The 53,483-nt window shown below is 47.1% G+C and overlaps 2 protein-coding genes across 2 annotated transcripts; both read right to left on the reverse strand.

The window, feature by feature from the left end:
• Positions 1-228: 228 nt before the first annotated feature.
• Positions 229-29,941, reverse strand: SGCA (sarcoglycan alpha). The gene is made up of 10 exons (XM_081166693.1): positions 29,832-29,941; positions 26,622-26,756; positions 25,762-25,913; positions 24,022-24,094; positions 19,314-19,512; positions 16,974-17,136; positions 16,661-16,869; positions 14,821-14,847; positions 6,943-7,146; positions 229-648 (listed from the first exon to the last, which is right to left on the reverse strand). The coding sequence occupies exons 1-9, from the start codon at positions 29,869-29,871 to the stop codon at positions 6,954-6,956; spliced, it is 1,191 nt and encodes a 396-aa protein (XP_081022819.1). The 5' UTR covers positions 29,872-29,941; the 3' UTR covers positions 229-648; positions 6,943-6,953.
• LOC308571294 (uncharacterized protein) lies at positions 12,515-13,416 on the reverse strand. The gene has a single exon (XM_081166919.1). It carries the CDS (start codon positions 13,227-13,229, stop codon positions 12,561-12,563), a length of 669 nt encoding a protein of 222 aa, XP_081023045.1. The 5' UTR covers positions 13,230-13,416; the 3' UTR covers positions 12,515-12,560.
• Positions 29,942-53,483: the final 23,542 nt, after the last annotated feature.

Raw genomic sequence — 53,483 nt, forward strand, 5'->3', positions numbered from 1 at the left:
TGTGTGTGTGGTGCCATTTGGCACAGCATGTGTGTTGAAGTTGTGCATGAGGTTTTAGCATACCTTTAGTTTCCACTCTGATTTATGGAAGGTTTTCCAAGTTGAACCCATCAAAGCTGCATAACAGTTACGGAATGTGACGCTAACCAAGAAATCCAGCCTTTTGAAAACTCTTAATTGGGGAGAAGGTAAATAAAAATAAAATAAAATAAAAACAATACAAAGAAGCGTGTTCAACCTTTTATCACAACATGGTGCAAAATGGTAATCAAAGGACTCTTTGATCGCAGTCACTCTATGGGTTCAAAGAGGTATTGTCGTGATGTTACCCACAGAACTCTGGGCACTGTAGTTCTGAGACCAAGGTTATGTACCCACAATGCCTGGCACCAGCAGCTCTGAACTACCCACCCACCACTTGGATATGTAGCAAAAACACAAAAACAGCATTGCCCCGGGAGTCAAAATGCTTAACCCTACAAACATATGCACAGAGTTACCGAATTCCCACCATAACCCCAATTCCCACTGCTTGCCTGGAAACAAGCAGGAAAGCAAAATCCACTCTCCCGAGTTTCAAGAGAAGTTGCCTCAATATTGAGAGAACTCTTTGGTGGGGACATTCTCCACAGCCTCGCCGGATTTGACCTGTTGGAGGGAAAGAGGAGGTAGGAGTTTAATACCACATGCATTTTTTTGGCTTCCATTACTGAGTAGGGGGAATGGAGACTACAAGAGGGGTCATTCATCCACCAGAAGGTTTCTGTGTCTTTGTACAGTGGTACCTCGGGTTACATACGCTTCAGGTTACATACGCTTCAGGTTACAGACTCCGCTAACCCAGAAATAGTGCTTCAGGTTAAGAACTTTGCTTCAGGATGAGAACAGAAATCGTGCTCCAGCAGCGCGGCGGCAGCAGGAGGCCCCATTAGCTAAAGTGGTGCTTCAGGTTAAGAACAGTTTCAGGTTAAGTACGGACTTCCGGAAAGAATTAAGTACTTAACACGAGGTACCACTGTACTTGCAAAAAAGAAAGAAAGAAAAAGGTTCCCCACCCCTGCAAAAAGGACAGGGTTAAATCCTGCCTTGACTGAGCACTAGCGTTATAACTTTTTGACTTTTTTTAAAAAAATCACACCTCTTTCCTGTATCATAAAGGGATGAACTTTTGCTTAGAAACACTGAAAAAGGGACTAATTCCTCTCAGTTGCGAAAAAAAGGTCACCCCGAAATGAAAAGTTGGTATCACCATATATGTAACATTGCTACTCATAAGTATTAGCAATTTTTAAAACTTTATGGGACTGTTTAGAACTTTTACAGCTATCTGGAACTTCCTAAAACTGTATTGGAGAATCACTGGAAGCAGGAGCCATCTGTACTCCAGATACCAAGAAGTAATCAGTGCACAGAATGCGCAATCAAAAGCGATGCGGGAATTTTATGGTGCTCGAGGCAGAAACAAAGACAAACTGCAACCTCGATTTATTCTAAGCAGTAAGAAATGATGTACAATGTAATAATAATAATAATAATAATTTTTTATTTATACCCCGCCCTCCCCAGCCAAGGCCGGGCTCAGAGCGGCTTACAAGCAATAATAAAAACAAGATGAGTGATTACAACTTAAAAACAAAAATAAAATACAACATTAAAATAATGGAACATTAAAATATTAAAATGGAGCCTCATTGCAGGAGAAGGAAAAGAAAAAAGAAAAAGGGGGCGGAGGGAATCAAATTGGCTCCAATCCAAAGGCCAGGCGGAACAACTCTGTCTTACAGGCCCTGCGGAAAGAGATCAGATCCTGCAGGGCCCTGGTCTCATGAGACAGAGCGTTCCACCAAGTTGGGGCCAGTGCTGAAAAGGCCCTGGCTCTGGTTGAAGCCAATCTAACTTCCTTAGGGCCTGGGACCACTAGGGTGTTGTTATTTATGGACCTTGAGGCTCTCCGTGGGGCATACCAGGCGAGGCGGTCCCGTAGGTACGAGGGTCCTAGGCCGTGAAGGGCTTTAAAGGTCAAAAGCAGCACCTTAAATCTGACCCTGTACTCCACCGGGAGCCAGTGCAGCTTGAAAAGCACTGGATGAATATGCTCCCATGGCAGAGACCCTGTGAGGAGCCTCGCTGCAGCATTCTGTACCCGCTGGAGTTTCTGGGACAGCTTCAAGGGCAGCCCCGCGTAGAGCGAGTTACAGTAGTCAAGCCTGGAGATGACTGTCGCATGGATCACTGTGGCCAGGTCAGGGCGGGAAAGGTAAGGGACCAACTGCTTGATGCGGCGAAGGTGGAAAAATGTCGCCTTGGCTGTTGCTGTGACTTGCGCCTCCATGGAAAGGGAGGCGTCAAGGATTACACCCAAACTCTTAACGGAAGGTAATGGCACTAATTGGGCCCCCGCAAGAGAAGGGAGTTGGTCCCTCATCCCCATGCTATCCCGACCTAGCCATAGGACCTCTGTCTTTGAAGGATTTAGTTTCAATCGGCTCCCACGAAACCATCCAGCCACAGCTTCCAAGCATCTGGTCAGTGTGTAAGGGGCCGAGTTGGTGTGGCCATCCATCAGTAGATAGAGCTGAGTGTCATCAGCATATTGATGACAGCCCAGCCCAAAGCTCCGGATAATCTGAGCAAGGGGGCGCATAAAGATGTTAAAAAGCATTGGGGAGAGAATTGCGCCCTGCGGCACTCCACACACCAAGGAGTGGCGTGACGACATTTCCCTCCCTAGTGCCACCCTCTGTCCCCGACCAGAGATAAAAGAGCACAACCAGTTACGGGCTATGCCCTGTATCCCCACGTCTGCAAGGCGATGGTCCAGAAGATCATGATCGACCATGTCAAAAGCTGCTGACAAATCTAAAAGGATCAGCAGTCCTGACCCGCCTCGATCCAGTTGTCTACGGATATCATCTGTTAGGGCAACCAGAGCCGTCTCCGTCCCAAAACCAGGACGGAAACCGGACTGAAATGGATCTAATGCCGATGTTTCCTCCAGAAACCTACCAAGCTGTTCAGCAACCGCTCTCTCAATTACCTTACCCAGGTATGGAAGATTTGAAACTGGGCGGTAATTGGATAGGTCTAAGGGATCTAATGAAGTTTTCTTTAGGAGTGGACGCACCACTGCTTCCTTCAGTTCCCCTGGGAATGTCCCCGTGTCAAGGGACAAATTGATAATTTCAACCAGGGGGGTCCGCGCAACATCTGGACACTCCCTAATCAGCCAAGACGGGCACGGATCAAGGAGGCAGGTGGTGGGCCTACCAACTTGGAGGAATCTATCCACATCAGTAGGGAGTATCCGATCGAAATGGTCCAACACTGGACCTGAAGTCAGTCGAGGGGCCTCCAGTTCAGTCACTGTATCTAAATTGGCAGGGAGGTCACGGCGGAGCAACAGGACTTTCTCCGCAAAAAAGCTCGCGAATGCCTCACAGCTGTGGGTCGAATTTGTGCTTAAATTTGGTTGTCCTCCTAAGGACGTTATTGACCTAATTATTCTAAAAAGTTGTGCCGGGCGAGAGCTAGCGGATGCAATGGAAGCTGCAAAGTAAGATTTCTTAGCAGCTTTCATAGCCATCTCATAGGCTTTCATAAGCGTCCTATAAGATGTTCTTGAGGCTCCGTCACGAGTCCGTCGCCATACTCGCTCTAGCCGTCTGAGATCCCGCTTCATTTTCCGGAGCTCCTCAGTAAACCAAGGGGCCCGGTTTCGACGGGGTCGCAGAGGGCGCTTAGGCGCGATCTCATCAATGGCTGCCAAGAGCCGGTTATTCCAGTCCTCAACAAGGTCATCTAATGAGTCGCCAGGAGGAGCAGGGTTCCGCAAGGCTTGTCGGAATCTATCAGGATCCATCAGTTTTCGCGGACGAGCCCAAATAGGTTCGCCACCCGAGCCGGGGAGGAGCGGGAAGTCAATCTTGGCTTTTAAAGCGTAGTGATCAGACCATGGCACTTTCACAGCGGGGAGCATGATCACATCTATGCCAGCCCCAAAGATCAGATCCAGCGTGTGGCCTGCTTGATGAGTGGGGCCCAAAACAAACTGGGAGAGCCCTAGTGTTGCCATGGAAGTCACTAGGTCTAGAGCCTGTGAGGAGGGAGCGGCATCGGCATGGACGTTGAAGTCTCCCAAAACCAGTAGGTTTGGGAACTCCAAGGCCCAGCCCGCCACCACCTCCAGCAGATCTGACAGGGTGGCTGCAGATGTGCTGGGTGGTCGGTACACCAGCCAGACAGCCAAGCTCTCCTTGGTGCCCCACACGAGACCAACACATTCAATGCCAGAGATCGCCGGTGATGGCAGAGCTCTGAAGGAGCAATCCTCCCGGAATAACAATGCTACTCCTCCCCCCCGACCTACAGTCCGCGATTGATGGAGGACAGAGAAACCTGGGGGTGTTATCTCATGTAGGGAGACTACTTCGCCTTCCCGTACCCAGGTCTCCGTCACGCAAGCCAGGTCAATCCCCTGCGAGACAAAAAAGTCACGCATGGTGGCAGTTTTGTTGCCTATGGACCTGGCATTGCACAGCACCAATGACGGAGGTGTGTAATCCTTGTTCTCCCTACCCTCATCCCTTGGGATGGGGCGTAGATTGGAAGGGGTTCGAGGATCACTGCATCTCGAAACCCTTCGCCGATAGAGATATCTAGACCTACCGCCATTCCTCCCTAGCCCTTCAATTGTGGAAATCCTAGATCCCATACTAGCCTCCCCAATAGATGGGTAACATCCCCTCAATAACAAGTCATCCTTGGGCCAGGACTCCTGGGTCAAAATGGTATGGGAAAGAGGTGGAGGTCTGATAGGGTAAGTATCCCTAGAAGATAAAACCCAACCAACCGCACCCCAAGCGGGGGGGACAGTCCCATGGTGTTTCATTAACTGTCAATCCCCCTCTCCCTCCTGGGTTAATTGGAGGATTGTTGGTTCTATCTGTGGCTGTGGAAGTATTAATGAGGTATGTGTTATAAAATGTGGATCACTGGCCAACAAAGAGCCAGATTCGAATTCGGAAGATCTGTCCATCCTGTCTCGCCAGGAGTACAGTAGAGAAGGCTGATCATTCTGATAAGTTTTTGGAACATTAGGCAAAGGTCCAGATGTAGAGTTGGTGCTGGATATCTCCAGATTGTCAGCAACATAGAATTCTTTAGGTGTTGTTGCCATAGAAATGTCGGAGGTGCCAAATTCCTCATCTAATTTGGTGTCGTTTGAGAAGGGAACAGGGAGTTGCACTGCTGTCTTTCTATGGGATAAAGAGCTATTGGACGTCTTTAAATATTGTGCTCTAGGCTCTACTGTCCTTATATTTTGGGTAGAAATCTCAGTCTTTATACTCATTAGCCTCTTCTTCAGGTCTTGTAATTCTAGGCTTACAGAGTTCTTTTCTTCCTTCGGGCAATTAGTATTTCTAGTGTTGAGCTTGGTTTCCTTTATCCGCATTAGCTTTGACTCTATGCAAGGGACCAATTGCCTCCTTGTTTCGTCTTTAAATACCCTCACTGGGCGGAGAGAGTGGGACCACCATAGAGTATCCTTTATCTCCATGAGTCGAGATGGGAGGGTTGATGACCTAAAGGTCATAAATAGGCGCATGGTGTTTCTCAAGGTAGGCAGGAAGTGGAAATTTTCTAGATCTACATTTCGGTAATGGTAATTCAAGAGCTGAGACAAGGACATAGTAATTTGTCTGCGGTTCATCCACCTATGAGTGTATCGGTGAATCTCAAGCATTATCTGGTTCGTTTGCAAGACTTGACAGGACCTCACTTCATCCATAGTTTGAGTTGGTGAGTTGTTAACAGAGTCATTTCTTATCATCCCTTGGGCATTTAAAGGGGAGGAACTAGTATCCAATTGTTTCTCAATGTTAACTATTCTGGTGAGGATTTCATCCAGTCTTTGGAGAACCAGAACCATAGTATCTGCAGACAACATGCAAATCTCTTGGTAGGGGTGCGTATCCCGAATTGGTTGAAAGCAGGCTCCTCTGCCTTCTAGAGGCATGGGTGGGTCAGCGTTAGGAGTGGGAGGAATCCCTCCTGCTCCTGCTCTTGCCCTCTTGGACGGATTAGCTTTCTCTGGGAGGAGGAGGGTCGGGTCATTGAGATCCTCCTTAAGGGGGGGTGAGGTTCCCCCAACGTTGTTACTCACTGTTTGTTCTATTTGCTCCAATTTCTCGGTTTCCTCAACCCGCTCTGTTTCTGAGCCAGGGCAGATGGCGTTGGCTCTCTGCCGATTCTTTGTTTTAGAGGAATTGTGAGTCTCAATAATGGTCTTCTGGCTCTTTGCACCTCGTTTTCTCCTTCCGGCAGGCATTCTCAATAAGGAAGTACAATGTACAAGGCATTATAAACTTTGCAATGATGTACAATGTACAAAGCACAAGTATTATAAACTTTGCAATCTCTGTTTTCTCTGTATTATAATACATGCTGTGCGCATTACAGAATACACTACAGTTGTAGCTTGGTTGTCAAACTTGATCCATTCCGGGAGTCCGTTCGATTCCCAGAACCGTTTGAAAACCAAGGTGCAGTTCTGATTGGCTGCAGGAGCTTCCTGCAGTCAATTGGAAGCCGCGTCAGACATTCGGCTCCCAAGAAACATTCACAAACCGAAACACACACTTCTGGGTTTGCGGCATTCGGGAGCCGATTTGTTTGGGAGCCAAGCCGTTCTACAACCAAGGTACCACTGTATATAGCTACATGTGCAAAAATCAATTTATTGATTTGGGGGTGAAATCTTTTTTCCAAACAATTTGGAAATGACAGTTCATTCCTTTGTTTTTAGGCCAAAGTTCTTCTAACTAAGCCAAAGGAACAAGAGGTTGTAAAAAAAATGTTATAACCCTACTGAACATGCCTGTTCCCAGGCATTCAAGGCCCCATTCAGCTCTATGGCTCTGCAGTGGCTGTGGAGGAACTCACCTGACAAATGTTCACTGCTGAGCCAGGATGAGAGGCACCTGGGCAGTGTCAAAGCGGGCACTTCTCATGGGATTGGTCCTCTCGCCTGTGCGGACGTTGAACATGGGAATGGTGGAGAGGGGCCTGGGAACGTCTCGGGTGCTGGCCATCTCCCTCAGCTCCTCAGTGTTGTCGTGGATTGTGTGGTGATGCACCATTTGGATGCTGAGGAAGAAAAGAAATGGTATTATTCCCACAGGGTTGATGCGGGGATAAAATGGGGAGGGAACCATGTACAATGGTACCTTGGTTCTCAAACTTAATCCATTTCGGAAGTCCGTTCCAAAACCAAAGCGTTCCAAACCCAAGACCTACTTTCCCATAGAAAGTAATGCAAACTGGATTAATCCGTTCCAGACGATTAAAAACAACCCCTCAAACAGCAATTTAACATGAATTTTACTATCTAATGAGACCATTGATCCATAAAATGAAAGCAATGTCCTGCAGTCACACAATCAATCAATCGGTAGCTGAACTGGGTTCCACACAGTCACAAAAACAAAACAAGAAAGAGCTGCAAAAACAAGAAAAACGCAAAATAAAGAGCAAAACAGACCTCAGCGTAACACTTAAAACGGAAGTGTGGCACTCAAATCGGAAGCATAACACTCAAAACGGAGAACGTTCAGCTTCCAAAAAAAGTTCGCAAACCGGAGCACTTACTTCCGGGTTTGCAGTGTTTGGGTTCCAAGGCGTTTGAGAACCAAGGTACCACTGTACATGACTGAGAAGGAGAAGTGAGATATAAACAGGGCCAACCCACCCATGAGGCAAAGTGAGGTGACCGCCTCAGGTGGCAGGATCCATAGGGTCAGCAGATCCCAATGTAGATATTTAGTCCCCTCTTGTTCCTGATGTAGATCTTCCTTCAGCCCTTCTTCCCTGGCAGGGAGGGAGGTGCCATTTTGAGGTCCTCCTCAGTCGCCAAAATGTATTGGGCCGGCTGTGGCTATAAATGTGGCAATAGTAATAATAATCATGGGGCACAAGGACCAGTTGACCTGGCTTTACGATGATGCATGAAATGTATCCCACTTTAACTAGCAGCACCCCTCCAACAGCCAAGGTGGGAGTCTTATTGTGGCCCTGCTTACCTGGAGACTAAACCTGGGCCCTTTTCTATGCTACATATTCTCTCCATCACTCAGCTGACATGTGGACACTGAGGTCCACCTCCCAGGGCCTTCTGGAGGTTCCCTCACTGTGAGAAGTGAGATTATAGGGAACCAGGCAGAGGGCAGTAGTGGTGCCCGCCCTGTGGAATGCCCTCCCATCAGATATCAAGGAAATGAGTAACTATACAACTTTTAGAAGGCATCTGAGAAGTTGTTAATGTTTGATGTTTTATTGTGTTTTTATAGATGCTGGAAGCTTCTCAGAGTGGTTGGGGCAACCCCAGTCAGATGGATGGGATACAAATATTATTATTATTATTATTATTATTATTATTATTATTATTATTATTATTACTACTCTCATTTGTTGAGTTAACAAATAGTTCAATGTGTGTGTTTTTTAAAAGAAAATAGCAAACCATTAAGTGGAAGAGGCAGGCGTGTGATGCAATACCTCAGGCAGTATCCTCATGGCATCATAGAGCACTAAGCTGACATCACAGAGCATCCAGCTTTGTTCCCATGGCAACTAGCTGGACCTAAATACTCAAATTGTGCCTGAGAGATGGACAGGATTGATTTGCCTTGCAGCTGAGCACCATCAACTTCAAATCCTCTACCCACCAAGGCAAGCAAACTCAAAAGTACTGTTGAGAGAGGTTGAAAAGAGATAACTGTTTATTCAGGAAACCCCAAGTATCGCAGCAAGGATTGGGTGAGCGTGCGGGCGAGTCAAGTTGTGAATGTGACAAGATATTCGGAGCCACAAAATCTCCAAACCCGTTTACTTTAATTGACAGACGTGGTAGGCACGTGTGGACAATATAGACCAAGAGAGAAAGACAAAAGCAACACCCCCGTTGACTTTAGAACCAACAGAACTATCCACCCAGAAACAAGAAGAAGAAGGGGGTCAAACAGAAGGCAGTTTCTGAGCAATATGATGGAGTCAAAAGAATTTGCGGATGTTCCTTCAGCTGATGCATCTGAAACAGGCTCAACCAACGGAGACTCAGCTCCAGAAGACACTGAGGAATCTGATGTTTCCCCAAACATGCAAACCTTGGGTTCCTCTGAGGACCCTCCTTCCCTGGATCCTTCCTTGCAGAGAGGCAGAAGAACTCCTGGGGCAAGGACTGCTTCCGACCGCAATCCAACGAGAGCTGCTGTGCCCAAGCCACCCACCACCCACCTTTCCTTGCTGATATTTACAGCCGTGGCCACCTGCCGGAGAAAGACTGGGCTTTCCCTGCAATCTCTCCAGAAGACCGTGACCGACATGGGCTATGACATGGAGGAGAAGAAGCACTACTTCATGAGGTCCATCAACAACATGGTGTCCAAAGGGCAACTCTGGCAAGTGAAAGGGAAGGGAGCCACAGGCTTCTTCAAGGTCAACCCCAACATTGTCAAGAAGTACCAGCCCAAGATGAGAGGCCGGAAGGCCAAGGAAGCCGCCAAGAAAAAAGGCAGCCAAGCCACGTCCAGGAGTGGCAGGAACAAGAAGCAAGGGAAGGCAGAGTCCGGCCGAGGTGCAAAGAGAAGCAGGGCTCTCTCTCTCCCAGCTGCCCAGAATCAGGTCAAAGTGTGAAGGGTGCTTGCTGTGTCCTCCAGAGTGACTTCCGCATCCTTATGACGAATAAAGCAAGCCCTGTATTTAAAATTCCACGGTGTCTGTAATTTTTCCCATTCCTCAAAAAATCAAAGTAACATATAAGTGGAGAAGGGGGAGGACAAAACTAAAAAACAGTGTGGGGTGAGTGAATTGTCTTTTTCCAGTCTGTAGGTCCCATCATCATCAACATTAAAAGCGTGTATACCGCCCTATACCCGCAGGTCCCAGGGCGGTTTGCAGGATATAATCCAAACACAGAAACGCGAAACACACAATCAAAAGATAAACAAAAAACCAAGTAACACTGACAACACATTTTAAAAGGGCATCGGATGTTCATTGGCCAAAGGCCTGGTTAAAAAGGAACGTTTTTGTCTGGCCCTCGAAGGCTTATAATGAAAGCGCCAGGTGAATTTTTTTTTAACCCTTTACAAAGTATTTGAAGACACAACAAAGCAAACTGGACTCCTTGGCTGGTTTTGAATAAACATTCACAAGTTTTTTATTGATAATAATCAGCTAAATAGTTTGAGGATCTATACAACTGTGTAACATGCAGAAAACAGCATTTCTAGAGAAATCAAAGACTGGAACTGAGGGAAGTTGGGGGTGGGGTGGGTGGGTTCTGTGGGGGAAGGATGATATGTTTCTGGATAATATGTTTTGTTTTAATTTTGAATAAAAAGTTATTTTAAAAAAGGAACATTTTTGTCTGCCCCTCAAAGGCTTATAATGAAAGCGCCAGGTGAACCAGGTGATACCCTGCCCATCTGGCTGGGTTTCCCCAGCCACTCTGGGCGGCTTCCAACAGAATATTAAAATATTATAGTCTATTAAACATTAAAAGCTTCCCTAATCAGGGCTGCCTTCAGATGTCTTCTAAAAGTCTGGTAGTTGTTCTTCTATTTGACATCTGATGGGAGGGCGTTCCACAGGGCAGGCGCCACTGCCAAGAAGGCCCTCCGCCTGGTTCCCTGTAGCTTGGCTTCTTGCAGCGAGGGAACCGCCAGAATGCCTCTGGCACTGGACCTCAGTGTTGTTACGCTCCAGATCTGTCGTGGACGAGGCCTCCTTTTTCACCAACAATTTATCCACCATGTGGCTGTCGTCGTTTTTCCTTGGTGGATGTTTTTTAATTGTACTTATTCTTTACTGTGAAATCACTTCAAGGAAGGCTTTCATGAATGAGAAGGGGGAAAATGCTAGTCAATCCCCTTTCTGCATTAATCTGCAATTTTGGCGGCGGGTGTGAATCTCAAAATGTGTATTTAAGATGTACTTTAATAGATTATCCACAGGCATCGTTTACCTCAGAATGCATAATTTAAATGTGCTTTGCGCATTTTTAATTGCCAGTAACTGCACTGCATTGAGATCTGGCGGTTAGCAAAGTACTTATCTGCACATCAGTCCAAAAGGTGTGGGTTGGACCATTTCATGCAGGAATTTGCAGAGTTTGGATTCCTCAAGCATCCCTAAGGGCAGAACCACCTACCTCATCAGAGGAGCTAGGAGCCACTAGTGTACAGTCGTATCTCGGAAGTCAAACGCCTTACGACTCGAACGTTTCGGCTCCCAAACGCCACAAACCCGGAAGTGAGTGTTCCAGTCTGCGAACGCTCTTTGGAACCCGAATGTCTGATGCGGCTTCCATGGCTTCTGATTGGCTGCAGGAGCTTCCTGCAGCCAATCTGAAGCTGCGCCTTGGTTCCCGAACGTTTTGGAAGTCGAACAGACTTCTGGAACGGATTCCCATGAGCCTCCATGGTGGCTGGAGGGGACGGGGAAACATTCTAAAATGGCGCTGTGCATCTGGGTAAGATAGGAGGCACAGCTTCAGGCCACAACTGCCACTCACGGGAAAGACTGCGAGCAGCCATTATATTAGGACTTGCAGCTTTGTAAAAAAAATGTGGCTACAAGAGGAAATGATGGGTGTCCGTTCACAATACGGGCACGACTTCCAGTTAGCCTCATATCTTAGGAATTTGTCCGTACCCACCTATCAGCGTTTATTTACCAAAGCTAGATTAAATGTGTTTCCATTGGAAGTTCTAAACGGTAGACTGAGAGGCACCCCCTGCCAGAACAGGCTTTGCTGGTGTTCTCAGGACGTCGATTGCATGAACCATATCCTACTGCATTGTGGGCAGTATGAGCAAGCAAGGGATCAGCTGATCAAACCCTTACTCGCAAATTTGCCAGGAAAATCCGAAGCCTCCCATATTAAAAAACTTCTGGAGGATAGGTCAAACGATATTACACTGACCATGGCAAAGTTTCTTTTGGAGGTTGCAAGAAACAGAGACCATCGTGCTCTAGACACAGCAAAATGACTCCCTCGGTCTCTTTCGCCTGTTGTTTGGTTGTCTCAACTGTACAGTGGTACCTCGGGTTGAGTACTTAATTCATTCCGGAGGTCCGTTCTTAACCTGAAACTGTTCTTAACCTGAAGCACCACTTTAGCTAATGGGGCCTCCTGCTGCTGCCACGCTGCCTGAGCACGATTTCTGTTCTCATCCTGAAACAAAGTTCTTAACCCGAGGTAGTATTTCTGGGTTAGCGGAGTCTGTAACCTGAAGCGTATGTAACCCGAGGTACCACTGTATCTTGTTTTGAAACTGTTTTGTGCGTCTATGGACCGCAATAAAGACACACGCACACACACACACACACACACACAAACACATCCCCCCGGTTGCTTCAGACCTCCATCTCAAAAGACTGAGAAGAAGCTGCCCTTTCTCATGTCTTTGGATCAGATGTTAACCATCTAAAATAAGAGGCACAAAAACAGAGGCACTTCAAATACGACACTTTATTCTTTTTCCTCCTTACACACAGCGTCAGCTATGGGAACCTGTCATCAGCATAGGACTCTGCAAGTCAGACGGCTTAGATGTCATCCTCTTGGTCTTCTTCTTCCTCCTCTTTCTGCTCTTCCTCTTTTTCTTCTTGGGTACTGGCTTCGGCTTGAGATCTGGCAAGGCCTTCCCCTTCCCTTTCCCCTTCCCTTTCCCCCTTCTCCTCTTCTTCTGGATCCTCCTCCTCAGCAACCTCATCATCATTCGGCTGATGGCGTAGCAGCCCGTGAGCCCTCGGCCAGTCAGCTTCCGCAAAACACCTTTCGCCACCAAGGCCCTCAAGACCCTCTTGAAGTAGCTCTTCTTCTTCTCGAGGTCGTATCCGGTGGCCGCCACACTCTTCTTGAGGGCTTGCAGGGAGACGCCGTGACGTTTCTCTCCCGAGGCCACCACCTGGAAAATGAGCTTGGAGACGCCGCGCTTCGGAAAGAGGAATTTCCAGGGGAAGGAAGGTTTGTGGAGCTCTCTGCCTTTCGTTTTGGACTTGGAGGTAGCCTTCAGGTGTTCGCCGGAACATGACGGCTGAGGCTCCCTTAAGGCCTGGTCTTCCTGATGTGCCGGGGGGTCAAAGATGTCCGCCGATATCTTCTCCTCTGAGCACTCCTCATTATTAACCAAGAAATCAATCTGCATTTCGCCTAAGGCACTCATCTTCTCCTTAAGCCTGGCTTGTGTTGGTACATCCCTACGCTACCTGCCTCGCAGCTGAGGAAGATGTTGGGTGGTGATATCCTGTGCAAGGCAGATATGACAAAGCCATCCTGCTTTGCCAGAGGTTATGAGGTTACAGGGGAGGGACTTGGACTAAATGGTCGCCATGGAAACAGCTTGGTGCATTGTGGGATCACAAGCCCCCTGTGATGCCGCTCCCATGTGATGACATCATCAACAAGTGCACATCTCTAGTCAATGGTCCAGCGACATCCCTATCCTGTTGCAGACCAGAATATTTATTTTATTCAGACACCAGCGATGTCCCCCACTGTGACCAAGGGCAGTAGGCCGATTTAGGCTGTGCAAGACAGGTGTCAGGCTCCAGGCACTTGGCTTTCTCCCCCGCCCCCTTTCGCTGCAGGACAAAGCGAAAGGAGTCCCTGACCACTTAAAGCGGGCATAGGCAAACTCGGCCCTCCAGATGTTTTGGGACTACACCTCCCATCATCCCTGACCACTGGTCCTGTTAGCTAGGGATGACTGGAGTTGTAGTTCCAAAACATCTGGAGGGCCGAGTTTGCCTATGCCTGATTTAAAGAGTCTTTAATGATCACAGCAAAGGAACAAAGCATCCATTCTCAGAATTGAAGGTGTTTCCCAATTCCCAGCTGGTGGGAAGTTTGGGAGATGGAGAAAATCTGATTCCCATTCTTTTGAGAGTAAATATCAATTTGAAAGAACTAATTTTGCCAAGATTGCTATCATAGTAGCAGGGAACTTGAGCTGACCTACAAAAAGGCTTAAAATCCATTTTCTCTCTTTGATTTTTATAAGAGACATAAAGTCCAGAAGGAGTGATATACTTTACTCTGGAACTTTAAAGTCCCCTCAGAAATTTGCTCCTGGGGCCATGGACCCCCTGCACCCCATGCTACACCACTGCATGGAACACACAGCTCCACCACCCCCAACACCACTCCCCACTCATAGCCCATTCACTGAGTATCCACCCTAACTAGTTTGCAAGGACATCAGCATCTGTTCTCATTTGTTTGCAGGAGATTAGGCAACGTTGCATCAAGCAGATGTTACACACTTGCCGACACGTTTTCACCGTCACTTTCCTAAAGTCCAAGCTTTGGGAGAAATGGGTTTGTCGCAAAAGAGCTCCAGATAAATGCTAAAATTTGCCAGCCTGTGGTTGAATCTCACCCAGAAATATCAACTGTCTGGAAGTGACCTCAGCCTGTCTAATGGTGGGGCTGGCCCTGTAGTCATGGCACGTAAGGCAGGAATTTCAAAATGATTGCAAGGATTTGGTCAACAGAAGAAGAAATTCATACATTCAATACCCGTGACTGATATATAACGCTGACGTGTGAGTTTTGCTTCATCCACATTTTCAAATAAGGTGTGTACTTCGGATCGCCTCACTTTTAAAAGACGACAATAGAAAATACAAAAAAGGGTGTGGCTGAAAGGGGAAAAGCAACTTCTGAAATACAGACACTGGGTGTGGGGTATGTGGAAGTAATGATTTCACATTTTCACAAACCACTCACATGCAAATGGAGGCACTACTACTTACTCTGAGGTCTTCTGGTCCCTTTTCTGCCTACAATTTAAAAAAGGAAGAAAACTGGGGTTAGGTCCAATTTGGCAACAGAAAACCTTTAATTTAGTATACTCAGGGCTGTACCAAAATAACAACCGTCCTATGGTACTCTAGCTCAACCTTTCTCAACCTGTGGGTCCCCAGATGTTGTTGAACTACAACTCCCATCATCCCTAGCTAGCAAGGCCAGAGCTCAGGGATGATGGGAGTTGCAGTCCAACAACATCTGGGGACCCACAGGTTGAGAACCGCTGCTCTAGCTGAACATTTTCTGGACCTGTCCTTGGTAAATCACTGTTGGATTTTAAACCCATTTTTGCCTTTTGGGAGACTGTGACCATGTTTGCAGGTCACATGGAAGTATGGTGTAGGGCTGGTGAACAACTAGCCCTCAGGTTAATTGAATTTGGCCCTCGGGCTGTTTTTTACATGGGTTGCACTGGGGACCTCAACCCGATATATAACCCAGCGTGGCCAATGGTCAGGAATGATGGAAGTTCCCATTCAGCAACATCAGGGGAGCCAAGGTTACCCTATGGTAAGCAGTATCCCTGCTGCCTTAAACTGCCTTGCCATTGCCGCCCCTTTATGATTTCCCAGGGTTCTAGAATGCACAGGAAATTCCCATGATATCACCGTCTGGCCTCTTTAATAGCAGGAGGTTCAGCTGCAAAATGGCCTTTGCTGGGAGCTCGGGAGAAGAAGGGTCAAGGACTGGCAAGTCACTGACCAGTGTACACTGGAGTGGCAGAGAAGTGGGGCAGTAGCCTGACTCGGGAGAGGCGGTCAGTGATTTGTGGGGAACTGTACCAGCCTGGAGGCAAGATTCAGAGGGAGGAGAAGCTTCAGAGCTGGAGGGTGGAGCCACAGGATGGGTCAGAAGAAGAGGAGGAAGAGGCAGGTCAGGCAAGTGAAGGCCTGAGTGCTTCCCCACCTTCTCTTGCAGCACTATCCCTCAGTACTAGGAGGGGACTGAAAAGGGAAGTTTCCACATAGGCATAGTCCCCAGCTGTGTGAATGTAGCCCATTGGTGGAAGATACAGAAAACCCCAATTTCTCCCCTCCCACACCCCCTTTGAACTATCGTGAAATGTCTTACAGACACAGAACTACCAAAAGAAAAGACTGTTTATGTATGCCACGACAGCAGCAAGGATGCTCCTAGCCCAGGGATGGGAAAAAGAAGAAGTACCGACCAGAGAAGAGTGGCGGACCAAGCAGATGGTATATGCAGAGATGGCAAGACTGACGGGAAAGATCAGAAATCAGGAAGACCGAGTATTTTCAAAAGACTGGAATGACTTTCTAACATATCTGAGAGATCACTAAAAACAGTTCAAATCATTGGCAGGAATACAGTGACACTCATAATGTAACATTGGGTACTATGATTATATAACAGATAGAATACAGTAAAGTATGCAGGAATAAAATTTAGAATTGGAAACCATGGAGAGAAGGAAGGGGGTCTCAAGGTTCAAAAGAACCTTTTTTCTTTCTTTTTAACATGTGAAAATGTTGTGTTTATGGTGTGTAACTATTTTGTAATGTACTACAGTAGCAACTCAGGTTAAGTTAGCCTCGGTAACGTAAACTTCAGGTTGCGAAAGCGGCAAACCCGGAAGTGTTTCGCTGTGTGTGCATGTGCAAAAGTGGTCTACTGCTGCGCGCATGCATATAACAGTGATCCTCAGGTTGTGAAAACCTCGGAATCCGGCCAGACCTCTAGAACGGATCCCAATCACACCGGAGGTACCACTGTATTATGAAATGCCCACGGGAGGCTGTGGTCCTCCCTCAGACTCAAACTTACACGCCTTCCCGTCGGCAGCACATGATGTAGGCCAGGAGGAGAGCGAGGAGGAGCGCCAGGAAGAAAGGGAGGAGGAAAGTGAGCAGGAAGTCGCTGAAGAACTCCCTGTCGGGGGCGTCATCCGGAGGATTGAATTCGCTGCCTTCCTCTAGCACTCCGTCTCCATAGATGGTCACCGCTTCCGTGGTGTTTATATTGGTGAGGTCTATCTGAGAAGCGGAAAAAAGGGGGTTGGAAGGACGGAGGGGGAGTGAGCATCTCTGGGATGGCCCAGCGCATGCCACCACCCACTTTCTCCAGCGTCCCCTCTCACCAAGGTGAGGTTGCACCAGTCGATCTGGAACCGAGGGCTGAAGGTGTCGTAACAGGTGAGGGCCGGCTGTTGCAGCAGTTTGCACCGGTTGCGGTTGGCAGGGGACTTGACCTTGGTTAAGCACTCGTTGAATGGCTCCTTGGAGCCCACCTTGATGAACACCCTGCGAGAAAGAGAGAAGGCCGCCGAGACCATATAACACCAGTCCTGAAAGACCTACATTGGCTCCCAGTACATTTCCAAGCACAATTCCAAGTGTTGGTGCTGACCTTTAAAGCCCTAAATGGCCTTGGTCTCAGAGCTGGACCTCAGTGAATGATGGGGGGTGGAGATGCTCCTTCAGGTATACTGGGCCGAGGCCAAAGGAAAGCAGAGTGATATGTTTGGCACCAGCTGGGCTGCAGGAGTTGCTGGAAGGAGGCATAAAAGACACCATCCGACTGTCTTAGGGACTCCACTCTGGATTTGTGTAGAGTTTACTCCTAAGCCTTTTATTCTCCTGAAATATCCCGCAAGGCAGCGGAAGTTTTCCTTCTCCTAGATGGGCTACCTTCCCTGGTGGATGAGCCCCATCTGCCCCTCACTTCCCTCTACAGCTCATGCAGAAACCGCCTTCTTGACCATTGAACCCACACTTGGTCTTGTCTGCTCAATCCGCTGGAGCCTGTCTTCGCATGCAGGGGAAAGTTCTTATGTGGGATTTGAGAACCTTTGATATTGGGCAATACAGAAGAGGCTTTCAATGAGCAGCTTTCCGATCTGCAGTGCTAGCAAGCCAGAAAATGCGTACAGTTGAGCCTTGCTAGTCAACAGATAAATACTCCTTTTCCTGTTATTTGGCCTCCCAGTTTACAGTTTCTGAGGGAAGTGGAACTACCAAGTGGGGCCCCTCTGCGATCTTCGCATCTGTCAGGCATGGAGAGTCCACTTCCCCTCTGGTAACTTCTGGTAACTTTAGGGATGCGGGTGGCGCTGTGGGTTAAACCACAGAGCCTAGGACTTGCTGATCAGAAGGTTGGCGGTTCAAATCCCCGCAACGGGGTAAGCTCCCGTTGCTCGGTCCCTGCTCCTGCCAACCTAGCAGTTCGAAAGCACATCAAAAGTGCAAGTAGATTAATAGGTACCACTCCGGCAGGAAGGTAAAACGGCATTTCCGTGCACTGATGTGGTTTGCCAGAAGCGGCTTAGTCATGCTGGCCACATGACCCGGAAGCTGTACGCCGGCTCCCTTGGCCACTAAAGCGAGATGAGTGCCGCAACCCCAGAGTCGGTCACGACTGGACCTAATGGTCAGGGGTCCCTTTACCTTTACCTTATATTTTATAGTTCTTTTATACGTGTATATTTTTATAAGTTTATACAGTACCTCGGATTAAGTACTTAATCCGTTTCAGAGGTCCGTTCTTAACCTGAAACTGTTCTAAACCTGAGGTACCACTTTAGCTAATGGGGCCTCGCGCCGCCGTGCAATTTCTGTTCTCATCCTGAAGCAAAGTTCTTAACCCAAGGTACTATTTCTGGGTTAGCAGAGTCTGTAACCTAAAGCGTCTGTAACCTGAAGCATCTGTAACCTGAGGTACCACTGTATTTTATAGTTCAGGCATCAGGTTGCAAGCAAAAATCCACATCCCTCCCCAGGGAGAGCAGTTGGCTTCTCTAACTTTTGCCCCTTCCCCCTTCCGCAAGATAATAGGCACCAACGGGAGGTCCCTCCTTCTCTCTGCAACCTTTGTTCTCTGATACATTTGGATCTCCAAGTTCGTGGGGAGGGAGTGTCCCCCACGCTTTCTAATGACGTCTCTGCAATCTGTCCCCTCCCTTCTGTTCCCTGTGCCATTATCTCGCAGCTAGGTAACTCCTGCCTAAACTGCTCTGTGTCTGTCTCGGCTTCTGAGACAGCTGTAGGCAAGGGGGGGAGGGTGAATCTTTCCCCTCCAGCTCCTTTTCTGAGAAAAGCTGCTCTGCTGGGAATGCATCCCCCATCCCTCTGCTTCAGACCATTCCCTGGCAGAATCTGAGGAGATTCTGTAGGAAAGGAGGCAGCTTTTCCAGTACAGTGGTACCTCAGGTTACATACGCCTCAGGTTACATACGCTTCAGGTTACACACTCCGCTAACCCAGAAATAGTGCTTCAGGTTAAGAACTTTGCTTCAGGATGAGAACAGAAATCGCGCCGGCAGCGCAGTGGCAGCGGGAGGCCTCATTAGCTAAAGTGGTGCTTCAGGTTAAGAATAATTTCAGGTTAAGAACTGACTCCGGAACAAATTAAGTACTTAACCCGAGGTACCACTGTATTGGGGACCATTTCTACAGCCTGTGAGAGACTCCCCTCCTCTTACCCTTCCTTCCGGTTTTCAATGGGCAAAGGTACCCGGCCTCCCCGGTCCAATGCTGAGGTAATATTGACGACGGTCAGGCCATCTTGTTCCCACATGCTGTCCACAGCTTGCTGGAAAAGATCCTGGATATCTGCTGGCAGTACTTCCTCCACGTCCCAGTTCTTCACCAGGAAGTCAGCCTGATATGGCATTTCTCCATCTACAGAAAGAGTTCAGAGTTAGGGTTAGGGTTAGGGGATATACACATTACTTCCCGCCACAAAAAGTCCTGGTCCGTCTGCCCAGCCCACCTCTGTCTGCCCCAGCGGTGTAGCGCGGGTTGTCAGCACCTGGGGCAAGGCAAGTAATTTGCGCCCCCTAACCCCTAACCTGCCGCCGCTGCCAGCTTCTTCTTGCTGCTGCCTGGTCTGGTCTGGTGTGGTTCTCTCCCGCGCTCAGCACTGCGCTGGGCGGCCGCTGCACTGTCCCTCCCCCAGATAGTCCCTCGCTCTCTCTCCGCACCACACGCCTGGCACCCACCCCCTCCACAGTGGGCGGCGACCCAGCGGCTCGGATTGGATTCGCACAGCCAGCACTGCAGTGAGAGAGAGTGAGTGAGCCAGGTAGGGGCAGAGAGCTGCGAGTGCACCCCCCCCCAGATGTTGCGCCCGGTGCGGCCGGCCCCCCCTGCACTCCCCACTGGTCTGCCCTCATCCAGCTGCCGCATACGGGGATCGAACCTGCAACCTTGAGAGTTAACAGCACTGTGCTGCAAAACTGACCTGATGGGAGCCTGAAGGGCCCTGCCCTGCTCCCTGGCTTGGGGCGGGGCCTGACAGGCTCCATAAAGGACTGCTGCTGCTGCTGCTGCTGCTGCTGCTACTGCTGCTGCTGCTGCTACTGCTGCTGCTGCTGGGCAGAGAGGCCTCCATTTTGTTTTTAATTGCTTTTAATTTTTATCTATGTCATTTTGATGTATGCCATTTGATGTATGGAAGTGAGAGCTGGACCATAAAGAAGGCTGATCGCTGAAGATTCTTTTGAATCGTGGTGCTGGAGGAGACTCTTGAGAGTCCCATGGACTGCAAGAAGATCAAACCTATCCATTCTGAAGGAAATCAGCCCTGAGTGCTCACTGGAAGGACAGATCGTGAAGCTGAGGCCACCTCATAAGAAGAGAAGACTCCCTGGAAAAGACCCTGAAGTTGGGAAAGATTGAGGGCACAAGAAGAAGGGGACGACAGAGGACGAGATGGTTGGACAGTGTTCTGGAAGCTACCAGCATGAGTTTGACCAAATTGCAGGAGGCAGTGGAAGACAGGAGTGCCTGGCGTGCTCTGGTCCATGGGGTCACGAAGAGTCGGACAAGACTAAACGACTAAACAACAACATGTCATTTTAAATTGTGATTGATATTAATGCTTTAATTTAATTTTAATTAATTTTTAATTTGATATTAATTTTTAGTCTAAGATTGTATGATTTATGTGGAAATTGTTTCCCCTTTGGTTGTGTACTTTTTGATGTGTTTTATTTATTGTTTATGACTTTTGTTATGTTGGTAATTATGTAAATCTTGTCCTGTTGTAAGCCGCCTTGAGCAGTGTTTTAACTATGGAAAGGCGGCGTACAAATAAAATGATGATGAAGATGATGATGATGATGCTCTAACCAACAGAGCAGACTAGGCTCCACAACCCACCTTTTTGTTGGGGATAATTTTAGACGAAAATTCCCAGGTGTCAAAAAAGGTTATTTATGTATGCCACAGCTGCAGCCCGTATTTTGTTAGCCCCAAAATGGAAAACAAGCGAGTCCCAACTCAAGAAGAATGGCAACTTAAACTGATGGAATATGCGCGTCGTTCAGATCTAACTTATAGAATAAGAGAACAAGAAGAGAACATACATTTAAGGAAGATTGGAAAATGTGTATTGAAGTGGTACTGTCTACCATTTATGTAAAGAAACACCTCTTTTTCTCACTTCTGCCCTGTTCATTCTTTGACTTCCACAAACTGTCCCTTCTATTTAGGGTCTAAGCCCATGATCCCATGTATCGGCTGACTCCCAGCAGCCAATCAAATCTCTTCCTCTGTGGATTGTGAGCCTAGACCGCTCAGTTGGTTAGAGCGAGGTGCTGATAACACCAAGGTTGCAGGTTCGAAACCTGTATGGGACATCTGCCATTGCAGGGGGTTGAAGTAGACGGTCTTCTTTCAACTCTGCAATTCTATTTTTTTTTTTTAAAAAAAAAAGATATTTATTAAAGTTTTTTAAAAAATGTAACAATGAAAATGAAAAATAAAAAGAGACAAAATACAAAATACAACATAAAAACAGTTAAAAAACAAATAATTTTCCATAACATATCTTCCTTACACTTATTTCCCCAGACCTCCTCATACCTCCCTTCTTTGTATTCCACTTCAATTTGTTAGTTCAGCAAATCCTTACCATTAAGCTTTTACCCATTTGTAAACCTTTTTTTCGTATCTCCTAAAGCATTACAGCTGGAAACCCCTTAGTTTCTATCCAACATCCTTCTAACATTCATTAATTTTACAATATTTCTGTAAATAGTCTTTAAATTTCTTCCAGTCTTCTTTCACTATCTCTTCTCCCTGATCTCGGATTCTGCCAGTCATTTCTGCCAATTCCATGTAGTCGATCACCTTCATCTGCCATTCTTCCAGAGTGGGTAAATCTTGTGTCTTCCAATACTTTGCAATGAGTATTCTTGCTGCTGCTGTTGTAGCATACATAAAAAAGTTCTGTCCTTCTTTGGCACCCATTGGCTGACAATGCCCAGGAGAAAGGCCTCTGGTTTCTTCAGGAAGGTATATTTAAATACCTTTTTCAGTTCATTATATATCATTTCCCAGAAAGCCTTAATCTTTGGGCACGTCCACCAAAGGTGAAAGAATGTACCTTCCGTTTCTTTACATTTCCAACATTTGTTATCGGGCAGATGGTAGATTTTTGCAAGCTTGACTGGGGTCATGTACCACCTGTATATCATTTTTATAATATTCTCTCTTAAGGCATTACAAGCCGTAAACTTCATACCTGTGGTCCATAACTGTTCCCAACAACTCTGCAATTCTAAGAAAGGGAAGGGAAGGGAGGGCTCTCTCAAGCCACTTTCCCCATACTGCTCAAAAACTGATAAACCTCTATCATGCTCTTTTGCTGTCCTTTATGCTAAGCTTAAAAGCTTCAATTTAGCCTTTGCTTGCAGGCAAAAGCGCTCCAGCTCTTTGATCATTTCCCCCTAGCGCTATTACATCCTTTCGAGACAGGGAGATGATATTCTATTTGAAGCCACACTGCAGCCGCCTGGCAGAAAGGCATTGCGATGCCTGCTAAGTTTCCCTTCCAGTTCCTTTCATAATCGCTCCAAAGCCTGACGCGTCATTTGACACATACTTGCAGAGCGATAATCCTGAGCCCGTTTACTAGAGAAAGAAAGAGCTACGGAACACAGCGAGGCTTATTATTCCTGAGTAAACCAGTACAGGGGGGAGATTGGATAGCTCAGTCGGTAGAGCATCAGACTTTAAATCTCAGGGTCGCAGGTTGGAGCCCTACATTGGGCAAATGATTCCTGCATTGGACTAGATGACTCTCATGATGGTAACTTCCAACTGTACAGTTCTATGATTATGCAGTGGGGAAGGAAGTTCAGTGGAAGAGACTTTAAATGGATGTGCTTTAAATATATGATGTTGATCTACCCAGATACATGTTTAAGGGCAAAAAGTCTAGGGTGGAGGGGACCCCTCACATTTGCCTCACGAGGGTTTCACATTTGAGCTGTGGGCAGGTAAAAACACAGCTAGATTCTTGGACCCGTAAAAGGAGTACTGGGAAATAATCCACAATGAATTGAAAAAAAAGTGCTTAGAAGTACTTTCCCAAAAAAACCTGAGTCCTTTTTGTTGGGGATAATTTAGATGGAAATTCCCAGGTGTTAAAAAAGGTTATTTATGTATGCCACAGCTGCAGCCCATATTTTGTTAGTCCCAAAATGGAAAATGAGAGAGATCCCAACTAAAGAAGAATGGCAACTTAAACTGATGGAATATGCACAGCTTGCAGATCTAATTTATAGAATAAGAGAACAAGAAGAACATACATTTAAGGAAGATTGGAAAATGTTTTTTGAATATATGGGGGGAATTGTGTACACTTGTAAATGTTGGCAGCAGTAAGATAAATTCAACAGTGTAAATAAGTTTTGTCGGATGTAATAATGGAATACTGAATGGTTTAGTTTATGTAAAATATGCAGGGATTTATGTTATGCAAAATGAGCCATGGAAAGAGAAGAAGGGCAGTCATTGACATTTTAAGGTTGTTTAAATGAGTATTCTAAAGTGTAAAACAGAAATAAACACACACACACACACACAGCTAGATTTGATTCCTCATCACTGGCCCAGGAGAGGGCCAAGCCATCACTGGCATCAATAAGCCCAAATAATGCATATATATATACACTGGGCCTAGATGGATTTGGAAGTCTTCTCCAACTTTCCTGGCTCAGGTCGACATCTGCTCACCCACCTTCCCCCAAAAACCCAACAAAGGCCTTTCATGGGAGTCCAGGCAGTGAGGATCTGCACCAAATTTAAGAACAGCTAAGATCCAGTATCCCCATCAAAGTCAATCGTAAGGAGATAAAGGTTGAATTTGCCCCATATACTTCATAGAGGAGGGGGAATTACCTGAAGATGGGGCAATTGTGATGATCATGGTTTGCCTCGCAGTCTCATAGGTATATCTGTTATATGCCTTCACCTGTCACAAATAAGAGAAAGAGACTTGGGGGGTTAATTTAATTTTTCTTTAAAACACATGCCCAAACACACCGGACCTTCCAAATGTCCCTATTTTCCAGGGAGAGTCCCAGATATACAGAAACTGTCCCAGCTTCTAATCTGATCCCAGAATGTCCCGCTTTTCCTTAGGACACCCCTATTTTCATTGGAGAAATATTGGAGGGTATGGCACACACACGCCGTTGTATCTCAGCCTTCAAAGAAAAGAAAAAAACAGGTTTCCAATAAGGATAACAACAGCAAATAAATAGTTTCTGGGCCGATGGCTACCACAAAAGCTGGAAGCAAGGCAATCATATCCTGTGTCTGAGTGGAGCTGGCTCTTCAGAGCTGGTACTGGAGATATCTGGTTACAGGTAGGTAGCATGGTTGGTCTGCCGGAGTCAAAAGAAAATAAAAAAATTCCTTCCAGTAGCACCTTAGAGACCAACTAAGTTTGTTATTGGGATGCGGGTGGTGCTGTGGGTTAAACCACAGAGCCTAGGACTTGCCGATCAGAAGGTCGGCGGTTTGAATCCCTGTGACTGGGTGAGCTCCCGTTGCTTGGTCCCTGCTCCTGCCAACCTAGCAGTTTGAAAGCACATTAAAGTGCAAGTAGATAAATAGGTACCGCTCCGGTGGGAAGGTAAACAGCGTTTCCATGCGCTGCTCTGGTTTGCCAGAAGCGGCTTAATCATGCTGGCCACATGACCTGGAAGCTGTACGCCAGCTCCCTCAGCCAATAAAGTGAGATGAGCGCCGCAACCCCGGAGTCGGCCACAACTGGACCTAATGGTCAGGGGTCCCTTTACCCCTTTACATTCTGCATGGACTGGTTGCATAGCAACATGTACAAATGGTTTTAGGTACCTACGAGGCCCATAAATTACCAGATAGCATATATTCAACACCAAAAACAGTGACCATTTATTGTTGACAAAGGACAGCTGGGCATATAAAGGGCCCCATTACCTTCAGTAGCTTAGGGCCTCATCAAACCTAAATCTGGCCCTGGCAGTGCCACTCCCTGGATCTGACAAGGGGCTCGACGGCAGCTTCAAAATGTGTCTGTGTCCACTGGGGGGCAGGGGCGGGGATGAACAGGGGTTAATTTGGTTTGAATTTCAGTGCAGATCAACTTAATTAAGTGCTTGTCCACACTTACATTTGCCAGTGATTTCTAGTCATGGGTTTTAGCCATGCCCTCCAATATTCCTCAGATGAAAATAGGGATGTGCTCTACATCAGTGTCCTGCTGCTGGTGCCATCCTGCTGGGGCAGAGATGCAGTTGCAGCGGCCAAATCCATGCCACCAGGTTGCCCCCAAGATTCGGCGGTGGCAGTGGCGTGTGGTGCACGTGTTTGACGTCAAGATTCTTCCCCCCCCAAAAAAAAAATATCTTGGGAACTGTAGCTTGTTAAGGGTGCTGGGGATTGTAGTTCTGTGACGGGCAAACTACAATTCCCATTGTGTGGTGTGTGTTTTGGGGGGGCATGTGTTATAAATATGCTTTAGCTATAGGATGTGGGCATGACTTCAGACTCAACCTTGACCTGGGCTTCTGCCCAGGATGCTCTCAGGTAAGTCTTGAGCAAAATCGATGACCACCCCCCTGTCCGTCAGGGAATTATAAAACATGCACGCACCTCAATTGTTTGCTTGCCGAGTTCTTTGCTTGTGGGGGACCCGTAGAGATAGCCCGTCTGGTAGGGGGTCCGTTGAATGTAGCGCAGCCAGCGGGGCAAATCTGGGTGATCCAGGAGATTGGTGTGGAAAGTGACAGGGGCCTCAGGCAGCTCTGTAAGATTTCAGACCCAAATTGAGCTAGTGTTGTGCTTCTTCTGCCCTCCCTGGGAAATGGAGATGCTATCCTGCAGCTTGGTCCTTGAAACACCTAGGCTACAGTGTATAGGGTTGATCTCTATGGAGGTACGACTGACAACAACAGCAGCAACACAGTGGTACCTCGGTTCTCAAACGTAATCCGTTCCGGAAGACCATTCGACTTCCAAAACGTTCGAAAACCGAGTTGCAAAAGGCTGGGTGCAAGATCAATTGAGAAAACTGAAAAACACGCAGCGGAAGCTGTTTGACTTCCAAGGAACGTTTGAAAACGGAAGCGTTTACTTCCAGGATTCCAGCGTTCGGAAACCGAACATTTTAGATTGTAAACTCCCGGGGCAGGGACCTGTCCTTTTGTAGTCTTGGCATCAAAGAGCACTTCACACAAGCTTGCTGCAGATCCCTCTTAGGATTCAGCTGAAATAATATACTACTGTGATTGACAAAGCAGAGCAGCTGGCTCCATGAATAATAATAATAATAATAATAATAATAATAATAATAATAATAATTACTACTTTGTTTTGTTAATCACAGCAACATATATAGATCTAGGTACACAGACACATGCCGTTATGTAGACAAAACCGTATCTGTAGAAAGGCAACTAGCTAATTAACTGTGCCTGGGATGGATTGAAAGGAAACTGCTCCTGGTCCCTTACCATTTTCATCCATGGAGGAGGGAAAGGCATCCTTAAAGTCGTCTATTTCAAACTCGTGGACAAAGATCTCCCCAACCACAGCATAGAGATTGAGGACAGGGAGGCTGACAGCCAGCGCCCGGCTGAAGAGGAGCCCTAGGACAGAGCAAAGAAGACACATGATTAGATCCAGAATCCGGATTCATATGACACAAAAGACAAACTCTCAATGTTCTCCACTGCCTTTTGCTTTTCAGCAAACTGAGGATTTTTGCACAGCCCAAGACGGAGCTTAGCATCGCTGGGAAGCCTGCACACTCTACCGAAAGAGTCGTCAAAGTTGGTTATTATCTGTTATGTACTGAAGTTCTCACCCTGGGCCAGCAGGGGGATACTGTAGATAGTTATGCAAATGAAGGATTGAAAGTGACGTTCAGTGATTGGATAGTTTTAGAAAGTTGCTACAGTTACGTTGTTCTGGAGTTCTATATAAGCAGGCTGACTGAGCTCTTTAGTTCAGTTCTGTTCTGGCCTTTGAATAAACAAGAGCTGTTTGAAGAATCGCTGTGTCGTCTGATATGTTCGCCCACAACTTAACATTATCCACTTTGGAACATGACTTGGCTGAGCTCGTAATGCCCAGAATGCTTCTTCGTCGGGCAAATGGTTTCTCAGTCCTCTGTAAATTGACATTATTGTGCTAGGCTTGCTTTTCATTTCCGCCGACTGCCTTTATACCATTATACTGTAGCGTTTTGCAAGTTGTTTTAATTTCCCCGTTATTTTAACTTTTCGTAAACTGCCCAGGGGGCTTTTTGCAGGGCGAGACAGAAATCCCTAAAATAAAATAAAGCTAGGGGCAAGCTTTCAAACTGCACATGTGTCAAACCAAATTGGCCTTTGTTTGATTCATTCTTCACCTCGTGTGCTTTGTTCTCTGACTCTGCCGTTCGAATGATGGCTGTTTCCTTTTTCTTCTTCCTGGCCTTAATAGGGTTGGGACATCTAAATGTTGATAAGGCAATAGATTTTTCTTACCCTTTGCTTCTTTTATACCCAAGACAACTGGTTTTTCCTTTTCTTTTACAGTATTGTCCCTGGAGAGAAATTGTCACTTCCTTGCAAGAGCAAAGCTCATTTGCAGTCTGATTTAATAACATTCATATCTTGCCACCACATATGACACAATGCAGAAGGGTAGTTCAGGGTCTTGTCAAACACAACAAGTTTGATATATCTTGGTTCATTCATAGATAAATAGATAGATAGACAGACAGACAGACAGATAGATAGATAGATAGATAGATATAGATATATATGTTTTATAATTTAAAGTACTCATTTTTACAGCCTTAAGATATCAATGACTTCCCTTCTTCTCTTTCCATGGTTCATTTTGCATATCATAAATCCCTGCATATTTTACAAAAACTGTACCATTCAGTACAGTGGTACCTCGGGTTAAGAACTTAATTCGTTCCAGAGGTCCGTTCTTAACCTGAAACTGTTCTTAATCTGAAGCACCACTTTAGCTAACGGGGCCTCCTGCTGCCGCCACACCGCTGCAGCACTATTTCTGTTCTCATCCTGAAGCAAAGTTCTTAACCCAAGGTACTATTTCTGGGTTAGCGGAGTCTGTAACCTGAAGTGTCTGTAACCTGAAGCGTCTGTAACCTGAGGTACCACTGTATTTCGTTATTACTTCCATCATAATTTATTTACACTGTTGAATTTATCTTAATGCTGCCAACATTTTCAGCTGCACACAGTTATTTCTCATATATTCAATAAACGTTTTCCAATCTTCCCTAAACATATGTTCTTCTTCTATATTTCAACTCTGCGAGTTGTGCATATTCTGTCAACTTAAGTTGCCTTTCTTCTTCGGTTGGGACCTCACTTGTTTTCTATTTTTGGGCTAACAAAACATGGGCTGCAGTAGTGGCATACATAAAGAACCATTTTTGACACCTGGGAATTTCAGCCTGAATTATCCCCAACAGAAAGGACTCTGGGTTTTTTTGGGGGGGAAGCACTTTTGAACATTTTCCCCCAATCTATTATGTATCATTTCCCAATACTCTTTTACCCTTTTACAAGTCCACCACATATGAAAAAACTTTCCTTCAACCTCTTTTCTTTGCATCTCCAGGACTTATCTGATTCAGTCTTACACAACTTAGCAAGCCTACTCGGAGTTAAATGCCACCTGTAAATCATTTTCAAGTAGTTCTCCTTGGTTCCCCTTTCTTAAGCCCTTTCCTCAAGTATTTACCCCTGTGACACATGCTACACTATGGAAAGATCCCACACGTACCAGTAGATTCTGCTAAAGTTACCCACTTGGTTATGAGAAACGCCACATGTGCGATTAATGTGCATTCTTTAGCAGGATTGTGAAACCACATTACAGTGGTACCTCGGGTTACGTATGCTTCAGGTTACATACGCTTCAGGTTACAGACTCCACTAACCCACAAAATAATACCTCGGGTTAAGAACTTTGCTTCAGGATGAGAACAGAAATTGCGCGGTGGCAGCAGCAGGAGGCCCCATTAGCTAAAGTGGTGCTTCAGGTTAAGAACAGTTTCAGGTTAAGAACGGACCTCCAGAACGAATTAAGTCCTTAACCCGAGGTACCACTGTACTCCTCAGTTTTGTTTTGTTTTGTTTCCATTCCTGGCTCCTTAGTCAACGTTGGTGTGCCAGCTGCTGCTGCTGCAAAGAGCATTGTTTTGAAATGCAACCGAAAGCATTTTTAAAAGATTTTGCCACTGCTGTGGCATGATCCCCTGCTCTCCCTCACAAATATGGCAACAGCTGTCTCTGCGCCAAGCGGCGAACGAAAGGGGCTGCAGCCTGAGCCTAAAATTAGAAGGCGTTGCAAAAGTGAGGCAGCAAGAAAAAGCAGGCAAACTTCCTGGTCCCCAAGAATTTTAGGCACACGGGTCCTGCTAAAATTGTACCGAAAGACACACCGCAGGGTGAAAAACATACATGTGGCTACTTCTTTCTTGACCAGAGTGGAGCTCTTCTTTAAAAAAAAAAGTTTGATAGTGTCTGACCAACATCTCTTCCCGTGGCTACTCATCCTGTCTTAAAACAGGTCCTTTGGTATTCCCATTCCAATTCCTATAAGTGGATCCTAAATATAAAGGCACACAAACACACAGACACCCTTTGCTGCACAGCAGATTCCTTTATGCTCCCATATAAAATCCAGAAACTTGCCTGCAAGGAAGCAGCTCACAATCAGGCGCTGTCCTGCCATCTTTCGAGAGGAAAGTTTTGATCGACAGAGGCAGGTTGCGATTGCAGGCGGTGGGAGGGTGTGTGTGCCTTGTGTCAGACAGAGGGGGTTAGGAGAATGGGTGTCAGCAGAGTCCCGAGCTTCAGGCCCTGTCGCTGCCTCAAGGGGGCACTGCAAGACTGCCAAAACAGCAGGCGACGAGATGGTCCCATTGCTGAGCAAAACTGCAGGATACAGACTGCACTAGCCACCCCTGTAGAAGCCACTTGCATGGCTAATATCATGACGATGTAACACAGCAAGGTAGAACAGATACTACAGGCTGTGTGAAGCCTGGCAAACGGAGGGTTAATCCAGACAAGACAAGGGTGCACCTTGGCTAGAAGGAAAGGATGTAGCTCAGGGGTAGAGCGTCTGCCTTCTGCAGCAAGTCCCAGGTTTGATTCCCAACATCTCCAGTTAGGGCTGGAAATATCACCTACCTAAAACACCCGACAGGGACACGGGTGGCACTGTGGGTTAAACCACAGAGCCTAGACTTGCTGATCAGAAGGTTGGCGGTTCGAATCCCCGCGACGGGGTGAGCTCCCGTTGCTTGGTCCCTGCTCCTGCTAACCTAGCAGTTCGAAAGCACATCAAAATGCAAGTAGATAAATAGGTACCACTCTGGCGGGAAGGTAAACGGCGTTTCCGTGTGCTGCTCATCTCGCTTTATTGGCCGAGGGAGCTGGCGTACAGCTTCCAGGTCATGTGGCCAGCATGATTAAGCCGCTTCTGGCAAACCAGAGCAGCGCACGGAAATGCCGTTTACCTTCCCACTGGAGCGGTACCTATTTATCTACTTGCACTTTAATGTGCTTTCGAACTGCTAGGTTGGCAGGAGCTGGGACCGAGCAACGGGAGCTCACCCCGTCGCAGGGTTTCAAACCACCAACCTTCTGATCGGCAAGTCCTAGGCTCTGTGGTTTAACCCACAGCGCCACCAGCGTCCCTTGAAGGTGCATGTATAAAGCTACTAACCTGTACACTTTAATCCAGCAGTAATTCCCATTGAACTCACTAGGACTTACTTCTGAACAGAAATGTATAGGGTTGCAACAGACACCATTGTAGGAGAAGCGTGTGAGAATGAAGAGTACAGACCTCTTCTGAAATGATGGCTGTCACTATGGATGAAGGAGAAATTGAATTCAGTCCTCATTTAAAGCCAAATCAATCAAAATTGCACTTTATGAAACAATGTGGGAACTGAAACACAGACACCCTTCAAAATTCACATTCATCCAAATTTTGCGATGCCGTTCTCCAACCAAACAAGGGTTACAAAAATCTGCGTGTGAGTGAAAATAATGTTAAAAATGCATTGTCTGAAGGAGAACTGCTTGCCAAACCATGTACATTGCCCACCCAAAACTGTATTAAAAAATGTGTTTATTAGGAGAAATTTGCGGTAAAGTAACACTTTGAAAAGGGGATGCGGGTGGTGCTGTGGGTTAAACCACAGAGCCTAGGACTTGCCAATCAGAAGGTTGGCAGTTTGAATCCCCGTGACGGGGTGAGCTCCCATTGCTCGGTCCCTGCTTCTGCCAACCTAGCAGTTCGAAAGCACATAAAAGTGCAAGTAGATAAATAGGTACTGCTCCGGCGGGAAGGTAAACAGCATTTCCGTGCGCTGCTCTGGTTCACCAGAAGCGGCTTAGTCATGCTGGCCACATGACTCGGAAGCTGTATGCCGGCTCCCTTGGCCAATAAAGTGAGATGGGCGCCGCAACCCCAGAGTTGGTCATGAAATCCGTCTTCCTGGCAAAGCTCAGATCCGATAAAAAGGCTAGCAAACCTTGAAGTGTTCAGGATTTTGGGATGTACCACAGCTGTTTGAGAGAGCAGACCAGCAGATTGCAGATTGGGAAAGGTTATGGAAAACAGATTTGAAATTCATGGCATGTTGTATGCTAAAAGAAAATCATATGGAAATGATGTACCGGTGGTATTTGACTCCTAGTTAGTTAGCAAAAATTTATAGAACAAGTTCAAATACCTGCTGGAAATGTAGAGAAAAAGAAGGTACCTTCTATCATATGTGGTGGTCGAGTAAGGTAATAAAAGCTTTCTGGGAGATGATATATAATGAAATGGGGAAAAAATGTTTAAAATAGCCTTTGTTAAAAATCCAGTAGCTTTCTTATTACGATTTATACATACCGTCATCCCAAAGGAGCAGAAAATACTTTTTATGTACGGGACAACAGCCTCACGGATGCTACTAACCCAGAGATGCAAAGAAGATGAAGTCCTGGCCAGAGAGGAATGGCAAACCAAGCTGATGGACTACACTGAAATGGCAAAACTGACCGGGAAGTTCAGGAACCAAGAAGACAAAAACTTTTTTTAAAGAATGGGATTTTTAAAAAACTTATCTAAGAGACCACTGTAAACTGAAGAAAATATTAGCAGGATTTGAACCCCACTTGTAAAGTAACAAATACTATGGACAATATAGGTTGACATAAAATATAGAATGTGGAATAATTGTTTAGTCGTGTCCGACTCTTCGTGACCCCATGGACCAGAGCATGCCAGGCACTCCCGTCTTCCACTGCCTCCCGCAGTTTGGTCAAACTCATGCTGGTAGCTTCGAGAACACCGTCCAACCATCTCGTCCTCTGTCGTCCCCTTCTCCTTGTGCCCTCCATCCTTCCCAACATCAGGGTCTTTTCCAGGGAATCTTCTCTTCTCATGAGGTGGCCAAAGTATTAGGGCCTCAACTTCAGGATCTGTCCTTCCAGTGAGCACTCAGGGCTGATTTCCTTAAGAATGGATACTATGGACAATATGGGTTGACATAAAATGTGGAATAATATGCAGTTGTAAACATTGACAATAGAACCCATGGAGGGGATGGGGGGAAGTCTCGAGATTCAGAGTAGTCTCTGTATACAGTGGTACCTCGGGTTACAGATGCTTCAGGTTACAGACTCTGCTAACCCACAAATAGTACCTCGGGTTAAGAACTTTGCTTCAGGATGAGAACAGAAATCTTGCTCTGGCGGTGCAGCAACAGCAGGAGACCCCATTAGCTAAAGTGGTGCTTCAGGTTAAGAACGGTTTCAAGTTAAGAACGGACCTCCAGAACGAATTAAGTTGTTAACCTGAGGTACCACTGTATATGGATATGCATTTGGAATGTTATAAATTCATATTTGTAAAAGAGAGAGGGAGAGAGAGAGAGAGAAGACCAGCAAATTGAGCTGAAGAAGGAAAGATTTTGAAAGCCAGGGCACTGTAAGAGGAATGACGAAGAGAGGGAGGAGCTGGAAAGATCTGTTTCAAATCTAGGCCATCCCCGACAATCAAGGACACCTGACACTGAGGGACAAAACAGCTAAAAATGCCTTTCGTGTAACTGTCTCCTGATGTCTTGAGTCTCCGTGTGACGGCTTGGTTTAGGCTGCAGAGAGTTACACTTCCTGGTGCTTACGTTCCCAAGCACCCTCGCTGATTTCTTTTTTTAAAAGATGGTTTTGAGACCGAGGGTCTTTCTAGAGGTTACCCCTCTGGTCGGGTGGGGGTGGGGGCAGCTGCCAGCTCAGCGCGCATCCTCAGAAGCACTCTGCGCATGCTGTTCTTTTCTGATCATTCGACATGTTTCCGAGTGGGGTCACCATGGCAGCAAAGTGATGGTTTCGTGAGTCGGGTCCAGCGGCTCCTGTGCTCAGACCGGGCCACGTCACACGGCGGGGGTGTCCCCATGCCCGACCTAATAGATTGCAGTCCTCTTATTTCAAGGGCTTTCAGATGGCACTCCGCTGTTTGAAGGGGTCTGCTATTTGAAGGGCTTTCCATCCAAGTAGGGTTTAAAGATGCAGAGCGGAGAGCAGGAGGGGACCTTGAAGTTGCCCACCAGAATGGACAGGCACACAGGAAACCCAATCGACACTCCTTCCCCCACTGTGGTGTGATGTACTGAACTTCTATTTAAATCATAGTAATAACGTCTAAATTTGGATCACCGCATGTAAATTAGGCTTTGCAATCCTCTTGTGCAAATCTGTGCCTGCTTTTGTCGGCTTTCTTTAGTGATAAGTAACCAGCCGCTCACTGTGGGTTAAACCACTGAGCCTAGGACTTGCCGATCAGAAGGTCAGCGGTTCGAATCCCCGCGACGGGGTGAGCTCCCGTTGCTCGGTCTCTGCTCCTGCCAACCTAGCAGTTCGAAAGCACGTCAAAGTGCAAGGAGATAAATAGGTACCGCTCCGGCGGGAAGGTAAACGGCGTTTCCGTGTGCTGCTCTGGTTCGCCCGAAGCGGCTTGGTCATGCTGGCCACATGACCCGGAAGCTGTACGCCGGCTCCCTCGGCCAATAAAGCGAGATGAGCGCCACAACCCCAGAGTCGGCCACGACTGGACCTAATGGTCAGGGGTCCCTTTACCTTTACCTAACCAGCCGCTCTATCCCATGGTCAAGGGTATTCCTTAGAATCACAGAACTGTAGAGTTTGAAGGGACCCTGTGGGTCATCTAGTCCAACCCCCTGCAATGCAGGAATATGCAGCTGCCCCATACAGGGATTGAACCTGCAACCCTGGCGTTATCAGCACCATGCTCTAACCAAGTGAGCTATCCAGGCTTTAAAGCACTAAATAGGAAACGGATGACCCTTTACTGGAGGATTGGACCCCAAGACCCATATGATCATAGAGCTGCAAGGGACCTCTAGGATCTTTTAATCCGACCCCCCACAATTGAGGAATACTTCACCTCATGTGGGGCTCAAACCCAGGATCCTGAGATTAAGAGACTCATGCTCTACCAACTGAGCTGTGATTTGCTGCTGTGCCACTCACACAGAGGTGAATCTACTATGAAACTAACAAAGCTTAAGCTTCGAGGCTCCTGGTTCCAGAGGAGCTCCAGAAGCGACTTTCATTGCTTAAAAGCTTTGGGTCTAGTAGACCCAATTTGAGTCGCACGACTCAGTCTGATTCATTTTTTGTTGATTCAACAAACCCGAAGTTTGAGAGTCAGTAGCACGGACGTTGTAAAGACGTGGTGATCTGTTGTGGAACAACCCCATTGGAGAAGATAACAGTGGTTTTTTTAAAAAAAGGTAAAGGACGCCTGGACGGTTAATTCCAGTTAAAGGCGATTATGGGGTTGCGGCACTCATCTCACTTTCAGGCCGAGGAAGCCAATGTTTGTCCACAGACAGCTTTCCGGGTGTTGTGGCCAACAGGACTAAACCACTTCTGGTGCAACGGAACACCGTGACAGAAACCAGAGCACACGGGAACGCCGTTTACCTTCCTGTTGATGCAGTACCTATTTATCTACTTGCGCTGGTGTGCTTTCGAACTGCTAGGTTAGCAGGAGCTGGGACAGAGCAACGGGAGCTCACCCTGTTGTGCAGATTCGAACCGCCGCCCTTCTGATCGGCAAGCCCAAGGGGCTCAGTGGTTTAGACTACAGCGCCACCCAGACCTCATTGCTGGTTGTGAAGGAGTCCCCAAAACAGTTCAAGCTTCAGGGCTACTAAAATATAGGTCCACCACTACACTCACTTACATCTGAGCATGCACAAAGTGCTTTTCCTTCGCCGTGGGGTAACCACAGTATTTGCCCTCCAGCATCTGGGAAGGAGGGGGGAGTCTCCAGAATGGGAGAAGTGGCATGCTCCAGGAACAACTTGAGTTTCATTGCTCTTTCTTTCATTTTTTAAAAAATAAATTCAGTCTTAACTGCAGGCCTTGACGGAACTGATCTTGCCGGTGGGATCTGAGTAGATGCTTGCTGCTTCGGGTTTCTTTCTAGGATAGTATCTGAAAGCAGGAAAAGACAAAGAATCCATGTACTCAAGACATCGATTCCATAAAACATATTTTGTTGCATTGTCCAAAATATGAGCAAGCCAGGGCTGAACTGATACTACCCTTGCTGGTACCTTTCCTGGGAAAATCAGAGGCTCACTATGTTAGGTTCCTATTGGAAGACCGGAGTATCAGGATTTTTTTTTATTAAAAAAAAGAGCTTGAGGGGGAGATGGATTTCCATATATGCACAGAGGAGGTGGTTGCACTGGAACCAATTAGAGCACATAGCGCATGTAAAACTCATCTTGATGCCCTACTCCTTCACACCTCTCCCACCTAAAGCCACAGCTCTGACCCCCCAGTCCCCAAAGCACCTTCCATTACCCGCAAGCTGTCATATTTAGGTCAGCAAGTTTCCTCTTCTCCCTTAAGGAGGAATGTCAACATGTCCCAGTGCAGGCAGGCTGCATTCAGAGATGCCAGCCAACCTTTACAGGAAGAGAGCAGTACTGGTTTTGTCCTGCTGTGTGTGAGCAAGAGAACAGATCTGCTGGGGTTTTTTGTTTTTTTTGTTTTTAAGGTGAATGACAGTGATCACCACTAGCTGATCTCGCCAGTGAGGCTGTGTGCCGTTCTAAAGGCATCTGCTCTCTCTTCTACAGATTGAGAAATGGGACGACAACAAAAATCCAGTTAGGCATAAGCGTTTGAGGCAGCAGAGCCAATGGCCAGGGATGATGGATGTAGTCCAGCAACATCTGCTTCAAAGGTTCCCCACACCTGAAATAAATAAAGGGCACTGATGGGAACGTTCTGAACTGTACCTGCCATCTCTCAGCCATTATGATTTAAACTGTTTTATAATCTATTGAGTTTACCACTGTGATGTGATTTTATTGTTGGAATCGCACTGACGTTGCAAACTGTCTCCAATTAAGTGCTCAAAGCAGAGGCATGAAAATATTAAGCCATGGGTAGGGAAACTAAGGCCCAGGGGCCGGATTAGGCCCAATCGCCTTAAAATCCAGCCCGCGGACAGTCTGGGAATCAGTGTGTTTTTACATGAGTAGAATGTGTCCTTTTATTTAAAATGCATCTCTGGGTTATTTGTGGGGCCTGCCTGGTGTTTTTACATGAGTAGAATGTGTCCTTTTATTTAAACTGCATCTCTGGGCTAGTTGTGGGGAATAGGGATATGTTCATTTCCCCCCAAAAAATATAGTCTGCCCCCCCAAGGTCTGAGGGACAGTGGACCGGCCCCCTGCTGAAAAAGTTTGCTGACCCCTGTATTAAACGCAGGGAGGAAGATAGCGAGATTACCGTTGTGCAAAACACAACCCAAAGCACTCTGCGAATTAAAATTTGCATTGTATTAAGTAAGGCTAACTAAGGGTGCTTCCTGATAGGGGATTAATATCGTAACCGGGTCACTCAGATATCACAGGCAGGAAATTGGCAATGGGTTTTTTCGGTGGAATCTACTGGGTTTGCTGTGGAAAGGGTAAATCCAGATTAAATGGGGCCGGGTGGGAAATGCAGGCAAACCGTTTGGTTGCTAGTAATGCTGTTTGGACAATGTGGGAAAAGTTTCAAGAATAATCTGCCCCTTCCCACACAAAAAAACCCACCTTCAGATTAATAGCTAACCGTTCAGCTATAAAGGTTGCGATCCCTCCTCACAGTGCACTGAGCAGGTGAGTGCTATATGCTACCCTTAGTTTGACACAAGACACACTATTCCAGAACCATTCCTTTTGGAAAGCTATTTTTCAATGGACCATCTGGTCCGCTTGATGCAGGGACAGGGGAACGGGGACAGGACCGAGCATCGTTAATCAATAACAACAACATGTGTCTGTCTGCCTTTAAAACCAGGTACAAAATGCAGCTGCCATGATGTTCTGGTGGGCCAAGTTTTTGGATTGAATACCGTGCCATTTGCTTGGGTTACCTATTTGTTTCAGGAATTGGTTGAAATTGCTGGCTTTGAGCAAATGATGTTCTAAACCAGGGGCGTGGAAACTCTGGCCTGAATGCGGCCCTCCAAATCTCTTCAGCTGGCCATTGGGACTTTCACAATACCGCAAATCCTTCCTCCACCACCTCCCTCACCTACTTTGCTTTGCACACGTCTCGAGTGCTCTTGTCTGCTACAGTTGCAAAAGGTTTACACTGGGACCTCGGGTTACAGACACTTCAGGTTACAGATGCATCAGGTTACAGACTCCGCCAACCCAGAAATAGTACCTCAGGTTAAGAACTTTACCTCAGGATGAGAACAGAAATCGCACAGCAGCGCAGTGGGAGGCCCAATTAGCTAAAGTGGTACCTCAGGTTTCAGGTTAAGAATGGACCTTCGCAACGAATTAAGTTCTTAACCCGAGGTACCACTGTATTATCGAAATTTACATGCTTTCAGCTGTTTGCAATGAGCAAATCAAACAAATGCAATTGAAGTAGCTCAACACAACAGATGCTTCCAAAGGTTTTCCCCAAATTCAGCAGAAAACGCAACTGTATCTCTCTTGCTTAACATGGGATGTCTTTGTATCTTTCACCTCCACTTCCCTCTGTCATAGTGTTCCCAAACACCTGCCCCTGGTATAACAAAACAACATCATCCCCCGCAACCCAGATTTTGGGGTAGAATAATAAATTCATGTTTATCAAGTGGCAGAAGGTTGTCTAGCATTGTCCAGAGAAAGACGAGGCCTGTCCTGGTTTGCACATGGACAAGGCTTGTTTTTGATCTTTGTTTTTAATATGAGGTTACATCTTATGAAGTGAATGTGCTTGAGGGCTTTGTTTTGCCGTCCCTCTTCTCCCCATGCCCATTCTCTATTTCAGCCAGGGAAACAGAAATCAGGAAATGAAGAATTCCAGAGGCAATTGCTTCTCCTGGAGGAATTCAAGAAACTACAGACTTGATCTTTTAGTCCTTGCAAACCACAATTGAGGATGTATCTAGACTGTACCACTTTGTTTTGTTTTTTCCGTTGTGTTTTATCAAATTTTCAAAAAAAATCACATATACCGTACATTCCAACACATAATAAATTTTTCATTTGTTTTGTTGACCTCTGACCCCATTTTTCGTGGCGTTTTTTTATTTCTCCCCCTTGCTGAACATCTCTCTCATATAGTAAAGGTAAAGGGACCCCTGACTATTAGGTCCAATCGTGACTGACTCTGGGGTTACGGCGCTCATCTCGCTTTATTGGCCGAGGGAGCCGGTGTACAGCTTCCGGGTCATGTGGCCAGCACGACTAAGCCACTTCTGGTGAACCAGAGCAGTGCACGGAAACGCCATTTACCTTCCCGCCGGAGCGGTACCTATTTGTCTACTTGCACTTTGACGTGCTTTCGAACTGATAGGTTGGCAGGAGCAGGGACCGAGCAATGGGAGCTCACCCCATCGTGGGGATTCAAACTGCCAACCTTCTGATCGGCAAGTCCTAGGCTCTGTGGTTTAACCCACAGTGCCACCCGCGTCCCTCTCTCTCATATACCGTTATAATAATACAATAATCCCTAATTCCTTCTGTTGCTCCTGGTTCAAATCCTGATCGCATATTCATCATACTATAATATTTCTTTTGATAGTCTGAAAGGGGCTTCAATTCCTCCACAAAACAATCATTAGGTTCTCTTATTTTGGCTGTTAACTTTGTGAATTCTACATAGTCCGTCTTATCCATTCTTCTTTGGTGGGAACTTTTTCTTCCTGGACCATGCCACTTTGAACTGCAAGTCAGATGGGTGGGGCATAAATAATAAAGTTGTTGTTGTTGTTGTTGTTGTTGAACAGGATATCCCTACTTTCATCAAAGAAAACTGAAGCAGGTATCTCTGGACATGTGTTTGAAGATGCAACAAAATAGACACTCTACATAAATAAGTGTTGCATTTATGTATGCAACAACTGAGCCCTGTGTTTCATTAGCCCCAAAATGGAAAACGAGCGAGGTCCCAACCAAAGCAGAATGGCAACTTAAGTTGATGGAATATGCACAACTTGCAGACTAAACATATAGAATAAGAACAAGAAGTACATACATTTAAAGAAGATTGGAAAGCGTTTATTGAATATATGGGAAATAATTGTGTACAGCTGAAAACGCCGGCAGCATGAAGATAAATTCAACAGTGTGAATAAGTTTTGATGGATGCAATAATGGAATACTGAATGGTTTAGTTTTTGTAAAATATGCAGGGATTTATGAAGGTCCTGGGTGAGTGCCTGGAGGTGGTTGAAAGATGGATGGCGGGTACAGATTGAGGTTGAATCCTGACAAGACAGAAGTACTGTTTTGGGGGGACAGGGGGCGGGCTGGTGTGGAGGACTTCCTGGTCCTGAATGGGGTAACTGTGCCCTTGAAGGATCAGGTGCGCAGCCTGGGAGTCATTTTGAACTCACAGCTGTCCATGGAGGCGCAGGTCAATTCTGTGTCCAGGGCAGCTGTCTACACAGCTGGTACGTAGGCTGAGACCCTGCCTGCCCGTGGACTGTCTCACCAGAGTGGTGCATGCTATGGTTATCTCCCGCTTGGACTACTGCAATGCGCTCTACGTGGGGCTACCTTTGAAGGTGACTAGGAAACTACAACTAATCCACAATGCAGCAGCTAGACTGGTGACTGGGGGCGGCTGCCAAGACCACATAACACCGGTCCTGAAAGACCTACATTGGCTCCCAGTATGTTTCTGAGCCCAATTCAAAGTGTTGGTACTGACCTCTAAATCCCTAAACGGCCTCAGCCCAGTATACCTGAAGGAGCGTCTCCACCTCCATCGTTCAGCCCAAACGCTGAGGTCCAGCTCTGAGGGCCTTCTGGAAGTTCCCTTACTGCGAGAAGTGAAGTTACAGGGAACCAGGCAGAGGGGCTTCTCGGTAATGGCACCCACCCTGTGGAATGCCCTCCCACCAGATGTCAAAGGTAAAAACAACTACCAGACTTTTAGGAGACATCTGAAGGGAGCCCTGTTTAGGTAAGTTTATAATGTTTGATGTTTTATTCTGTTTTAATATTCTGTTGGGAGCTGCCCAGAGTGACTGGGAAAACCCAGTCAAACAGGCAGGGGATAAATAATAAGTTGTTGTTGTTGTTGTTGTTAATGAAATGTAAAATGAAGCATGGAAAGGGAAGAAGGGAAGTCATTGATATTTTAAGGATGTAAAATTGAGTATTTTAAATTGCAAAACATATAATTTAATAAGTGTGTGTGTGTGTGTGTGTGTGTGTGTGTGTGGACACTTTGTGTTTTTATATGCATATGGGTACCCTTGCGCATCTGCGTAGCAGGAATTTTACTACCCCCATGTCTGGAAAGGGTTGTGTGTGCATCAGACTTCAGAGACAACACACCAATCTCTCTCTCTCTCTCTCTCTCTCTCTCTCTCTCTCTCTCTCTCTCTCTCTCTCTGCTTAGCACACTTGCTGTGTTGCCTAAAGGGGAAACCGCTTAGGTAGTACGCTTCAAAAATGGGTATTAGAATTACAGCAGTGGGAGGGGGGGTGACTCTGTGTGCGCGGCGAAGCAGAGATTTTCATTGATGAGTGGGCATGAAACGTTGGCAGCCGCAAGCGAAAAAGGCAAAGAAAGAGGATGGAGGGGGGGGGCCTGTTTCCTGTATTCTGCGACTGTGAGACACCATTACAAGCTCCCAGGCAGAGGAAGAATAAAAGGGAGCTTGAACTCCTTCTTTTTTTGGGGCGGGCTGTCTCCTCACATTCTCCCACCCCGTGGTAGCCATTGCAGTCCCTCTGCGCGCCCAACCCAAAATCTGATGAATGCGACTAAATTCAAGCCCCCTGAATGATTGCATGCACTCAATAAGTGTTTTGTTCTCAGAGTTGCAAGAGTTTCTAAATCATGCTTTCTTTTGCCCTTTGAATTGTTGCAAGCAGCTCTGCGTGATCTCTCAGACAATGAGAATTCTGTGCCAGCGGAACACCAGATCCTGCAAGCTGGATACATTTTGTAAGTCAAGCCAGTTTCCATCAAAAGCTAGATAGGATTTCAGACAGGAGCAAGCTTAGAAAGGACCTTCACCTCCCACCATCAAAAGCTATGCCCAGTCTTGGCTGCATCACTTAAAATCTGATGTTGGTACATAATCACGTTGTTGATTTTTGCCCCTGTACCAAAATTGCACCTAAAAACCAGAGGTGTTGATTCAGTTTCAACATCACCCCAAACCATGGTTTGCACTAACTATACTTTACAAACCACATGATAACTTGAACCTCAGAACATACAGAACATACTGTTGTTTCAAGCTACAGGCACCCCCTGAATTGCACAGGGGTTACATTCCATGTCATCATGTGTGATGGTTATGCCCTGTTACGCGCACACACACACACCCTGTTGTTCTCCCTTTTCGGGCCACTCCCGGGTCGCCGTGATGTGTGCGTGCATGGTCAAGCGTCAATTGGACATTCGTCAATTGGTCGTTGTCTGTATCTAGGCAAAGGTAAAGGGACCCCTGACCATTGGGTCCAGTCGTGGCCGACTCTGGGGTTGCGGCACTCATCTCGCTTTATTGGCCGAGGGAGCCGGCGTACAGCTTCCGGGTCATGTGGCCAGCATGACTAAGCCATTTCTGGCGAACCAGAGCAGCACACGGAAACACCGTTTACCTTCCCGCTGGAGCAGTACCTATTTATCTACTTGCACTTGGACGTGCTTTCGAACTGCAAGGTTGGTAAGAGCAGGAACCGAGCAACGGGAGCTCACTCCATTGCGGGGATTCGAACCGCCGACCTTCTGATCAGCAAGTCCTAGGCTCAGTGGTTTAACCCACAGTGCCACTGCCTTCAAATCCTATCAGTCCAGCTCTCCAAACTTTTTTACTTCATTCTATGGCTTGTCCGTTCAAACATCTCACCAAACCATAGTTAGCAGAAACCATTTCAAACCAGGGTTTCTGATTGTTGGAGGAATTTATGTATAGGTTGGGGGGGGGGTTGCTTCTCCAGCAGAAATCATGCACATGCAGCCCACTACCAAAATCAGCACAATCACTTTTGTGACTTTTGTGATTTGTCCCCACAAAACACTTCATCACAGTTTCTTCCTGTCTATTCAAAGGGCCTTTGCTGCATGATACCAAATTTAACAATTCACTGATAAATGTATCTATGTAATGGCTCACAGGGAAAACTTCAGAAATTCAAATAGACATGTGAGCTCAGCTACTCAGCAGCCCCTCTGCCTGAGTGATAATCCCTGGCATCCTGATACCTGAGAGCCAGACAGGTAGCCATTCCAGAAATAACAAACCCAGATGAAGACAAAAGGGTGTGATTAACTTGGCTGGGAAACAGGAAAATGTAAATATCTCTTTTGTTACACTTGATGGGTGTTTGGTGGAGGGCAAGGAGAACCAGGGGGCAGGGTCCAGGATGCTCAGATTACTGCCACCAGACCTCCCCTTTCATGATGTAACCATGATGTATTAGTGATGTAGTTTGGGGGTGTAATATGGGGATTAGCAGCTAATAAAAGTTTGGGAGCTCTTTTGTTCAGGGCTTCCATCTTGTTCCACCTTCTGGCAGGTGGGAGTCCTGTCACGACAGTCTTCAATAAAGACCAAGCCTACTGGCTGCTGTTTTGCTCCAATTTTCCTGGTTGGTGTCCTTGCTTTTTGTCCAAGGGAGCCCTCGGATTTCTCCGTTAACATGATTATGGCTTGATTGCAAGCTATAGTCCGGTGTGATGTTAGAACTGAGCCACTGACCTCTGTAACTTCGATTCTGATGTCTAGCAACGTGCCCTTTACTAAAAACAACCTCTGGAGAGGTTGCAAGCTCAGCTGCTTGGGTTTTTGGTTTTGTTTAGCATTCATTACAGTATGGGATGTAGTTTCTCCTCACAGCACCCCATCACACCTCACTGGTCCAGCAGCCTCTAACCAACCAGCCCATACAGGAGATCTACAAAGCAGGAACCTGATTCCGTATGCCTTTGCTGGACGTTGCTGAAAAAAGCCTTGTTTCGGGTCTCTCAGAGCCAAATCAATTCACAGCTCGGGATGTTCTAATCTCGGTGCTGCGGATGCAATTGTTCCCTGGTTACAATTAACAAAGGTCAAATAATCTACATGTGTTTTTCACACCTCAGAACCTCACAAGTATCAGTATCAGAGAGTTGCTTCTTCCACAGCCCTGCTGGGTTAGGAGCAGAATGAGTTTGATTTGGGGAGGGGTTCGGTTATTTGAACAGAAGCTTCTCTGTCTCCCTGGGGGTGGGATCGCCCTGGCAAAGGAACTATCACGGCTATTAATAACTTGATGAATAATTAATTGTGGGCCGCTGCCGTTTATCTTGGCCCTTTCATCTCTACACCCCCCCCCCCACTGTCTGAATACACTGAGTTTTGTGGGGGGGTTTTGCATCTGATGGATATTCAGTCTCGTTCTCTTGTTTGTTTTTCACTGATGCATGGCTTCCCCAAAATCTTGCAGGAGTCTTCCTGGCTAGTCTTGGTTTGCAGAGGAAGAGAAAGCAGTCTGGGAAGTGGGGAAGTGAGGTGACAGATTAACCAGAAATTTGTTTGGGATAGGCTGTCCTGGTTTGCCATGAGTTTTGTTTCTTTGCTTTGTTTTGTTTTCGCTTGCATTGGCATGTGAAAATAAGTTGGCGGGTTTCTTGCAAAAAAATCTGCACAAAGGGTTATTGTCTATCTGGAGAAAACACCCCTGCCTTAGCCTTACCCATGTGTACTCCATGATTCCTGCAGAGGGATGCGGGTGGCGCTGTGGTCTAAACCAGTGTTTCCCAACCTTTTTTGGGCAAAGGCACACTTGTTTCATGAAAAAAATCTCGAGGCACACCACCATTACAGCCCCGTGACGTCAGCGCGCAGCGTCACGCCGGGAGGGACATGAATTGCTAGCAAATTACATAATCACCTCCTTGAGGGCTGGCTCATCTTCTCTGAAGGCAGAACCCCATTAATTAACAGCACAGACTCACACCATAGCCAAGACGAGGGGGGAAAACCTCAGTCATGCACAGTCATGCACATGTGGGGGCTAAATGAGGACGAAGACCGGGCAGAGAGCAGGGTTCAAATCACCCCACCTGGCCAGGACAATCCCTGGGTGCTCCCTTGGGCCACTCGCCTGACCCACCTCGCAAGGCTGTTGTTGCGAGGATAACACGGGGAGAACCACGCGCGCCCCCGGGAGCTCCTTGGAGGAGAAAGCGGGCGATGAATGCAATGCATGAAATATATGAGAGGCGACCAGGTTTTGCAGGTGAGGGGCCCCCGCCAGCCTCCGCTTCCAACACCCGGCGCAACAACGCCGAAGTTTCCCCCCGGGCTCGGCTCGGGGAGCAGCGCTGCTCCCCCCCGGCTCCCCTTCGCCCTCCCGGCTCTCTCTGCCGCCCACTGGGGACCCCCCTCACCTGCCAAGTCCGGAGCGCCGGTGGAAGTTGCATGCATGCATTCAGGGCGCCGTGTTGCCATTGCATTGCACTGCACTCCATGCAACGCCTGCACGCATGCATTGCCTTGCATGCCCGCCAAGGGGTCTCCCCGCGGTCCGATGCGTCCCCTCTGGCGCGGATGCAGCATTGCAAAAATAAACCACCCCCCCCGACGCAGCCCTACCTGGGGGGCAGCCTCCGCCTCCGCCGCTCCACCTCCGCGGGGATCCCTGGGCTCCATCCTGCCGCTCGATCTCCGCGGGGGCGCAGGCAGGCTGCGCGGGGTCTGCGCGGAAGAGCCCCTGCCCGCCCGGCCGCCGCCGCTGCGCTCATTCCATGGCCGGGAGAAGAGCGCTTCAAACAAAACGCCCGGCCCGCCAGGCCACGCTGGGAAACGTAGTTTGCACACCCCGCGCGGGCGCGGAGCCCAAGCGCAAGGGGACTACGGATCCCGGCAGCCCCCGCGCCGGGGACGGAGGGGGAGAGGCCGGGTGCAGGGATGGAGGGACGGGTGGGCGAGCGAGTGAGTGAGTGGCAGCCGCCAAGCCTTGGCCGAGAGCCAGGAAGGGCCTCCCCGGAGGAGGAGGAGGAGGAGGGAGGCGCAGAGCGGGAGGGAGGGAGGGAACCCCAGGGGTCATCTAGTGACGGCGCCCCAATCGAAAATTTGACTTTAAAAAAAAAATTCGAATTTTTTAATTTTTCCCGCGGCACACCAGGCAACATCTCGCGGCACACTAGTGTGCCGCGGAACAGTGGTTGGGAAACACTGGTCTAAACCACTGAGCCTCTTGGGCTTGCCGATCAGAAGGTTGGCGGTTTGAATCCGTGTGATGGTGTGAGCTCCCATTACTCGGTCCCAAGTCCTGCCAACCTAGCAGTTCAAAAGCACACCAGTGAGAATAGATAAATAGGTACCGCTGTGGCGGGAAGGTAAACGGCTTTCTGTGCACTCTGGTTTCCATCACGGTGTTCCATTGCACCAGAAGTCATGCAGGCCACATGATCCTGAAAGCTGTCTGCGGACAAACACGGCTCCCTCGGCCTGTAAGCGAGATGAGCGCCACAACCTCATAGTCACCTTTGACTGGACTTAACCGCCAGGGGTCCTTTGCCTTTACCTTCTTGCAGAGGGGCCACAGGTGCTGTGGTGGTTAGAGTACGTACCGGACTAGGACCTGGGATACTAGGGTTCAGATCCCCAATCAGCCATGAAGCTCACCAGCTTTCACAAGCTCTGAAGTCCGCAGGTAAGTGCAGCCTTCTGCTAGCTGCAGGAAGGCCCGGTGGGCTGAGGAATATTTAGGGGCCCCAACCATCACATCGTTTGCCATCAGACCACACAGCAAATATATCTTCACTTGCACAAGATAGTCCATTAAATGAATGTAGCATTTGGATGCCGAATTTGGGAATGGGTGCCAGATTGGGTTTTGCTTGGTGCACACTGTAGCTTTTAGCACAAAGTATAGACCGGTCTGGTCTATTACCCTGTGAGATTGTCACAGGATAGTGTGCGTTCTGTTCCTAATGTACTCAGCTGGAGCCAGTAGCCTTCAGAGAATTCAGAGACTCCTGGACTGAAAGTTTCATCTGCACGATAACGTCAGAGCATCTCTGCTTTGCCCACTGTTTGAAACAAGTTCAGTGAATTAATACCGCAGACAGCGGGGACTTACACCGTTTCAATTTTTCTTTCTGTCTTTTGCATGCTTTTGGAATTTTCAATTGACAGTGAAGAGGGGGAATGGGGGCACGTATCGCTCCATTGGTGCATGCCTCATTCTGATGTTGAACTTGCTAGTGGGGCTCTGATGTCCTTTAACACTATGAATGATTTCCTAGCATCTTAGCACCTTTGAACATTTAAAGCCAACATTTCCAGCGAACAGCGTTGAACTCAGACACCAGGTGCGGCATAGGTAAAGTTCTGAAAGACGACGCTTTGTTCTGTATCTTAGGCAAGCCAATAGAAAAATCATGCGGAAAGCTCAACAATGTTGAGGTCTCCTGGTTTTTACTTTTTGAAATATGGCAACCCTACCTTAAAAAGGTAAAGGGGCTCCTGACCATTAGGTCCAGTCGTGGCCGACTCTGGGGTTCTCATCTCGCTTTATTGGCAGAGGGAGCCGGCGTACAGCTTCTGGGTCATGTGGCCAGCATGACTAAGCCGCTTCTGGCGCAGGGAAATGCCGGGAGCAGCGCAGGGAAACGCCGTTTACCTTCCCGCTGGAGCGGTACCTATTTATCTACTTGCACTTTGATGTGCTTTCGAACTGCTAGGTTGGCAGGAGCAGGGACCGAGCAACGGCAGCTCACTCCAACACGGGGACTTGAACCGCCGACCTTCTGGTCGGCAAGTCCATGTTGTTCTTAAATTCTGCCCCTCATTGATGGTCCCTTATAGTTGATGGTCATTGATGGTCCCTTATAGTTGCTTAGACAATGTTTTTCACATCATAACTCAATCATAATTTGGAGATTTAAATAGGCCTCCTATCCTCTACCTGCTTATTTGAAGATGTGGGGTTAGATGACTTTGAAAGGAGATGTGAGACAATGTTGATGGAGAACAAGAGACTGCTGGAAATGATGGCTGTCCTCTGCCTCCAGACTTAAAAGCCCTCACTGCTGTCCTGCTTGTAGGATTCCCAGAGGCAAAAAAGGTAAAGGTAAAGGACCCCTGGACAGTTAAGTCCAGTCAAAGGTGACTAGGGGGTTGCGGCGCTCATCTCACGTTCAGGCTAAGGGAGCCAGCGTTTGTCCACAGACAGCTTTCCGGGTCATGTGGCCACCATGACTAAACCGCTTCCGGTGCAGTGAGACACCATGACGGAAACCAGAGCACATGGAAACGCCGTTTACCTTCCCACTGCAGTGGTACCTATTTATCTACTTGCACTGGTGTGCTTTCAAACTCCTAGATTGGAAGGAGCTGGGAAAGAGCAACGGGAGCTCAGTCCGCCACAGGGATTCAAACCGCCAACCTTCCAATCAGCAAGTCCAAGAATCTCAGTGGTTTAGACCACAGCGCCACCCGTGGGAAACAGGATGTGGGACTGAATAGGTCATCAGTCTGGTGCAGCAGCAGGGATCCATCCTCTTATGTAAGTTACCTCCAACAAAATTTAAAATGTGGGATATTCTGCTGCTTCTTTACTTTTCCACAATGTTTTCCGGGCGGGGGGCGGCATTGTTTCAATGTTTAGAAATTATTCTTTCTCTCCCCACACACATTGCTAGATCCTTACGACTTGCTTAACATATGCTGATGACGATTAATGTACAGATACAAATTTAGGACCTATTTCAAAGGATCCTCTTTGCAAATTTCCATCTCTCTCTCTCTAGCTATCAGTATAGATATAGGCAGGGCTGGCCCAAGATATTTTGGCACCTGAAGCCAGCCGCAAAATGGTTCCTCCCTCCCCGCCAGTGGAGAAGGGGTGAGTGAAGATCTACATCAGGAACAAGGGCGAGGAGATAAAAATCTACATCAGGGTCTGCTACCTTTGTGGATCCTGCTGTCTGAGGCGGCTGCCTCATCTTGCCTCATGGGTGGGCCAGCACTAGATAGAGAGATATAAAGGGAGAACATTTTAGAAGAAAGGGAGAAGGGCAGAAGGGGCAGGCAAAAGACCTGGTGCTTGGGCCACTGTAGCTAGGGGGTGTTTTGTTGTGCCCGGGTTCCTTCACAACACGGAGATCTCAGTTGCCACAACGAACCTAGAAGCAACCCCGTGCCTCTTCCGCTTCTTAAAATAATTACACTACTTTACTTTGCCTGGCACAGCTTGTGCAGAAAACTCCATGGAGATTTTCTTTTTTTTTTCATGCCTGTCCTCCGCGCAGATGGTTCGGGCGATGGATTGGGAACACTGTGTACTCTTACTTGGAGAACCTGGATGGTGGGTGATGCTGGGAGGGCATGTTCCTCTTTTTTTTGTTGCCTGCAGATGCCAGCCATGAGGACTGTGGAAGCTCCCTTTGAAGCTTGGGGTGTCGGTTTTACGTAGCAGCGGTGGGAGACCTGTTGCGCGCTGGGCATTGCTGGACTCATCAGCCCCAACCAGCATAGCCAAAGGTTGTGATTGATGGGAGCTGATGGGAGCTCTAGTCTAGCAGGGGATGCAGGTGGTGGTGTGGGTTAAACCACAGAGCCTAGGACTTGCCAATCAGAAGGTCGGCGGTTCGAATCCCCACAACGGGGTGAGCTCCCGTTGCTCGGTCCCTGCTCCTGCCAACCTAGCAGTTGGAAAGCACGTCAAAGTGCAAGTAGATAAATAGGTACCACTCCAGCCGGAAGGTAAACGGCGTTTCCGTGCACTGCTCTGGTTTGTCAGAAGCGGCTTAGTCATGCTGGCCACATGACCCGGAAGCTGTACACCGGCTCCCTCGGCCAATAAAACGAGATGAGTGCCACAACCCCAGAGTCGGCTACGATTGGACCTTTACCTTTACCTAGTCTAGCAGATCTAGAGGACCTACATTATGGTGCTGTGTTGCTTATTCCTTTGGCGCGGACGAGGGGAATTTCTGCCTGCAAAGTTTTTAACGGGAAAACAGCTGTCTTAGGAGGAAATGCGATGTGATGCATGCTCCGATTTTTAAAACTGTCCAAACCTAAAAGGTATGACTTCTGACAGGGGCCGCAGTGCTGCATTTGTTTCGAGTCCTGCATTTGTTTCGAGACCATGTGTCGTCCTTTCCCCCCCTCAAACATATCATAAAGCGAGATGAGCGCCACAACCCCAGAGTCGTCCGCAACTGGACCTAACAGTCAGGGGTCCCTTTACCTTTACTATATTCATGCATCTTGTTAAACTTGATAATTTGCTTGCACTACATTTGTTTCTATCCAAGTGTATGTGGCATTTTGAATGCTTTAAAACCAACAGACCTGCCCTTAGTTTGCTAAGCCTTAGGCCTCAAGCAATTCTCTTGCAGTGTTCTGGCGTCTCGTCGGCAATTATGCTACAGGGGTTTTTTTGTTTTTTTTGTTTCTCAGGTGGCATTTTTGATATTTTAAGACCACAGTTGCTGCAAGTTGGGCTTTAGCTTCTGTAAGTCACTTTAAAGTCCTCTTTGTGGAAAAGCAGCTTATGAATGCAAATCTAACATATTAAAGAAAACATTACTGTATACCATTTAATTTTGAAACCCAAATATCAACTATTAGTTTTTCATGTTCTCTCTCTCTCTCTCTCTCTCTCTCTCTCTCTCTCTCTCTCTCTCTGTGTGTGTGTGTGTGTGTGTGTATTTGTGTGTGTATTCCCCCAAATTTCATCTGAACTCTATTTAAAAATACAGTATAAAGAAGAATTGCTAAAAAGTCAAGGAGAGACTTTAGGGGAGACTGCCTATGACAACGCGGAATGAATACCCCTGCTCTTTATCAAATTGTATGGAAACCAATTATTACAAGACAGTTATAGCCAAGAGTTTGGCATTAAACCTCACCCCCTCCTCTTTTTCACAGCAACATATCATTGGTGGGTGGACAGATGAGTCAGAGCTGCTGACTCAGTGCTTTGATTTCAGCTTTTCTTCTTGCCCTGCGCTGAAGGGTATTTCCTCCTTTTTAATAATAATAATAATAATAATAATAATAATGCTTTTTTAATAGAGAATCTAACAAAGAGAAAGAAAAACAAGAGAGGATTGGAGTAAGGGGAAAGCAATACAGAAAGCAACACTGGTGTGGGGGTAAGGGTGTCAGACTAGGACCCGGGAGATCAGGGTTCAAATCCCCCGCTCAACCACGAAACGCACTGGGTGGTGACTGTTAAGTTGTGGGTGAACATATCAGATGACACAGCAATTCTTCAAACAGCTCTTGTTTATTCACAGGCCCAGAACAGAACTGGGCTGAAGGGTTCAGCCAACCTGCTTATATAGAACTCAACTACAAAGCAACAGTAACAACTTTCTGTAACTATCCAATCACTGAAAGTCACTTTCAATTCCTTATTTGCATATGTGGACCTGAGTGAAAACTATCTACAGTATCCCCCTGCTGGCCCAGGGTGAGAACTTCAGTACATAACAGTGACCTTGAGCCAGCCCCTCAGCCGAACCTACCCTACCTGGTTGTTGTGAGCAGTGCTTTTTTCTGGGGGGACGCAGGGGTACGCATACCCCTAAACATTTTGTTAAACTTTGTACTTTTGTCCATTTACTGTATTTATTTTTCCCGATTTGAACTATAAAATGATGATTTTCTTGAGTCAAAATGAGAGTACAGTGGTACCTCAGGTTACAAACACTTCAGGTTACAGACTCTGCTAACCCAGATGTAGTACCTCGGGTTAAGAACTTTGCTTCAGGATGAGAACAAAAATCGCACGGCAGCAGCGGGAGGCCCCATTAGCTAAAGTGGTACCTCAGGTTAAGAACAGTTTCAGGTTAAGAATGGACCTCCAGAACGAATTAAGTTCTTAACCTGAGGTACCACTGTACCCCTCAACATTTTTAAAGAAAAAAAGCACTGGTTGTGAGGATGAAATGGGAAGGCAAGAGAATTACGTAGGTAAGCCACCTTGAGCTGCTTGGAGGAAAGGTGGGAGACAAATGTGAAGAAGAAGAAGAAGAAGAAGAAGAAGAAGAAGAAGAAGAAGAAGAAGAAGAAGAAGAAGAAGAAGAGAAGACCACAATAATTGTAAATGGACCCATTTTAAATGTATAAATCAGTACAAGGTGTCTGAATAGGTGTCCACAGAAGATTGTCATTGACAGGGGAAACGTTCAGATGTAGAAAGGGCAATGAAGTCTTCAGACTACTGCATTTTAGATGTTCGTTCTTCCAGGCTCAAGGGGATGGTAGGAGATGCACAACCCATCTTTGTTGCCCTGCATTAGTAGGAGAGGGATATAGTATAGCTGAAGGAGCGTCTCCACCCCCATCGTTCAGCCCAGACACTGTGGTCCAGCTCCGAGGGGCAGTTCCCTCACTGCAAGAAGTGAGGTTACAGGGAACCAGGCAGAGGGCCTTCTTGGTAGTGGCGCCCGCCCTGTGGAACGCCCTCCCATCAGATGTCAAGGACATAAAAATTATCTGACTTTTAGAAGACATCTGAAGGCAGCCCTGTTTAGGGAAGTTTTTAATGTGTGATGTTTTATCATGTTTTTAGTACAGTGGTACCTCAAGTTACATACGCTTCAGGTTACATACGCTTCAGGTTACAGACTCCGCTAACCCAGAAATAGTGCTTCAGGTTAAGAACTTTGCTTCAGGATGAGAACAGAAATTGTGCTCTGGCAGCACGGCGGCAGCAGGAGGCCCCATTAGCTAAAGTGGTGCTTCAGGCTAAGAATAGTTTCAGGTTAAGAACGGACCTCCGGAACGAATTAAGTTCTTAACCCGAGGTACCACTGTATTCTGTTGGGAGCTGCCCTGAGTGGCTGAGGAAACCCAGCCAGATGGGTGGGGTATAAATAAATTGTTGTTGTTGTTATTTAATTGTACCCGGACACCTGTAAATATCAAGGATTCCAACAAGACATAACCACTTCAGACCGAAAATAATATATGTCTCGCATCATAAGCCTCAATCAGGTATTTTTGATGTTAAACCTCCAGCACCTACCTACCTGTATTAAGATGGTGCTTTCCTGGAAAGTCAACATGGGTCAATATTTCCTCTGTAAGGCCCTGCTACAAATAGCCAGCTAGCTCTGCGGCAGAGGCAGGTATATTACAGGTAACAGCACCAGGTGGGCGGGTCCCCTTCCACACAGCACCGTTCTATTCCAGGCCTGGATTAGCACACCTAAATCCTAACGTAAGGCTATTCTAAGAGCCTTGTGCCCAGGTATTTCCCCTCATGACCTACAAGCCCATGCGGAGGTTGAACTCACAGTCGGCTGCCACGGAATCACCCACGTTTAGCAGCAGCACGCTGTCTGCACACTGCTGCGCCGCCAGAGACGTCGTTGCGTGTGAGTGCGCAGGATGCAACAGGGGACTCCAGGCAGGGTGCAAAACTTTAAGGGGTGGTTCCTATCCAGCAAGCCTTTGAATTCATGATGCAGTTTGGGTGGCCTACTTTGCAGAGGACAAGCCAGAAGATAGCAGAGAGGTCATATGGTCATAGCCTTCCCTGCTAGTGAAAGATGTACAGACCCTCCAAGTGTCCCTATTTTCCAGGGATGTCTCTGATTTAGAGAAGCCATCCCGGTTTCTGATTTGATCCCGGAATGTCCCACTTTTCCTTAAAGTTAAAGGGATCCCTGACCATTAGGTCCAGTCGCGGACGACTCTGAGGTTGCGGCACTCATCTTGCTTTATTGGCCAAGGGAGCCGGCATACAGCTTCCAGGTCATTTGGCCAGCATGACTAAGCCGCTTCTGGCGAACCAGAGCAGCGCACAGATACGCCGTTTACCTTCCCGC

This window comes from Podarcis bocagei (assembly GCF_964188305.1).
Source record: "Podarcis bocagei genome assembly, chromosome: 13".
Classification (NCBI taxonomy): Eukaryota; Metazoa; Chordata; class Lepidosauria; order Squamata; family Lacertidae; genus Podarcis; species Podarcis bocagei.

Coding starts and splice junctions, on each gene's coding strand:
- LOC308571294 (XM_081166919.1), bottom strand. CDS start 13,229: ATGAGTGCCTTAGGCGAAATGCAGATTGATTTCTTGGTTAATAATGAG.
- SGCA (XM_081166693.1), bottom strand. CDS start 29,871: ATGGCAGGACAGCGCCTGATTGTGAGCTGCTTCCTTGCAG. Junction 25,914..26,621: donor CTCCTCCATGGATGAAAATG/GTAAGGGACCAG, acceptor GAAATCTTACAG/AGCTGCCTGAGGCCCCTGTC. Junction 7,147..14,820: donor AGGGACCAGAAGACCTCAGA/GTAAGTAGTAGT, acceptor TTTCTTCCTCAG/CATCCAAATGGTGCATCACC.